Below are 72089 nucleotides of genomic sequence, written 5' to 3'. Positions count from 1 at the left end.
CTTAAAGCATTTTTATGCAATTTGAGATTTGTTCGAGTTTTATATATTCCTTGCATTACCACAACATATCAGCAGAACAACAAATTACATGTATATAATATTGACAATTGGAAACATCTTAAGGTGTTTGGAAGAGAGGTCTAAGGATATGGGTGCTGATCCAGGAAGGGGAGGGATTAGGATTGGGGTCCAAAGACTTGGCGAAACAGTTGGATTTTTATAAAAAGCAAGCAACTTGCTGTTAGAGAATATCTTTAATATCCTCAGGACTTCATGGAGCACTTTTACAAAGTCTGAACTGTTATAAATGGTGACAACCAACTTGCAGATTGCAAGATGCTATAAATGGCAATGTGATAATGACTGGATCGTCTGTTTGTTCATGATGTTGATTGAGGGATAATATTGTTCAGAACAATATTAATAAAATGAATAAATAAAGGTAATAAAGTGGGCATATAGAAAAGGGAACCAGGCACACAAGAAAGGTTTCGCATTCATAGTCTAGTGGAATGGGCAAAACTGTGGCAGACATAGCTCAATGCAAGTAAGTGCAAAGTTATCCATTTTGGACTAAAGAAAGGATAGATCAGGGTACTTTCTAAATGGTATGCAGTTAAATACAGTGAATGTCCAAAGAGACTTGGGAGTTCAGATGCACAGATCTTTAAATGCCACCAACGATGCAGAAAATAATAAGAAAATGAATGGAAGGCTGCCCTTTACGTCAAAAGGATTGGAGTATAAGGATGCAGAAGTTATGCTTCAGCTGTACAAAGCTCTGGTTAGGCCCCACACTGTGAGCATCAGACCTTAGGAAGGATATTTTGGCCAAGGAAGAAGCATTACATATGTTTACAAGGATGATACCTAGATTTCAGGGGTCAAATAATGAGGAGATATTATACAAGTGAGAAGAACGGTTTTAGAGAGCGGACACTACCCTGAAAGCCTTAACTCTTGCTTTATCCTAATAGATCTGCCAGACCTGCAAAGTTTCTCCAGCAATTTCTGCTTTTGTTTCAGATTGCCAGCATCCGCAGTTCTTTATTATACATATTAGGCCTGTTTTCTATAGAGTTTAGAAGGTTAAGGGGTGATCTTTATTTGATTAGATTAGATTGGATTCCCTACAGTGTGGAAACAGGCCCTTCGGCCCAACCTGTCCACAACGACCCTCCGAAGACGAACCCACCCAGACCCATTTCCCTCTGACTAATGCACCTAACACTATGGGCAATTTAGCATGGCCAATTCGCCTAACCTGCACATCTTTGGACTGTGGGAGGAAACCGGAGTGCCTGGAGGAAACCCACGCAGACACGGGGAGAATGTGGAAACTCCACACAGACAGTCACCCGAGGCTGGAATCAAACCTGGGACCCTGGTGCTGTGAGGCAGCAGTGCTAACCACTGAGCCACCATAAAAGTCCTCGCAATATTATTAGGAAATGACAGGGTAGAGAAAGATATCCTATTTGCACTGGTTGGGAATTCTAGAAGTAGGGCACATAATCTGTGAATTAGGACCAGACCATGCAGAAGAGATGCTAGGAAGCACTTCGACATACAAAGATTGGTAGAGGTTTGGAACTCTCTTTCACAAATGGCAGTGGTTGCTGGATCAGATGTGAATTTTATATTTGGAATAGATAAACTTTTATGAAGCAAAGATGTCAAGGGATATGGGCCAAAGACATGTATATGAAATTAGGCCTCCGATGTCTTGTTAAATGGGGGAGCAGGCTCAAGAGGCTGAGTGGCCTCCTCCTGTTCCTATATATTCCATAGGAATGGGATTGAAGAGGATTGTAAATTAAACCCAAGGGGTGAGAAGGGCACGTGTATGGGCCAGAGATTGGCTAAGCTATTGATGGAAGCAAGTAGTCTTCGTATTGGGGAGAACAATGGGGTTGAATTTCACAGGATTCTTACTAATCACAACATAATTTTGTCAGAAATTTTGGAGCTGCAGCATGTATAATGGTTTGTCTAATTTCCCCAGAGTTTCCGCTCCTCTTTTGCCAGTTACACTGGTAAACTGGCAGAGTTCCCCTAGGCCATTCCTCCTGATGTCCTAAGGAGGTGGCTTCTTGTGAAAAGAAGAAACCTAGGAAAATGAGGAAAGGCATTGAAGCGATTTGCATACAGCATGAGAGCTTTAGCTCCAGGTGTGGGTCTCAACTTCACTGTTACATTCTCAATTAATCTGGCACGTTAATCTTTGTTGAAACCGCTGGTAGTAAAGCCCATGACTCTACCATGATATTAAAATAGTTTACTAAAGGCAAGATTGTGCGATCATACAAGTGACAATGCAAAACAATACTAAAATGCAAAATTAATAGGTATGTGCTTTCACATTCTTCCTAACAGCACAATAAAGGGTGAGAGGGGGAGTCCTTCCTGCACCTGTTAGGCTTTTCTACAGAGGGGATCAATACAAAGTCAAACACTTGCAAATGGAGAAGCATCGTGTTTTATTCATATTCTTTCCAACAGGCTGAATTGAAAGAGGGTCATCCTTTTGTTTTGGAGCCAGCTTACCCATCTACAGACAGACAATTACTATTGACATGGCGTCCTCCTCGACTGTTTGCTTATGGAAAAGAGTTGGGGGGGGGGTGAGTTTACTCCATACAAAGAGAGAGGCCCTGACCACAGCTAATAACCAATAACCTTGCCTGATGTGATCATTAACCCTGTTAGAAATGCGGCAGCTCTGTTCAGCTAGGGGCTTGCCACTAGAACGTGATTTGTGCCAGACACAGTTGGCAAACTTAAGTCTTTTATTTTAACCAGTGCTGGGGAAATCTAGTATTCTGTCTGCTCCAGTTCAATCGCCACGGAAGGAAAAATCAAAATGAGATTTCAGCACCTCTTCCACATCATTTTCGTTATATGTGCAAGTCTTCTGCTGATCAGTGGACAGAAAGCAGGTGAGTGACTGATTCCTATACTTTTATTAGCTGAGTTTTCAATCTGGGATTTATGTGATACTAAGATAGTTTAAAACCATTGTATAATAGTTCCTAAAGGTTTTGCAAAATATGTAGCATTTGGCACAGGTAAAATTATTAGAGCAGTACAGATTTATTTGAGGAAGGAGCGCTGAACAAAATGGATTTTATAACAAGGCACAGAGAAAGATGTTACTTTTCACAAACCAAGACTTACTAGAAAATAAACCTCAATTAAGCTTCACATGTACTGTGTTGTCCAGTTATGCTTTAAGGGTAAAATTACATGGTGCTTTCAAGGGGTTCATTACAATTTTATGCAAGTCCAGAGTGCTCAACAGCAACAAACACCCCTTTCACAAAAACATAGTCTGTGGCAAGTAATAAGAGAGGTTAATTGGCTGAACAGCACAAGTCAAGCCTTCAAACTCGCACAAAAAGCACTTCGAAAATTCAAGAGTGCTAGTTTAACAATGCCCTGTACTGGCTGCATTCCTGAGTCTCTGCTTTGGAACATGTCACATTCAATTTAATATGTTAGGTGACAAACTACCAATTTACTCTAATTCTTACTTTCAGGTAAAAGATGGAGGAGGAAAATGCAAAGGCACAAGTGTTTGCAAAGAAGATGCATGCCTCTGCACTCAAGAGTTCCCTTCCCTTAAGGTTTGTTAAAATTAGGGTCTGCTCAATTGATTGCAACAAATTTTACAATCTAACTGGAAACATGGTGATGTTGAAAGAACAAATGCCACACTCTCAGGAAGCCGATTGCAATGTCACTATGGTTTTACTTGTCTTGTGCACGTAGCAAGTTTCTTATCTTCAAACACTGCCGTTTTGAATCTTCAATAATTTCCCCTACTCCCCAAAGGTGTTAGTGGGGCATGGGAGGGACTGATGTCTAAAGTAAACATAAAAATGCATTTATTCGGTAGTTAGAGCATCTTTAGGATAATTTAATGCTGCCTGGAGTTTAGTGGGTTGTTGGAGATGTTGACTCTTGGTGCGCAGAGCCACGGTAAATTTGTCAGCTTCATGACTGGAAGGCTGATTTTCCAGTATGAGTTTCTTCCTCAATGTTGTGAATTGGACATCAGTATATAACACAGGATTCCACAGTGCCTCAGATGCAGATCTTGGCAGGCACATTCCTAGTGGATGAAAGTCCTGATGAAGGGCTTTTGCCCGATACATAGATTTTCCTGCTCCTCGGATGCTGCCTGACCTGTTGTGCTTTTCCAGCACCACACTAATCGTGACTTTCCTAGTGGACCAACTTCTTAAGGTTACTTCTAAGAACCGGTAGCTCAAACCTAAAGGCAGATCTTATACATCAGATTCTTGACGCAGTTTCCTGCTCTTTGTGCTATTTCAAAGGAATGAAACTGGTCCAACTGAAATACCAACAGATGACATACTCAAGTGGAAGATAACATGAATATTAAGCAGAGTATCCAGACGTTAACCTTGTGAGTTATATGGAAACTTGCCCTTCATATGTCCGAGGCAAATAATATCCCACAATAGAGATGGAAATTTATTGCAGATACTGGAAATTTGCAAGAACAACAAAACATGTTGGAAAATCTCAGAAGGTCATCCAGTGGCAGCAGTTAATGTTTTAGGTTATTAACACTGTTTCTCTCTGGATGTTGATTTTTTTCCCCTGGTATTTCTGTTTATATTTAATATGCCACAGGGCCTACTGGTGTCTGAAATCATCAAATGTACAGGTGGGCAGAGTATGATTGCTTTCCAGGCACAGAAGGGAATGATAGCAAGGTGATTCCTCGTGGATTTAACCATTTATATTTAAAGCGCAGCAAATAGATGGACAAAGGGGGTGAGGGGGCTGGGGGTGGGGAAGTGGGTGTGGGGTTGCACTCTTTCAAAGTAGAAGTGCCTTCATTTCACTACTAGTGAAACAAGTCCAGTGGTCACTCACTAGGCAATTTAAAGCATTACACCAAATCGACCAGTCTCACTAAAAAATATGATCACAGCTAGTTAATTACATCACATTTAAATAACCAATCCTGTTTTCCCGTTCAAACACACAAAGCAAACAAAATGTTGTTTGAGCTCAATAAAGATATCTTCAGTTTGAACCGTCAAATGGGTTGAAATTTGAGTTGACACTTCATGCAGTCACTCAAAGTGACCATGATACCCTGACTAGTTTGTTCAATTTATCAAACTGCAGAGCCCAAGTTAATGAACAAACAGGGTTTAAGTGGCAATATGTGGAATGTGGCAGGAGGAGGGAATTCAAATAATTTCAGATATGCAGTAAACACGGAGTATTTTAAGTGCCCTTGGTAGAACTTAAAAAGGCAGTTGCAGTTTGACTCAGTGCTAGCACTCAGCTCTGAGTCAGAAGGTCGTGGGTTTAATTTTAGTCAAGAGATTAGAGTTCCTCATGTGGATTTCAGCATTCAACACGAAGGCAGTGCTGCATTATAGGAGGTGCCGTCTTTTGGATGAGATGTTAAACCTGTTAATGTCTGTTAATGTTAATGTCTGTCATCTCAGGTGAATATAGAAGACCCTTTGGCAGTATTTCAAAAGAAAAGCAAGAGATTTCCCAAGTGCCCTGATTTAAAATATTTATCCCTCAATCAACATTACTAAGACACAACTTATCTGGTAATTTATCTCTTTGTTATTTGTAGGAGTTCACTGTGTACAACGTTTCATAGATTACAATCAAAAATACTTCATTGCAGCTATAAATGCAGTGATTTCCTAAAATCATGAAAGGCACTATTTAAAGTAAGATTTAAAAAAATATAAGCTAATTACCTGTAAAATGGGAAAATAGCTCTGGGGAATACTTTCTTACTGAAATACTATTCTAATGACCCTTTATAGAGAATTTCTATCAATCCAGGACTTGTAAATTCATCCTGAATGCCATTGCCACCCACTCCACTTCCTTCTCCCCAAGGGTTTAACAGGTTTAACAAGTATCAAAGACAATATAAAGGGATACAGAAATTGTCAGGACTGAAAGAGACCAGTGTTCCAATGAGATGCTCTCACAGTTTGCAAACTGTATCAAAGATTTGTCTATTCTCCTAACCCTTGCCTTTTCTCATCAAATATCAATCTGCTTGTTCTTGAATTTGCTGACACTACCTACCTTCCCAGATACAAAATCTTTCATATTTGTATCCACTCTGCATGTGAAGTAAAACTAAAATATCTGTCCACCCTCCTTAGAGCTTGTGCCCCTTTAATGTAAATTAAAACCAAATGGTTCTGAGGAAGGGTCACTGGATCCAAAACATTAACTTAGATTTCTCTTCACAGATGCTGCTAGGCCTGCTGAGCTTTTCCAGCAACTTCAGTTCTGTTTGCTTTAATATAAAGTGTGTGACTACATTGGAAGTGTTGAGTTTGATTTATTTTTATCCGATAGAATCTTGAACCGCGTAAAAGATCTTCCCCCAAATTGCCTCGTATCCAGTGTAACACATCCAGCTTCTGCAAACACTTCTTGTAGCTCAGTTATTTCTATTGTACTCTTTTCAAATGTCAGGATGTTGGCTATATTTAAATTGATTTGGAGATGCCAGTATTGGACTGGGGTGTACAAAGTTAAAAATCACAACACCAGGTTATAGTCCAACAGGATTAATTGGAAGCACTAGCTTTCGGAGTGCTCCTCCTTCATCAGGTACAACCAGCTGATGAAGGAGCAGCACTCCGAAAACGAGTGCTTCCAATTCAACCTATTGGACTATAACCTGGTGTTGTGTGATTTTTAACTGGGTATATTTAAAAACTGTGATCGATTTTTTTTAGAAAGATAAAAGGTAAGAAGCCATGTGACTTAAATGGATTTGAGTTACAGATCACTCATAATACAACTGAATGGGGGAAAAGGCTGAAGTATCAACTTAATTCCTAACAGCTGTGTGAAGTTTGGTTTATCAGGCTGGTTCTATGCTCCTGTGACACTTACGCTATAGTCACCCTAAGACTTTGCTTGCAACTTCAGAGAAATTATTGCCACATTTGGATTCAACGAGCTATGTCCCTCTACCACAGGATCTCCTTCCAGTGTTGGATGCTACGTAGCCCAGAAAGGTCCACAGATTAAGCCTGTACTAAGGTCACAGAAATAAGACAATACAAGCAAAACAAGCAGCTTCAAATCACAGCAAATTCTCTGTGAAGAAGAGGGGAGAAAATTGGCATTGGTTACAGAGGGGGGGAAAAAGATAATCTAAGGTCTATTTCAGTGTTAACAACATTGAGACTTGGTATGAACACATTGCAACAGAAGACATATTGTGTAGTTTAGTACCAAAATGCTTTAACATTTATTGGTAGCTAACAATGGCAGTGAATCAAAGCTGAGGTATGTACAAATTTACAGAATCAGTTATTATACAATATATAATTTTGTTTTCATCCTAAAGATCTAGCTCATGTGAAACACAAAACAAGTGGCTGAAGGAACTAGATGTCTGCAATGGCAACATTTTGTCAACTTTGTGGTGGGAAAAAAAGAGCTAAGAACTGTTATTTCAATGGAATCAGATCGGAAAGATCCTGTGTGCCTAACTGGTGAGCATGTGATCACTGGAGACTTGGACAAATTCACCGTTTCCATATTCCAAGTGGAAACACAGAAACTACAGAAGGCAACGTTAAGAGGTCTTTGGCAAGAACTGTAAAGAGAATACCTTCCAGATAAACCGTCCTATTGTTTAGGGCAAAAGAGCAACCAACATGGCTACAGTTCACCTGTTACTATAATTTAATCAGTCAAGTGCATAATTCAGTATTTTATCCCCAAAGGAACATGGTGCAGTAATCTGCATTTCATGTAAAAGGAAACTTCATCACTGTATTTTAAAATAAAACTTATTTTGTCAACTGTATTTCATTAGTGTTGTAAGTACCTGTATGTTTTAAGACAACATGACGGGACAAGGGTGAGTGATTAAGACTAATAGGTACAGATTAAATGTTTGATCCTTTAAAAAAATAACAATGAGCCCATTGCCTCTGAAAATCATGAAGATTTGCTTTTGAGAAGGAAAGAACCGTATCCAGATACCCAGTATCCTGCCACAGAGCATTGGGTACATATAGTAATTAGAAAGGATTTGCATTTTTATAACTCCCTTCAACAATGCCTTCAGTTTTAAATACTTTGGGCATCCCAAGGTCGTGAAAGGCAATAAGATAGTAAATCAATGCAAGACTGTCTTTCCGAAGGTCAGAATTCTATTAAAAAACAATGCGTGGGAGTATGCCAATGGAATAAAGAAATTTTAAGAGTTTTTAAAAGACAATGTCTATGGCTACAATGAAGATTATAAATGTTAAGTTGGAGTAGGCTGTACTAATATAGGATATGTTTACTATAACTTGACATCTAATTCCTTTTCTCATCTACAAAAGAGGTTGAAAATTTTGATAACACTTACTCAATTTTGCCTCCATCGAATTCCCCTTCATCGCCCATTATCTAGGTGTCCCATTCCACAGCCAACAATTCAACTCCACACTAATTGGCATTTTGTTTTAGATCACACTCCCTCTGTCCTCAAAAGGTCCATTTCCCAAGCTGTTAAAAGATTGAACTGCGTGGGATGATGTGCAACTCTACAAGTCTTTGAAATGGAAATGAAAAATCTTGTTTCTTTCCTTGCTCTAACGTTTCCTTTTGTTGAAGTGTATTTTACAACCAGCGCATTTCCCATACAAATACTGAATGCATATCTTAACCAGTCATTAATCTATTGAAAATGGGGCAAATACCATTCATGAAAAGGGGATACAGTAGAAGAACTACTTTAAATAGCATTCCTTACTGCTTTTGTCTTCCCCTCTTCCTTATATAGTCTTCAGACATTTGCTTGTCTACTCAGTTCAATCTCCATTACATCACACATCTGGGCTTTAGCTACTTTTCCTCTTTAGTTTAAGAAGACAGTCACCTTCCTTGAGAATATCTTTTATGAAAATGAGAAATTGCTAACGCTGAAAATTTATTTGATTTACTACTTTTGGTTGTTTTAATTAATGTATGACTTGCACAATATTATTGCTAAGATAATCTCTAGAGATGGACAATGAAATTTCAAGATCCATAGTAAATTTTGATTGCTTACAAGGCTGTCTTAATTTCTATAAAGAGACACTATCAGTACTTTATACACCATAAAGTATGGGAAATCCTTTAACTAGGTGGGAAATTTCCTTTGGTCATGACATATAGTCAAATCTGGAACACTATATTTAGCAATACAGCATCGAGCTTAATTGTACATCAGTTGCATATAGAATAAAATGCTTTTAAAATACTCTACTTCTTTTCAATTAATTCAGTGGAAGCACCAAAAAGATAAGGTTTTAACTATAGCTAGGTGAAAGTGAGGACTGCAGATGCTGGCGATCAGAGTCTAGATTAGAGTGGTGCTGGAAAAGCACAGCAGGTCAGGCAGCATCCGAGGGGGAGAAAAAATCGACGTTTCAAGCAAAAGGGCTTTTACCCAAAACGTCGATTTTCCTGCTCCTCTGATGCAGCCTGACCTGCTGTGCTTTTCCAGCACCACTCTAATTTAGACTTTTAACTACAACTGGTAACCAGTCTTTGAATGGCAATTGAAATAAATTCAATAAGCAAATGCACTACATAATGGGACACACAATAGTGGAGAAGAGGATAAGCCTTTAGTTTCTCCTCTGAACATGCCAATTCTAGATTTTGTGGATGCCAGTTTTCTCCTGTTCCCTTACTGGATTAAATCGATTTTTTGGCACAAGAATCATTTTGCAAACATATCAGAGGCTGGCCTGTACTCACTGATGATCACACAAATTTCAGAGATTAAATGGGAAAGGACATTGGCTGATGTGGCCTTCTTTTCAACTTTGTAATCTCCCAGCGCAGAAAGGTTGAGATATGGAGAATCACTGAAAACAACCCATCATTTTCAATGGTCCTAATTTAGGTAAGCAATACAGAGGAGGCAAAAATAATAATAATAATAGGATTGGAAATTCAGCTCAAGTAGGGAAACTATTTTTAAAAACAGAAGTATTCGGGAAAAACCACTAGCAGCTCACTGCTAAATAGTTTGAACCAAAAGCAAACTCAGTATAATGCACATTGTCTAACAGTGGCAGCTCGCTGGCAGGTGGAGATGAAATTCAGGCAGTCAAAAGCTGCCAGCTGGCAAAGAGGAGAAGGCTCACAAATATGCAAGTCAGTCATGGGAAGGTAAAGGACGTCCTTCAGGACAAGCCAGCCAAATCATGATTCTCAACTCCCATTAAGTGGAAAGTTTGCAGAAGAGAATCCCCACAGCTTCCCCACTCAGACCCCCTGTGCATTTTAAGTGGAGTTCCTTCTCCTAAAGTATGCTCACCATTTGCTTTAAACAGGAGCATTATCCATCTGCAGAGTTTCCCAATTTTGTCAATACTGAGAAGAAAATAGATATGAACAATGGCAGATATTTGAGCCAATAGCTTATGCTCTCAATAAAGATATATTCCAGTGAGGAATAAGAATTCTACAAAGGGGTAAACCAACCATGGTTAACTGGGGAAGTTAAGTAAGACATACATACATACTTACATACATACAATGTGGCAAAGGTTAATTGTAAGATTGGGCAAAACTTTAAAAACAAATAAAAAGGTATCCAAAAAAGGGGTGAAATAAAATCAGAGACTTTAAGTATATATTAAATAAAAAGGGCAAAGTGAACATGGACTCCTTAGAGAAGAGGCTGGGGAAACAAGAAAAGAAAAAATAAAATGACAGGAGCTGAACAAATATTTTGCATCAATATACATTCCAAATAACATTCCAAAAATACAAGGAAGCATTTTCAGGATGGTGGTCTGTAACCAGTGTAGTGCCACATGGACCAGTGCTGGGGCGACAATTATTTACAATATATTAGCGATCTGGATAAAGGAAAGGAGTGCCAAATTTGCAAATGACACAAATAGGTGAATAGTCAGTGGTATAGGTGACACGAGTCTGCAGAGGAATATGAACAGGTTACGTGAATGTGCAAAACTTTGGCAGACTGAATACAATATGGGAAAATGTGAGATCATGCACTCTATCATAAAGAGTAGAGGCACTGAATATTATTTAAATTGTGAAAGCTGCAGCAGACGCAATTGGGATTCCTCAGATCATAAAAAGCTAACATCCAAGTTGAGCAGGTAATAAAAGGTTGGCAGTTAGCCTTCATTTTTATAAGGAATGGAGCATAAAAAAAAGGAAAGTCTTGCTAAAGCTGTTCAACAATATACCAGAGCTGGCTTGGACTGTGAACAGCTCTGGTCTGCTTATCTAGGGGAAGGGATACTGGCATTGGAGGCAGACAAGGTCGATTCCAGGTATGAAGTAATTTTCATTTTAAAAATAAGAGTTTGGGGGGGATCTAAGATGGTGGCGATCTGAGAAGATCACACTGCAGAGCTTCGCATCGCAGCAGGAGCAGGACGGTTCTTTAACTCACCCAACCCAGGTCATCAGGATTTCTTGGGGCATTGGAAAAATTGTGGAGCCCCAAGAAACGTTTAAAAATTGACTTACCTGTATTTTCAGCTGTCCAGTGATGCCTAAAAAGGGAGGAGGAGCATCTGAGGCTGGGCCTGCAGCTCAGCCTGCAGCAGCCTCAGAGCCGATTACTCTCCAGGACCTGGTGAATCAGCTCTCGAAACCTTGTGAGATGTTGGGAAACAGATTGAAGAGAAGCTGGCTCCAGTCTCTCTCATGCTGCAGAAGCACGAGCAGCAGCTGGGAGACCTGGAGAAGAGGACGGATGAGGTGGAGCACAGGGTCACAGTGGTGGAAGCTGATGCCAGTTCATTCAAGGAAGAGATCCAAGCCCTGAAGACGCAAGTTCATAATTTGCGTGACCAAGTGGATGATCTTAAAAACAGGGGCAGGAGAAAAAACATTCGGATCATCGGTCTGCCTGAGGGTAAGGAAGGTGAGCGGCCTGTGGAATTTGTTGAAAATTGGCTTCTGAAATTCCTTGACTTGGAGACTGGCATGAGAGGATTGAAGATAGAGAGGGCTCACCGGGTCGCAGCACGGAGGTCGGGTCTGGGTCAACGCCCTCGTCCTTTCCTGGTGCAGTTCCATCATTACAGGGATAAGGAGAGAGTCATGGAAATAGGGGGAGATTTTAACTGCCTCATGGACCCCACAGTAGACAGGTTGCCTAAAGGTCCCTTGATATCCTCTGCACAAACTAAACAGTTATTGGGTTTGTGTGGGGAATTAGGGTTGGTGGACGTCTGGAGGTGTCTCCACCCTACAGGTAGGGATTTCACGTTCTTCTCCAATCTGCATAGATGTCACACGAGGATTGATTTTTTTCTGACCCCTGCGGTAACCCTGGATCTGGTGGCATCCTGTACGATTGGTAATATTGCCATGTCTGATCATGCTCCAGTGTACCTCATGGTTAAAATTAAGGATGTTACAGTGGATTCAAGGTATTTGTGAATGGACCCCTTTATTCTCATGGACAGCAGGTTTGTGCAGTATTTCTCTAGGGAATTTTGGGCATTCCTAGACATCAACATAGGTTGATAGCTCATCTGTTCTCTGGGAAACTGCCAAAGCTTATGTCAGAGGGTTAGTTATGTCATATTCCACAAGTAGGAAGCGGCAGAAGGGTGAGCAGCAATGTCTCCTTGAAGCATGGTTGAAGGCAGCCGAGAAGGCCTATTATGACAGACCCTCATTGGTCAAACTACAGAGGATTACGGCACTGCGGTCTACACTAAATTCCGTGCTCACGCAGACGGCAAAGAAGGAGCTGGCTTTTGCAAAGCAAAGGTTATATGAGCATGGTGACAAGCTAGGCAAATACTTAGCATACTTTGCCAGAAAGAGGAGTGCCCCACTCCAGGGGAAGGATCCAATGGCCCTAATTTACGAGGGCTCTAAGATCATGATTTTTTCAGGACTATTCAGCGGCGGTGATCCAGAAACGAAAATCATCTGACGGTATCAAGAGAAGATTGAAGGAGCTTGAGATTCAGTACTCCCTGAGATATCCTGCAGTGTTTTGGATCACCATAGATGGATCCATGCATCTCTTTGACACATCAGAGAAGGCAAGAGACTTTGTGGACAAACTAACCTAATTTAAACAATTGTAGTGTGTATAAATATTGTTGCTTGGGTATGCCTTTATCATTCTGTAAAAGAAATGTAGGAAATCCGGTTGGAGCTTTGTTTTTCCCCTTTTTTTTCCCCTCTGTTGATAATAATTTGGTTCAAACTATGTCTGGCGGTGGTTAAGATGTACATTTTACATTTCTAAGTTAGGACATACCAAAGGATGGGTGGGTATTTATTCTCCTTGTTTTTATAAAAGAATGTATTTTTATTCATATTGATATTCTGTGGGGTGTTTATTCTTTTTAGCTTGTGCTTGCGATGCGGCTCTAGCTGTGAGAAGTGAAGGTGGTTGAGATGGTTAGATGCCTATTTATGGGCAGTTCGGGACGGGTAGTTGTCCCCTCTGGGCAGGAGGTGAGTTCTCCTACTCAGCGCTATTGGCACTTTATATGTTGATTTGTTTTCTGCTTTTTGTTGTTTTTTATTTTTAATAATTTTGTATGTTTGTTAAGTGTAGTGGTTTTAGTTTATGTAGTTTTTATATTTGGTGGATCATGCGACACTAAGGCTCAGCAATTTGTGGTTTGGGTTCCTCCTCTCTGGAATTTACATGTAATTGCAGAAGATTATGGCTAATGATCTGATTAAATGGTGTACCTGGAATATCAAGGGAAGTCACTCACCAATTAAGAGGAAGAAGGTACTCTTGAGTCTTAGAAAGGAGAGGGTGGATATTGCTTTGTTACAGGAGAAACATTTGGATGACAAGGAACATCTGAAATTACAGCAGAATGGCTTTGACAGAGTTTATTTTTCATCATTTACTATCAGAAGTAGGGGAGTGGCTATATTGGTAAGGAAAAGTCTCTCATTTAAATTGCTGGAATGTGTTAAAGACACATACGGGAGGTTTGTAATTCTTAAAGCCTTGATAAATGGGGAAGAATATGGCATTTTAAATGTTTATTGTCTGGGAACCTAACATGTGATTCTAAAAACATTAACGTGGCGTTCAAGGGATTCTACTCTAAGTTATACCAGTATGAGAATTATGAGGAGGGCAGGCCAAAATGGAATCCTTTTTTAGAGATCTGAAGCTTTTGGGTGTGACTCCCGAACAACACTCATTTCTCAATGCCCCATTATCAGAGCAAGAAGTGCAGGAAGCTGTGAGGCAGCTTCAGAGTGGAAAGGCGCCCGGTCCTGATGGACTTCCCAGTGAATTCTATAAGGAATTTATAAGTATACTGTCAGGCCCGATGCTGAATATGTTTAATGATTCATACAGTCATATTTGTCTCCCACCAACTCTGAGAGAGGTCAATATTTCACATCCTTAAAAAAGGGAAGGATCTGGAAGACTGTGCTTCATAGAGGCCCAACTCACTCTTAAATGTGGACTTTAAGATCCTCTCTAAGGCTCTTGCATTAAGGCTGTAAGCTGTGTTACCCTCTATTATTAAAGAAGATCAGACGGGCTTCATAAAGGGTCGCAGATCCTCCAATAACGTTAGGAGGCTGCTTAACGTAATTCAAGTATGCCAACAGCAGTCAATAGAGGGATTGGTGATTTCTTTAGATGCAGAGAAGGCATTTGACAGAGTTGAGTAGCCGTACCTTTTCTATACTCTGGGTGAAGTTTTCATAAGATGGATAAAGGTTCTCTACAGTGTACCTCTCACAGCGGTCATTACAATGGGGTACGATCAAGCAATTTTAATATTTCTAGGGGCAGCCGGCAGGGCTGTCCCCTTTCACCATTACTTTTTACGTTGGTGATTGAACCGTTGGCAGAGGCCATTCGTGGGGATCTCAATATATCAGCTCCAGAAGTGGGGTCAAAATTACATAAGATCTCGCTGTATGCAGATGTTTTAATTTTCTTGACAAATCCAGCAGTCTCAGTGCCTTGCCTGATACAAAGCATTCACATGTTTGGTGCTTTTTCAGGCTAAGATTAATTTTGCTAAATCAGAGGCTATGCCTATGGGTGGTCTTATGAAAGAGTTGGTTCTTGATAGTGACTATAGATTCCCATTTAAGTGGTCACAAGGGGGGGGGGGGGGGGTTGTGTATTTTGGCATATTCATTACTCCAGTTTTGGATCGTCTTTGGTCTTGTGACAGGCTTCAAACATATTGGAACGCTGTGGTGGGTGCAATGGAGAGGATTTTAGGTGTAGGGATGGAGAAGGACCCTATTTCGCTCCTTTTGGGCCTACCCATTGTATTTCCTGCAGACTCACATAAGGAAAAACTTTTCAATATTCTTACATTCTGTGAAAGGAAGAATATCTTGCTAGGTTGGATATCAGGAAACCCCCCAGGCCTGTCAGGTTTGTGGAAGATTGTTATGGGGCATGTGCCCCTGGATTTTCTCACAAAGATGGTACACCACAAAACTGAGAATTTTTACAAGACAGGGCAACCCTTTTTGAAATACCTGGACGCAGATTTATCTGCCACACTAACAAGGGCTTTTATATAGCCGTAGTGATTGTGTTTCAGGAGTCCAATATGCAGGGAGGAGGAACTGTGTTTTGTTTGGCTGGGCTGAGTTATTACTATTTATTTGTTTGTTGTTAGGTATTTATTTAGTTAGTTAAATAGCTAGTTTAGTTTTTTTAAAATTTTTATACTTCTCCATTATATGTTCATACATTTGTATAGGAGGGTGGGTTGGGGAATTTTTATTATTTGGGTTTAGTTTTGTACTACTTTTGTACTGTTTTGAATTGCATTGTTTTGTATTAGTTGTAATATTTAAAAATCTATTTTTTCTTTATAAAAATATATTATATAAACAAAGATAAGAGTTTGAGTGGGTTGGACCTGTACATCATTGGAGGTCATCTCTCATGCTGCTAAAGATTCTTAGGGAGCTTGACAGGCGAGGTGTCGAGAGGCAGTTTCCTCTTGAAGGAATGCATAGGACCACAGGACATCAATGGGCAACCCTTTTGCTAATATTAAGATAGAAATCAGGAGCAATGTTTTCTTTTAGAGGGCTTTTTATTATAGTAGATTGAAAGAATTTTAAAAAAAATCAATTCAGTGGGCTCTAGTGGTTCAATGATAGTGTCCCTGCCTTTGAGCCAGAGACCTGGGTTCAATTAAATATCTTGGGTGAAGATGACATTTCTACTTTTTCCTCTTCTCAAATTGCAATTGGCTTGTACGTCCATCACCAATTCAGACAACTCCTGAAACATTTCTGTACAGCTCTTGTATCCAAATGTCTGCTATAGATGACTATGCAGGACAATGACATGAGCAGGAAGCTGAGCTTTTCCTCATTCAGTTCGCCAGGAGATTTACAAGCACAAAAATTGTGTCAGTTGTACTATATATAGAGACAGAATCAACAAGAGGATTTTTAAAAAATAAAATGGCAAGGTGTTAGCAAGTGGTAATTGAATTGAAAACAAAATTGGTGGATTGTGAAAAAATTTATTATTAATTTACATTTGCAATACATCTTCTACAAGTCACAAAATTCCAAAATATAGGATAGCAATGTCTTGAACATTCCTAATTGCATTTCTGCAACAGTGACCAGTATGCAGGTTTAAACTAAACCCAGGATAGTTAGCAAAGTACTCAAAAACAACTTTAAAAAGTACATTTTATACACATATTCTATCTTAAACAAGATTTTATTTTTAAAAAAAAGTCATTCAGAATATTCACATCATCAATAACAAACTGAATGCCAAGATTACAAAGGCAAGAACAACCTCTTTGCTTGCACAGCAGACACAATTGTCTGTGATCACAATTCACAACTGAAGTCTTTTGGCACAAGTCAAAAGATAATCCTGCTACATGATTGATTTGAAGAACATTGGTGGCAAAATGGAAAAAACAAATTACTCATGTTTGTAGCAAATGTTCTCTCCTAATGTAATCGCAGTAATACAAAAGTAAATTCTGAAGATAACTGTACCCATTTATTAAATTACATTTCATATTCACACTGCTTTCAAATGGTTATGCCCATTTTGACGTCTTCAGCACAAGCTGTGCCTTTCTTTATTCTTTGGTTTATCACAAATGTTTAGTGTCTCTTTCAAAGCCTCAGTCTCGGACTTGCTGGGAAGTTAAAGTCAGCAGCCTTTTACTTAATTCGACATTGTGCATTTTTAAGTAGTCAATGAGGTCCGCTTGTTTTTCTACAAGGTTTTCTAAATTTGATCCATCCCTTGATGAAAAAGACAGCTTTACAATGTTGTTGTGTGATGTGAACTTATTTGCATCAAATTAAAAAGAAATTACACTTACATGGTACATTTTTTAGCATAACATTTCAATGCACTTTATGACCAAAGTATATTGGAAGTGTAGCCACTATAGGAGTGTGGGAAACCAGTCAACTTATACTCAAGGTCTGACAAACAACAATGAGATAAACTACCAACAACACTGTTTACTGTTTTGGTTGAGGAATAAAATATTGACCAGGGCACCAACAGAACACATGGAAAATACCCTGAAATCAAAGGTTCTGAACAGTTACTATGGTTTCAAAAAGGCCCAAAACTACAAACTGCTCAATTTTTCTGCTTCAAGTTTATTTAATGATGGTAGGGTAATAGTTACTCAGGAAGTCAATGTTGCTATGGCAACACCTAGACAGATTTGTAGTCTGGCACTAAGGATAGTGATGCTAGAAGCTCCATATTCTTTCCATCTCACAGCTGACCAAGAATCTCTCCCGCTCTAATCACTTGCCTGGAGCTTCCAACATATGCCAATCTGTTTGGTTACTATATGGATGCACCCTACATAGGATAGGATAGGATAGGATACCCTGGGATAGGATTCAACCACAAAGCTTCTGCCTCAGAGGCCAGGGCAATACCCAAGGAACAAAACCTCCTTATCTAATGGTAGCTGAGTTAAGACTAGTATGAAGATGCCCAATTCAATTTTCTTTTTGTGAGCAGATCATGAACAATTATGATGTGCTAAAACTGATCTCACCTCTTCCAAGAGGATAGTTGAATAAGACACTAAACTCTTTTTTTCAGTGTATTATTGCTACTACACTGAATGCACAATCTGACAGCTCCTCAATACTTTGAAGCTTCAAATTGAATGAGATAATTGTTGTACTGGAAGGCAAGCTATGCCCATACAATTATATTCCAGTCAAATAAAAGAACTTGCCAAAAAGAGAAGTATCACTGCGGAGTTAGCACAAGTCATCTTATAAACAGAATCCATTGGAATTATTTGATAAAGCATATCCACTTTATAAACAGAGGTGTAGATCCTTTAAATATCCCATGATACCATACACAGAAACCGGAGTCAGAAGGGCAATATAGCAACAATCGACGTGGAAAATCTACACATTGTAACAAATGTGTTTCTGCTTCCCAATTGCCATGAACAAATTTTCTTTAATAAAAAGATTGAAATTACAATTAAAAATCCTGATTCACAAGAAAAGTTCCATACTGGGGAGCCTGTTTGCTAGGCCTAAGGAATTTGGCAGGTTGCCTACTTCTTTCGTGGCAAAAGTTTAGGCTGAGTTCAACTGAGCACCTTCAACAGATGGAAGGTGAGCTGGTGCAACAACTATTTACTCAAAATAGTAACTGGTCAGTTAAGAGAAGAAAATACAGTGCTACCTTTAATCAGGGATAACAAACAGAATGGAAGTCCCAAAAAGGAAATTTTTAAAAATAAAACTGCCATTTCATGTTAAACGTTTCACTCACCTGAATCCAGTTTCAGAGAGAACATTAGTGAGATTAGGACATCGATGCCTTCGCTCTTCCTCTTGGATGTCAGGACATGGTTTCAACTGATTGAACTTTATAATCTTTACTGTGATACAAAAAGAGGCAAGTTAGGGCAGAAAAAAAAATATGCAACAACATTGAAATCAAAAGACCTCTTAAAAATTAAGGGAATCCAGATGGCACATGACAATGGAAATACCATTCTTCCCCAGAATTCTTGATTTTGTAACCTTTGTGGCAAACATGTAATGCCACACTGATTTTTGCCATCTCAAAGATGTTTACCAAACATGGCTAGCTTTCTCCTTTGCCTCCTCCTTACTTCATTGACTTCTTGAAACTAATCCTGAAAATGTAGTCTACTCCACTTTCATCTCCAGTGTTCATGGGTTGGAGCAACTTTACTTTTGCAGGGGTGGGCAGCAATGTCCCAAAGTATGAGCAACAATGACTATCTATTAATATCCTAACCCTTTTATTGTTCCAGCAGCTCCCACACACAGCAACAAGATGGGTGTGAATTCACCAACTGAAATTCATCATTTCAAGATATTTAATATCCTATTTCTTTCTTTGGAAAAGAAAATGGGAGATAAGCCACAAATGAAACCAAACGAATAACAAATTGCCGCAGAGGCAAGCAATCACGGTATGGTGGGAAATAAAAAGTATTTTGACCTAAAAGGTAACACCAAAAAAAAACTAAATGCAAAGAATAACACAGCTTTCACTGATATAAACAAAATGCTGGAGAAACTCAGCAGGTGTGGACAGAGAAAGAAAGTTAATGATTCAAGTTTGATAGGACACCACTTCTTCAAAAAGAATCAAATATTGGTCTCAAATGTTAATTTGATTTCACTCACCAGCATCCATAATACTTTGGTTGTATATAAAGTTTCACTGTTTAGTTGAGCTTTGCTGGTATTTTGGGCACATAGAATTAAACATTAATGCCTGCTCCTGTCTTTTCTTTTAAAAAAAATGGTCTCCTAACTTTAGATATCAAGCTGTGCTAGGTATAGTTAAATCGGTTGGAAAAAACCTCTTGCACCTCACTCCTGTACCCTTTCATCCACCACTGCAACACACCATGTTCCCACGCTGACATTTCTACCTCAGGCTTCAGTGCTCCAGCGAGCCACAGCTTGAAGAGAAACATCTCATTTCTTAAAATGGGAACCCTGCAGCCTTTAAGACTCAATGTTGAGTTCAATGACTTAGAGCCTAATCATTTCCTTCCATGTTTATTTTACCCACCACCCCCCCAAATCCTGGTCCTGCCACGACATGGGTTGCTTCCAGCACACTCAACCCATTCTCACCCACTCTTCAGCTACTTATCACACGACATGGGTTGCTTTCAGCTTGTCCTACCCATCTTCTCCTATTCTTAGGCCTGTTATCAAGTTTTCAACTTCTCTTCTGGCCTAGTTAACTATCAATAAATTCCTTATTTGCCTACTTACTTCATAACCCTCTCACTGAGCTGTCTCCATCTAGCCGTTCACTGACTACGAGCTCCTTCTATCTTGGGCATGGGATTGTGTGCAGCAAGATTTGCTGATATCACCATTGATGTTTCTTCCCTTTTTCTCTAAATATGTAGAAAATTATGATTTGTTTCATTAAATAAAGATTCATTAAAAAAAGGATGCATCAGATGCAAACACCCCCCCCCCTCCCCCGCAAGAGAAATTACTGGAGAAACTCAGCTGAAATGAATTCTGCAGAAGGGTCACTAGACCCAATTGTTAACTCTGCTTTCTCTTTATAGATGCTGCCCAACCTGTTGGGTATCTCCGACAATTTCTGTTTTGTTTCAGATTTCCAGCATCTGCAGATTTTTTTTTAAATAAACCTAAAATGTTTATGTTCATTCTGAAGGAGCTGATTTAAGCCCATTTATCATTGGATACCTTTTTCTTTCATCTGTTTAAGCACTTGTCACGTGGTTCAGATGTCTAACCTAAACCAACCCAGTTGGTGCTAATAGTTTCCACTTCAACCAAATCTTAGTAGTTATTTCTCAACTCTCCCAAATACTTTGGGGAAATAAAAAGAAAAATCTCTTAATTTCTTCCTTTTATTCTTTTTGCCTATATTTCTCTGTTCAAGAACTTGAACTTCCATGTGTTCAGTTTTCAGCTCCTAAGTCAAACCATGCCTTCACATCCTCCAATTCAACAAAAACAGCCTCAAGTTCCAAAAGTGAATTTCACTTATATTTCCTCATATTTGATACCTGGTGAGTCCGCACCTTAATTCCTTTTTATTTCCCAAATATCATTCCAAAATCAGAGCTCTCAAGACTGCATTTAAAAGTAGCAGAGCACAAGGTCTATTGGCACGGTACCTAACTATAGCACTTTTGCTATCACTGTTAAATATACATTAAGAATCTCAGACCGCAAAATACGAAATTGTAAAAATTACTTTAACCGAACAAAACAATTACAAGGTTAAGTTTTCTTTTGAATGATCTCCTTTCATCTTGACATCATTAAACTAAATATGTTTGGAGTGACCGAGTGTCATAAACATATATGTCTCTACTTAAACTACTGTAATTTTAGTTTACATTGCAGGAAGATGCTTTCTAAAAAGGACTAGTTAAATGTACTGCCAGAATGTTGCCCTTCCTAGTGTCTTAACCATGTTCTTTAAGAAGCAGTACTGTGAGCAATGTAAATGAGACACACCACTAGCTTCAAAGAACAATTGTACGGTCAATAAATAGAACAGCATTTTCAAGTGATGCTTACAATAAACTACAAGCTTCAAAATTAGCGCAAAATTGTAAAGTAATTGAGACGACTACGGTTACTCCTTGGTGGTCTGCTGCAGCCAAAATCCAAACATCAAACACCAAACTACCACTTAGTTATGATCATACACTAAGTATAAAAGCTGGTGTTAAAATTAATGCACAGATTAAATTGAATTATAGTTGGTTCTTGCTGGCATGGCAAGCTAAGCAAGCAGGTTTTCCTTTATTGGTTTTAAAAACTAGAATTTTGTACAAATGCTGAACTTAATACAAGAGCCACTACCTTTAACTTGGGGCCAGTATTATATGATGCAGATTATAAACATTACCCAACCTGCCCTTTAACAGAAAATAAATTGAAATAAGGGACATATTTTACTTTGGAAGAATTGTCTTGAGCTACAAAAAGAGAAAAAAAAATCACAACTTTGTAAGAACACTACCCCATCAGCATTAAATTCATGGTCATTGTTCAGGCTTCAGCTTCACAAGCAGCATAACTGGGATTTGGTGGAAAGAATTTGACTATTTACTGCTCCATCCTAAAGTCTTGGATGCTACTTTGCATTCTTCAGAAATGAGATAACTCTTTCAGTACTGCAACCCAATAGGACTATAACTGGATTAAAATACACTTTACTTTTGTTCTTGAAATAATATGAAAGTGAAGGGAAATTTATCTAAAATTAGCAAGAAATTTCTAACAGATTTTAATGTTTGGGGTTGGTGTCTAGATGGGTTTAATAACTTGCAGAAAGTTATTTTAAACTCAGAGCAAGTACTTTGTTTTATAGATTCTTTTTAGTTTTAAAAAGTGTGAAATCCCAAAACTCTAAACACGAATAAACAAACTGATAAACAGTTTACTGAATGTTATTTAAAGCAGCATTTATATAAAACTTTTGGACAATTTGCAAATTTCTAAGGATGAAAATGAGGCCATGACAAATAAAAATGACTCAGGGAAAATAAAATCAGTTATTATTGGGCATGGAAGGCGACCAATCAACAAGGTACTTTATAGGAGTGTTATAAAGTAGAAGTTTGAAGCCAAACTACATACAGGGATATTAGGGCAAATGGCCAAATCTGTGATCAAAAAGGTAGATTCAAAAGGAATATCTTAAAATGGATTAGAGATTCAGGGAGGGAATTCAAGAGCATGGGGCTTAGGTAACAGCTGCCAAAAACATAAGTGAAATGCTCAGCAGGTCAGAATTATAGGACACCACTAAAAAGCGTCAAGTCCAGGAGGTAACAAAGTAGTGAATGAAGGTTTTAACAGCAGATATAAAAATGTGCAGATACAAGAAAGTCAATATACAGAGGTAGAAAGAGACAGTCTTCATGAAGGTATGGATAGATGATTAGATTCTAACTGAAATTAAGTAGGACACTAAGTTTACTAATTGCTCAAGGTTAACATGGCTGTTGCCAGAGTTTCAGGCTGGATTAGTAGCTAGGGAACAAGAACTAAAACAATGACTTTAGTCTTCCCAATATTTAATTGGGTGGGGGCAGGGGTAAATTTCAGCCAATTTGAAGTAGCAATCTGATGAAGTATAGGAGTCACAGGTGATGCTGAGACAGAGGTGGGTGTCTGCAGTATACAGTGGGAAATTTGTTTTATTTTTTGATGATGCTGTCCACTAGTGTGCACATCCACCCACTCCTTCCAAGAGGTTATAAGAGAAAGCAGGACAAAATGTGTGTGGGGATTCCAGGCTAGGGCAAGGGTAAAACTGGAGGGAAGGCCATCTGGACCTATTACAGTATTACAATAACAAAATCCCCATAACTTGGATAAAAATATTGACTGAAACATACAAGCAAACATGTCACTTAAATCCCTACATAAACATAGTAGAAATTATGCTTCAAATCTAATGTCACTTAAAAATATAAAGTTCTTAATCCTGAAGATTTCTCCGATTAGACAGTTGCTGGTATTTACACCGTCAACTCAGCCCTCTGCAGCACACCTGTGCAGAGTTGGAGATAATGCTTAGTTGATACTCAGGACATTTGGTCAGGTCAATTAGGTGGGGTTATAAATTCACGTGACAGTAACCAAGGTGTACAGCTCTATGGCCAATTGATAATTTTCTGAATATTCATTGCTTCCAGTCATCTTAGAATTCTTTCTTTCATGAAGCAACAACTGTCAGGTGTAACCTCAAATTTAAAACCCTTGGTTTGGGAAGATGATGACATTTCTGTGCAACACATGCATCAAAATAAAATCACTACATCAAACTTGATTGCTTACATCATCTTGTTAAATGTTTAGCTCTGAAAAGCAAAACCTTCTCCTTCACTTGCTTTTTTTTTAAAAACCCATAAAATAGGAGCCTAGAATGGTGGGAACTGTTCATGTGTAAATACAGATGTGTGAAATCTATTATTATACCAATTGTATTGCATTGCTTCTAATGAATACACAGCAGGAATGCTGGTTTCTTTGTTTTCCCCCCTCACCTGTGTAAATGATTAGGCATACTGAAGAAAAGAAAAGCTCCATTGTCAGGACTCCAAGAATGAAGTAGATCACCAGAGTTTCCAGTTTAAGCTGCATCAGTACAAAAAATATTAAGAGTACTGCATTTCCTTAAAGAAAAACAAGAATAAGAACATTAAATTGATGAATTTTTCTGAAGGAACTTAAAATACTTTTTTTTTCAAACACATACCTTTTAAGAAACAGAAGAAAAATTACATGAATTTCAAAGCTGTACTGCATGAGGATATTAAATAAAATCTGAATAAATTACCCACGCTAGTTTAAAAACATCTCCATCTCAGAAGGATAGTGGGCATGGGTAAAATTAAAAGAAGTTTGTATTCCTTTACTACTTCCCTTTTAACCCCACTTGGGGGGGGGGGGGCGGGCACAAACTCATTCCAGGAAAAGATACAATTTAGAACCATTTAACAACGACCATACTTCAACTATCAGTCCAGGCAGCAAATATTACTGAACAATATAGGAGCAATTTACAGCAGAGCGCAATTGTAAGTAAAGGCAACTGACACATTGCCAGCTGAAGTTACTGGACAGCCTGCTCCCATAAGCAATCCCAATTTCTCCCATCTCCCTTAAACAGGATACAAGTAATTTAGGGTCCTCATTATGCAGAAAAATCTGTCTTTGCAGACGAGAGGATTAATTTACAAAATTAAGGCTCTGAACAAAAACAAAACACAAAAACACATTTGTCAACTAGCATTTGAACTGAAGTACAGATTATTAGGTTATCTTTTAAACTGTGAATGTCTCTTAGAATTTGCGATTTGTAGATGCCGGTGTTGGACTGGGTGTACAAAGTTAAAAATCACAACGCCAGGTTATTTTAAGACACAGAATTTACAGCTAAAATAACAAAAGCTAGTGCTTCCAAATAAACCTGTTGGTCTATAACCTGGTGGTGTGTGATTTTTAACTTTTCAGAATTTGCACACTTGCTCATGGCCAAAAATTACTTTTCTTTTTATGTTAATGCAATTGCTCAAAATTGAAGATCTGAAATATGAACAAGTATTTAAATAGATTAAAATGACAAAATATATCTTAGCACTAATGCAGTTTATCTGAAAAAAAAAAGGCCCAAATCAGTCTTTCTACATAAGATCCCTAGGACAAAGGGTTTACAAGTTGAGTGAACCAACTTGGAACTGCTTATAACGTAATTATCACTTCTTAAATAAAAGAACAAAATTATATACTGTACTCCAGATGTGGTCTCCCAATACTCTGTCCAGTTGCAGTCAAACTTCCCCACACTTTTATCAATAAACTATCTACATTCCATTCGCCTTGCTCATCATTTACTGGACTCGCAAAGTCATTTTCATGATTCACATCCTCATCCAGATTCCTCTGCAGTTTCGAAATTCTGCAATCTTTCTCCATTTAAATAGTTTATTGCTTTGCTACTCTTCCTGCCAAAGTGGACAAGTTCACAATTTCCCACATTTTACTCCATTGCCATTACTTTGCTCCCTCACCTAGCCTATCTATAGCCCTTTGTAGATTCTGTACCTCCTGAGAAATTGCTGTCTTATCCGTTATTACATTACAGTGTGGAAACAGGCCCTTCGGCCCAACAAGTCCACAACGCCCCGCCGAAGCGTAACCCACCCATACCCCTACATTTACCCTTTACCTAACACTACGGATAAATTTAGCATGGCCAATTCACCTTACCTGCACATCTTTGGACTGTGGGAGGAAACCAGAGCACCCGGAGGAAACCCACGCAGACACGGGGAGAAAGTGCAAACTCCACACAGTCAGTCGCCTGAGGCGGGAATTGAACCCGGGTCTCTGGCACTGAGGCAGCAGTGCTAACCACTGCGCCATCGTGCCGCCCGTTATGGTATAATGGTCAAATTTGCTACCATCCATTCTGTCCCCACATTCAAACCATTATACAGATTGTAAATAGTTGAGGCTGCAGCAACTATTGCTGTGGCACTCCAGTACAGTTTGTAACTCAAAATGACCATAAGATGTAAGAGCAACAGCAGGCCTTTTAGCTCATTGAGTCTGCTCCTCCATTCAATTACATAATGGCTGATCTGATAATCCTCAACTCCATATACCTGCCTTTTTTCTCATAAAAACAATTCCCCGAATTTAAAAAAAAGTGTTTCTCTCAACTTTGAATATACTTAACACAGCCTGTACAGCCCTGTGGGAAAGAATGCTACAGATTCACTACCATCTGAGAAGAAGTTCCTCCTCAACTCTGTGACCTCTTACTCAGATTATACTCTCTGGTCAAAGACTCTTCCACAAGGCGAAAACGACCTCTTCCAATATCTATCCTGTCAAATTCCCAAAGAATCCTCTGATGAAGGTCTGGCAAAAATTTTGAAATAGGGACACTGGAAGCGAAATGTTAATTGTATTTTCTCTCCACAAATGCTGCCAGATCTGCTGAACTTTCCCAGCAGTTTGCTTTTATTTGTTTCAGATCTCCAGCACCGGCATTTCTTTGGTTTATTCCCAAGAATCTTGTATGCTTCAAAAAGGTTGCCTCATTCTTTGACACACCAATGGATTAGAGGCCCAATGTACACAAACTCTCTTCATAACATAGTGCACAAGTGTGGAAGGACTTTCTCTAGACTGCCACTAATGCCAGTCTATCTTTCCTCAGATAAGGGGACCAAAATTATTCACAGTATTTCAGCTATGGTTTGACTTGAGCCTTGTCTAGGTTAACAAGGCTTATTGTTTTCTAGAGGCTGCTTTATCATAAGGCTATCAATTAATCCTATCCACTGCACATTAAGAGGTTTAGAATAGACAAGATCCTGGATGGTTCTATAATCAACTGCTAAGAAACTGTCCAACATACATGAGTCAGCTAACTTTCCAGGTTAGATTTGCTAATCTGATTCCCCAATCTGTACAGATTAAAGTCACATGATTATTCATTTTTGAAAGCTCGATTTATTTCTTCCAATACATGTTCTGAAGGAACATTTTGTATCTCCACCCAAACTGATTCTACACCTTGTACTTTTCAGTCAAGGTTCTCTCTCTCACGAAATGTATTACCAACATCCTTAATTAACAGATAAAACTAGGAAATTGTGGCAAAGATGTGTCTTTTTAAACTGTCAAATACACTTCTAATATTCTGGTCCTAGTTATGGCCACCTTGCAAACATGTCCCAGAAACAAAAATGTATGATAGTCATTACATCTGTACTAATAATTCATTCATTTGGTTATGAATGGTGTGCATTCTTCAATCTAGTTATGGACCATACCACCCCAATATTTTAAGGTAGCGTAGACACTAACATTTCCTTATTTTAAAAGATAGATGAGAAGTGAGCGTTCCGGATGCAATATGACTGGTTAAACTACCCTGTTAAGCAAAACAATAATTCAAATACAAACAAAAGTAAGTAAGAGGAACTTAGAATAACTTAACTATTGTAAAATTTAATTGAGTAATAAGTAATTACTCGTTAACTGTTCCAATATGGTAACATCTCATAAACACACCTTAACAAAAGGGAAAATTCAGATTCTCACATGCAGTGCTCCAATCCAGGAGAAATAAACATCTAGAAAAAGATTCAGTGTCGCAGGTAGGAGACACTCACTGTAGTTTCCAATTCTTTGGAGACCTTAATGGCTTCAGTTTAAAACTAAACCTGAAAAACTAAATAAAACTAGAAAGCCTGGTCTGAGAGAGCTGGTCCCACTCAGGCTGCTTCCATTGTTCCAACTTCCTTACAAGTTGTTTACTTTCTTAGAGACAGCTTTTCACTTCTACCTTACAACCTTTCCTCAAAAACAAACTAGGACAAAATAACCACTAATCTTGAACTAGTTTTATTTTACAATCCCTGGTTTTATCTGTTGGTGCATTTTTAAAAGTCTGTCTGTTCTTTCTGCTCCGGGCAGGACGGTGACTCAGTGGTTTGCACTGCTGCCTCACAGCACCAGTGTCCCAGGCTCAATTCCAGCCTTGGGCAACCATCTGTGTGGAGTTTGCACATTCTCCCAGTGTCTGCGTGGGTTTCCTCTGGGTGCGGGGTCTGGGTGGGTTACTCTTCGGAGGGTCAGTGTGGACTGGTTGGGCCAAAGGGCCTGTTTCCACACTGTAGGGAATCTAATCTAGTCTGTGTGGGTCTTCTCCGGGTGCTCCGGTTTCCTCCCACAATCCAAAGATGTGCAGGTTAGGTGAATTGGCCTTGCTAAATTGCCCATAGTATTCAGGTATGTATAGGTTAGGTGCATTAGTCAGGGTAAATACAAGATAATAGGGAAGGAGAATGTGTCTGGGTGGGTTACTCTTCAGAGGGTCAGTGTGGACTTGTTGGGCCAAAACAGCCTGTTTCCACACCGTAGGGATTCTATGATTTCTACTCTCCGGTTATCAATATGCTGCTCGATTATTTTGTTGTTTTTGATTTACCAAATCTCCTCAAAACAACTCCCTTCCTTCCAACTATTTAGTTTAAAGGCCGCTCTCCCACCTTAGTTATGTGATTTGTAAGAACATTGGTCCCAACACAGCTCAGGTGAAGACCCTGTCAACAGTCCAATGACTCTCCGCTTTCAACCTCTGTAGCCTCCACTAGATTCACACTGTTCCAGTGTTCTAGGAGAAAGGGAGGACTGAAGATGCTGGAGATCAGAGCTGAAAAAGTGTTGCGGGAAAAGCGCAGGAGGTCAGGCAGCATCCAAGGAGCAGGAGAATCGACGTTTCGGGCATGAGCCCTTCCTGAAGAAGGGCTCATGCCCGAAATGTCGATTCTCCTGCTCCTTCGATGCTGCCGGACCTGCTGCGCTTTTCCCGCAACACTTTTTCAGCTCTGTTCCAGTGTTGTCCCAGGTATTGATGCCCGAAATTGAAAGAGCATGCTTCATGGTTTTAATCTATTACAAACTAATAATGACAAGAAAAGAAGGTACCAACATAGATACGATATGGAGGTGCCGGTGTTGGACTAGGGTTTACAAAGTTGTGGAGTACAAGATCACAAGACAGAATTTATAGCAAAAGTTTAGTGTGTTCATGTGAGTATATGAGAGAGAGCTTGTGAGTGAGAGAGGATCTGCAGCTGCGAGAGAGGTGCAGCGGCATCACCTATTATGTGACATGAACCCAAGGTCCTGGTCGAGGCCATCCCCATGGGTACTGAACTTGGCTATCAGCCTCTGCTCGACCACTCTGTTGTTACTTGTCCCAAAGTCCACCTTGGAGGATGGTCACCCAAAAAAGGTCCGAGGTCAAATGTCCCACACCGCTGAAGTGTTTTCCCCGAGTAGTAAGGAACACTCCTGTCTATTGATTGTTGTGTGGTGTCTATTCATCCATTGCCATAGCCTCTGCTCGGTCTTGCCAATGTACATGATGCTACACTTCTCCAGCTTCCACCCGAAACATTAAAACAGCCATCCCTTATGGGCAGGCCCTCCACATACACTGGATCTGTTCAGATGAGGTGGAATATAATGAGCATTTGGATGTACTCAAGGATGCCCTCATAAGAGGGTATGATGCTCAACTAATCAACCGCCAGTTTTGACGTGCCACAGCTAGAAACCGTAAGTGACCTCCTCAGGAGACAGACACGTGCTGCAACTGACAGGGTACCTTTAGTTGTTCAGTACTTCCCAGGAGCCTAAAAATGACGTCACATTCTTCACAGCCTGCAACACATTATCGAAGGGGATGAGCACCTCGACAAGATCATCCCCACACCTCCACTTCTCACCTATAAAACAACCACCAAACCTCAAACAGATAGTTGTTCGCAGCAAACTGCCTGGCTTTCAGGACAGCACCATACAACCATCATGGCAGATGCTGCAAGACGTGTCAGAGTTTCGACACTGATATCACCATTACACGTGGGGACACCTCCCACCATATACGTGGCTCCCACCATCACTCATGTGATTCAGCCAACGTTGCCTATCTCATACGCTGCAGGCGAGGATGCCCTGAACATGGTACATTGACGAGACCAAGCAGAGGCTCCAGGAACAGAAGAATGGACAGTGCACAACAAACAGACAGGAGTGTTTCCTCCCAGTCGAAGAACACTTCAGCAGGCTGGGACATTTGGCCTCAAACCTTTGGGTGACCATCTTCAAAGGCAGACTTTGGGACAAGCAACGATGCAAAGTGACCGAATAGAGACTGACAGCCAAGTTCTGTACCTATGGGGACAGCCTCATCCAAGACTTTGGGGTCATGTCACACTACAGGTGACTCACTGCAACACACACACACACACACACACACACACACACAAACTCACAAACTGCACACCCCCCCCCCCCCACCAAACACCCATACACAAAAGGTTTGTGGGATAAATTTGTACTTGCACAATTATATCTTGTTTTGTTCAAAAACTGCATGAATGTATATAAAAGATTCTGTAAATCCCTTTAGAAACAGAACCAGTCTGAACATTGGGGCACAGACAGTCTCACACAGGGCACCTCTCACCTTCAATGCATTATCTGGGCCGACATAGCACCTATTGTTAAAGTTCACTTGAGAATGTAACTTTTTTTATATTAAAAATGTCTGGGATTTATATATGAAAGAACTGAAACCAACATGGACATTCTAAAACATAGAACATAGAACATAGAAGAATACAGCGCAGTACAGGCCCTTCAGCCCTCGATGTTGCGCCGATCAAAGCCCACCTAACCTACACTAACCCACTATCCTCCATATACCTATCCAATGCCCGCTTAAATACCCATAAAGAGGGAGAGTCCACTACTGCTACTGGCAGGGCATTCCATGAACTTACGACTCGCTGAGTGAAGAACCTACCCCTAACATCAGTCCTATATCTACCCCCCCTTAATTTAAAGCTATGCCCCCTTGTAATAGCTGACTCCATACGTGGAAAAAGGTTCTCACTGTCAACCCTATCTAACCCCCTAATCATCTTGTACACCTCTATCAAATCACCCCTAAACCTTCTTTTCTCCAATGAAAACAACCCCAAGTGCCTCAGCCTTTCCTCATAGGATTTTCCTACCATACCAGGCAACATCCTGGTAAACTTCCTCTGCACCCGTTCCAGTGCCTCCACATCCTTCCTATAGTATGGCGACCAAAACTGCACACAATATTCCAGATGCGGCCGCACCAGAGTCTTATACAACTGCAGCATGACCTCAGGACTCCGGAACTCAATTCCTCTACCAATAAAAGCCAGTATGCCATATGCCTTCTTCACTGCACTATTTACCTGGGTGGCAACTTTCAGAGATCTGAGAGGTAGTTCTCAAATTACAATTTCAGTTGCATCACACTGTAAACATTTGTTGTAAATTCTGTGTCTTATGATCTTGTACTCCATAACCACCTGATGTAGGAGGAGGAGCACTCCGAAAGCTAGTGCTTTCGAATAAACCGGTTGGGACTATAACCTGATGTTGTGTGATTTTTAAACTTTCAAGAACCAGCACAGATCTTTCAAAAAGAATGCAAGGAGCAAACAAAAGATTAAATTTTTAAGCAAAATTTTCTCTTTTTCCATCACATGCAATAGAATCAAAAGTGATTTAAATTTTATACAAGACATTAATTAGGTCACAGTTGGAAATGCTGCATGGCCATTCCAGTAATGCACTTCCTGGAATTGCCAGAGACACACAAAAGTAAACCCAAAATGGAAGTTAAAAGTTAAGAAGTGAAAGAAAATTTTAACCTATATGGGAAAGAAAAGAAAGTTAGAAGTTTTATTATGCCATTAGGATAGGGGTGGGGGTGGAAAATAATTTTTCAACTGAGAGTTGAGAAAATAAGCTATAATCCACTATTAAAATAGATAAAAAGAAAAAGAAATCTAGCCTCTCCATTTATGACATTTATTATTAACAAAATGAAATAAGGGAAAATACCAGACAACGTTAGTTTTTAAAACAAAAATAATAGTACTAGCACATTTAAATACAGAACTAAACGTACCTCCTTGGCTTCAAAATCATCCTGACAACCCAGCTTTACTCTGAACCCACTAGGTGGAGACAAATTTATACTAATGACTGAATAGATATCAGGTACACCATTACCTGAACATAGCAGTTTTCTACCATTTGTCTGTTTTCAAAGTCTAACTAAACATCTGACAGATCACAGAATTGTTACAATGCTGGAGGCAATCATTCAGCCCATTGTGTTTGCAGCAGCTCTCCGAGCAAGCATCTCACTTATAGCCATCGACGTAGAGTAAGGAAACAGACCCTTTGGTCCAATTCATCCATACCAACCACATATCCTAATCCAATCTAGTCCTACCTGCCAGCACCCACCCCACATCCCTGCAAACCCTTCCTATTCATACACCCAACCAAATGCCTTTTAAATGTTGCAATTGTACCAGCTACTTCCTCTGGCAGCTCATTGCATACACGTACCACCCTCTGCGCAAAAAAGTTGCCCCTTAGGTCTCTTTTATATCTTTCCCCTCTCACCCTAAACCTATGCCATACAGTTCTGGACTCCCCCATCACAGGGAAAGAGCTAGTCTATTTACCCTATCCATGCCCCTCATGATTTTGCAAACCTCTATAAAAGGTCATCCCTCAGCCTCCGACGCTCCAGGAAAAACAGCTCCAGTCTATTCAGTCTCTCCCCAAAGCTCAAATCCTCCAACCCTGGCAATAGCTCTGTAAATCTTTTCTGAACCCTTTCAAGTTTCACAACATTCTGGAAGGAGACCAGAACTGCACACAATATTCCAACAGTGGCCTAGCCAATTCCTGTACAGCCGCAACATGACCTCCCAACTCCTGTACTCAATACTCTGACCAATAAATGAAAGCATACCAAATGCCTTCTTCACTATCCTATCTACTTGCGACTCCACTTTCAAGGAGCTATGAACCTGCACTCCAACGTCTCTTTATTCTGCAACACTCCCCAGGACCTTATCATTAAGGTGTACAAGTCCTGCTAAGATTTGCTTTCCCAAAATGCAGAACCTCACATTTATCTGAATTAAACTCCAGCTGCCAACTTCTCAGCCCATTGGCCCATCTGATCAAGATCTTGCTGGATTCGGAGGTAAACCTCTTCTCTGTCCACTACACCTCCAATTTTGGTGTCATCTGCAAACTTACTAACTACACCTCTTATGCTCACATCCAAGCCATTTAAATAAATGGATAAAAATAGCAGACGCAGCACTGATTCTTGTGGCACTCTACTGGTCACAGGCCTCCAATCTGAAAAACAAGCCTCCTCCACCACAACCCTCTATTTTCTACTTTTGAGCCAGTTCTGTATCCAAATGGCTAGTTCTCCCTGTATTCCATGAGATCTAACCTTGCTAATCAGTCTCCCATGGAGAACCCTGTTGAACATCCTAGTGAAAGTCCACATCGATCACATCTGCTGCTCTGCCCTCACCAATCCTCTTTGTTACTTCCTCAAAAACTCATACAAGTTTTCCTGCCTTCTTTCAGTAATCTTGCACGATATTCAAAAAGGAACAGCAATCTAACATCCTTTTGAGTGACTTCACTGAACCAGCTTTTGCCACCTCATCAGGCAATGCCTTCCAGACCCTACCCATACATTGGGTGAAAAGGCTTTTCCTCATGTGCTTTTGCTCCTAATTACTTCACAAATCTATACCCTCGTTACCAATTCTTTTGAGTCAGAACATTTTCTCTGCTCAGAACTCATGATTTCCTATCAGATCTCTCAGCTTTCCGGTCTCCAAGAGAAACCATCCCAACTTTTCCCAATCTATCTGCATAACTGAAATACCATCCCTGGAACCATACTCTTTTACACTCTCTCTAGTGCCTCAACATCCTTCCTAAAAAGGGTGGTACCCAGAATTGGATGCAATACTGTCGTCTCGAACAAGTTGTATAACCTCCCTGTTCATATATTCTATGCCCCAACTGATAACCTAAATTCTATTATACACATTATTAACTGGTCCTGTGATCTTTAATGTTTTATCTACATAGGCACCAGATTCCCCTGTTCAGACAGTGTTGTACCCTTCATCTTATCTTGTCTCTCCATGTATTTCTTATTAAAAATGTCACCTTGCACTTCACTGCACTGAGCCCTGTAGAACGTCAAAAGAATCTATACACTATTCCCTTCACAATTTATAAAGTTTCTAAATTTTGTATCACCATAAATTTTGTAATTGTGTCCTGTACATCAAGGTCTAGGTCATTAACTATCCAGAAAGGCACTGTGAGGCACAGTGGTTAGCACAGTTGCCTCACAGCATCAGGGACATGGGTTCAATTCTAGCCTTGGGGAACTGTCTGTATGGGTTTCCTCCAGTTGCTCCGTTTCTCAGTTTCCTTCCACAGTCCAGTGAAGTGCAGGTTAGGTGGATTGGCCATGCTAAAATTGTCCTGTAATGTCTAGCAATGTGCATGCTGGGTGGGTTAGCCATGGGAAGTGTATGGTTGCTGGGATAGGGTGGGACACTGTTCAGAAGGTAGGTGCAAAGCTGATGGACCGAATGGCCTTTTCCACACTGTGGGAGGCAATTCCAGACTTCTAAAGCTTGACCCAGGTGCACGACTGGGCTTGATTTATAGCATTGGGGATTCAGTCTGTGGCAAGTGGGAAAATAGAGTGTTTGGGACAATATCATGGGGAAACTTAAAAAACCCTCCATTGAACTTGCCAAAATGACATGTGGCTGATTTCTGAAAGACTCAGCCTATTAACTGTTTCGCTTTACAGAGACGCTGAAAAACCTGAGTTCATCCAGTACTGCGATTTGGGGAGAAAATAAAATGAAGCAACATCGGAGGATCCAGGCTGCAAGAATAACTTCAAAAATTGTGAATCATGCCGCCACTCTAAGGTAGCAGTGGACACACAAGAAGCTAATATCTTGCATAAAAGTTACGTTATTTGGCTCTTAAATATCTTGTTTATGTTAGAGAATTGCACAAAAAGCCGATTCAGAACACATGGTGACTTTTTGCATTTATCTAGCAGGTTATGAACAAAGCACAAGTAGGAGGACCAAATAAGGCTGGTAGCAAGGAGGTGGATATTGTTTAATATTATTTTTACATTACCTTAGACCACTGCCACATATGAAATTAATATTGGTATTAGTCCTTTAGAAATTAATGCAATTTGATTTGGAAAATTAAAACAGCATTATATACAGGTACAAAATGGAAATGGCTTTTTTGAACAGTGCAAAGTTTATAGAAGACAATATGTACTTCTTGACTGGCTTTGGCTTTGGCTTTATATGCACCACCTTGTTCTCAGCAATGTATGATTTTGACAAAAAAAAGCAAAGATTCAGTTCCACAAGGGCGAGGGCGAAAAACTGCAATAAGTATATCAAACTGTTCAGTAATGTCAGAAGACGTTTTTAAAGAGTTGAAGTAACTGTGCCGTTTATGCCAAAGGAGTAGTGTGCAAAGTTTTGCACCATATCCTGAAAGTACATTTATGTATGCATTTGGCTTGATGTGGAGATTCATGATATTTTGTTGAAGGCCAGTGCCTCAAAACTGCTGAAAATAGGTGCAAGATTACTGGTAGCAAATCTCTTTCCTGCTCAACATATTAGCAACATTCTTTTTGTTGCATCTCCTCCAGAAACAAGTTAGTTTACAGTCAGAGGTGCATTACTAGTTACAGAGGAAACTCGATTATCGCATATCAATTATCCGAAAGTCGGATTATCCGAAGGAGATCGAGGTCCCAATAGAAACATTACATCAAAGGAGTGTTTCCAGCAGTGATCGTGTCTTTTGTTTAGTGATTAAACAGTCTCTCTCTCTCTCTCTCTCTCTGTCTGTCTCTTTCCCCCCCCCCCTCCTACCCCCCCACCCCCCCCCATGGCCTCGCATGCTTTGTGCTGGGGAGGCAGGTTTGGAGAAACGAGAGAGGGGCGGTGTCCCATGTGTTGTGTTGCTGCAGTCTCCTGAATGGGGAGCAGACTTTAAAACTCCAAGCCCCATTTAAATTGATTTTCCGAATAATCGATTATCTGAATGAAATAGTGCCCATCCATCTCATTCGGATAAATCAAGTTTCCACTGTATTATCTTTCAAAGCATTGCCAGCATTCTCATCCAAGACAAACTTTGATTTTCAGATCTACATAACTTTATCCTCTGAAAAACTTCAGACATTCTACAAGTACCCAATTACCCTTATCCTTGCAATTATTTCCTCACCTGCAGAATGAATGAGTAACGGTAGACGCTTCAGATGCCTAATGGAGCGGTACAATTCCAGATAGCCTCTTGCCCTGAACTTGGAATGCTGTACATGCAAGTAATATTCAAAGACAGCATAGATAACCGAAAGGATAACTTTTGTAACTGTTATAATTGCCACAGCATTGAAGGACCCAAGGACACTTCTGCAAAGGTCAGCTGGTGTTTCACACAGGAAGACTAAAAGGAATGCCAGAACTACAAAAGTAACCTAGAACAAAGACAGATAGTCCATTAATAAAAAAGGTCAAAGAACTTGATAGCAAAGCAAATTTATTTTGTTAAAACCAAATGAATCCACATGATGCTTTAGTTTTGCATATATGGTTTAATTGCACAAGTTCATTATCATAGAAATATCACAGAAATAGATCGGAGGTGTTTCTTATCTAAACTCCTGTGGTCTTGTATTCATTTATAGGGAGAGTTTATGACTCAAGAGCATAAGCTGAAAATGTGTTGCTGGAAAAGTTTCGGGCATGAGCCCTTCTTCAGGAATGCCCATGTGGGTTTCATTCCAAAATGAAAGTGAATGCCTTCATCCATGACTGTATTTAATAATACCTGGAACACATTGTGCATGTCAAAGGCAAAATTGGCTTCAAGGGTTACAAGTTGGGAAATGCAAGATTTATAGGGACAGTGGAGGGGAGGGTCACTATGGGCTCAATGGACTCAATGGACTGAATGGCCTGCCTCTACACTGTCTTGATTGATTCTATTAAATTGCAGATTCATGTTTCTGATAATGGCTTTCTGGTTTTTTTGATGACGACAATGGATATTTAGGTCACATAAAAATGGTTTACAAAATCATTTTTCAACAACCTCAGGTTTATTATTTCATACGCAAGTCAACCTTAATTCAGGACATTAATCAAATCTAATGATGGAGGTGCTGGTGTTGGACTGCGGTGGACAAAAAGTTAAAACAAAAATCACATCAGGTTATAGTCCAACTGGTTTATTTGAAAGTACAAGCTTTCAGAGTGCTGCTCCTTCATTAGGTAGCTGTTAGACTATAAGCTGGCATTGTGTAATCAAATCGAAAATCAGAATCCCTACAGTGTGGAAACAGGCCATTTAGCCCAACTGGTCCACATCAAACAGCATGCCACCCAGACATATCCCGCTACTCTATACATCTGTTGGCTAACTACAGAAAATTTAGCACGACCAATCTGTCTAACTTGCACATCCTTGGAGTGTGGGAGGATATTGCAGCACTGGTGGAAACCCATGCAGGCACCAGGAGAACGTGCAAACTCCACATTGACAGTTGCCAGAGGGTAGAATCAAACCCAGCTCCCTCACACTGTGCGGCAGCAATGTTAACCACTAAGCTATTGTGCCACTCAAAATGAAGGTGCGCAGCATGGACCTCGAACCCACGGCCCTGAGCGTAAGGTAGATTAGATTCTATTCCCTACACAGTGTGAAAATAGGCCTTTCAGCCCAACAAGACCCTTCAAAGAGTAACCCACCCAGACCCATTTCCTTCTGACTAATGTACCAAATACCATGGGCGATTTAGCACAGCTAATTCATTGGACCTGCACATCTTTGGAGTGTGGGAGGAAACCAGAGCACCCAGAGGAAACCCAGCAGACAGGGAGAATGTGCAAACAACAGACAGGCAGTCACCCAAGCCTGGAATTGAACCTGGGACCCTGGTGCTGTGAGGCAGTAGTGCTAACCATTGAGCCACCACAAAGCCTATTGCACCTGGTATTCCCAGGCGGTCTCCCATCCAAGTACTAACCAGGCCTGATTCTGCCTAGCTTCCGAGATCAGACAAGATTGGGCATTTTCAGACTAGTATGGCTGTAGGCTGAGCTAGGTCATGGTCAAAAGATTTCAGGAAATTACAGAATTAAGATTTGAGTTTATGGGGTGAAAGTTTTTAAAACAGTACCATAAATTTTTAAACATATATACCTTTAAAATCCAGAAACAGAAAAGGCTTTTATTAAACTTTCAATTGAAGAAATTTTGCCGTACATATTATGTTGAAGATCATATAGCTGATAGAGGAATTATTCTGAGCTGAAAATGTGTTGCTGGAAGAGCGCAGCAGGTCAGGCAGCATCGATGTTTCGGGGATAAGCCCTTCTTCAGGAATGCCCGAAATGTCGATTCTCCTGTTCCTTGGATTCTGCCTGACCTGCTGCGCTTTTCCAGCAACACATTTTCAGCTCTGATCTCCAGCATCTGCAGTCCTCACTTTCTCTTAGAGGAATTATTCTGTCAATAACATGTCCATTTTAGAATCATTCATTATAGAAGAGCACTTCAAACCATTGGGTCTGTACCACCAAACATATACTATGTACACTGACAATTCTGCTTTTTTATTAAAAAAAAGATTAAAAGTTGGGTAGTTTCGTTTATTCACCCTATAAAATACAAAACAACTACAGTGCTAAAAGAAAATTCACTTTAAATGAACTGAATGTAAACTGTCATTTACTACATAAAATAAATTTTAATATATTTTCAAAAGATAGCATGTTGTCAGAATATCCTAGTAAAAGTAGCAAATATGAAAAATTACTACTTTGTGGAGTTTTCAATATAGCATTACACACTAAGAAAACCAATAATGTACTATAATACAAGTCAAATAATCTCTATTCAGAGAGGTTCCTGTGTAGGAAATCTAACACTCACATGCAGAAATGCTAGCAGAATTCCCCAACAGACTGTTGGCACACCTTTGAAATGAGCTCGCATTTCACCAACTAGAGCATCGCCATAAAGGAGGGAATGGTCTATTAGTGGATCCTCTTCCACACTTTGGGTTGCATCAGTGAAGAAGTTCTGGAAAAAAAAACAAATGACGCATGAGAAAAAAGTACTGGAGACACCTGACTACATCCTTTGTCCAACAGCATCGGCAGGATGTTTGCTGACACAAGTTAGAGTAATCATGTTCGGCATTGATTGTCTGTAATAAACACACCTTCAACTTTTTGACTTAACTGCACAAAAGGAGACATTTAACGGTAAAACCTTCATATCCTGTTTTCCCACATCATTCCTCACACACAGCACAAACACTTCCCTGATGAAAGGAATCCAGGTGGATAGTAAATGCATTATACACCGGGCCCAGCTCATTAGGGTACAAATTCCTTTCTTTTGCAGTGTGAAGAAACAGGCACAAGTAGCTTGTCAACAGATTAACAGTACAATGATAGATCCTTCGATACAAACTTGGCTTGCATTTAAACATCTCAGAAGACAAAAGGACTTCGATTTTTACATTTAAACCATTCTGAAGGGAACAGATCAGCTGCTCAGAATTTCAAATTGAATAATTCTAGCATATAGGCTGCTGAGGGAGGACAAAAACGTTCACATGATCTTCAAATTCAAGGCACAACGGACACTCAGAATTCAGGTAAAACCATAAAATCAATGATGGAAGCTCTGTGGTAAGTATATTAGTTTTCTAGCTTGTTAAAATATTTAGATGGACACGCTGATACAATAAAAATTCGGCCAAATACACATTTCAGATTCTGCAGTTGAGAAAATAATTTCTTAAGTTTTTTTTAAAAACAAGAATTTTAAAACAACAAGCTACTTAACTCTGATCTGCCTGTATTGCTCGCAAGGTAAAGCTTTTCACTGTGCCTTGGTACACATGACAATAAATTCAATTCAATTCATTATTCTCTGTTTCAATTGTCTAGCTTGTAAAAATTAGATAGTTATCTAATGAAATTGTCAACCACTCTGGGTAAACAAGAAGTACAAACTACAAAGTAAGTAAAGTCAGACTTTGAATCGCGTTATTGCATCCTCTGAAATCATTGGCACTTAGGGAATTGCAACTATAGTAACAGCTCCTTCCATTGACAGAAATAATACAGACAAAAAGCAAAGTCAAAATTCTGCCTTTGTGGTGGTGGGGAAAACGGAAGAGAGAGAGAAATAAAAGAGGAAAAACGTAAATCAAATAAGTATTCACAAACAAGTAGGTGCAATTGTTTATAAAAATAAAAACCCCTAATCTTGAAATTGTGCATTTTTAAAATGGCAAATGGTTAGCATACAATATCATTACCTCTTTCAATTGGACTGCAGGATTTGGATCAAGAACAGATCAAAAGATAAAATCATGAAGTTGCTCATTTGTCACCCAATTCCTTTCCATTTCCCATATCATACTAGAAAAGCCCAAAAAAAAGGTTGAGAGGAGGTGTAATGGATCATTGAAAGTCAGTGATTGGAGTAATGCATTGTTGAACTAAACTGTCCTTTTTAAAAAGAAAGGTTTTAATTAATTACTAGGTTTATTGGCAAAAAAAAAGGTTGATCCACAATAATTCATCACCTTCGTGGCATTGCAGCTTCTATTAGTTGTATAAAATTAAGACTGGTACATTCTAAACACTTTCAAAAATTTCACTTTTTATTTCCTGGTTTGCTCTCTGAAAATTAAATAAGCGATTAGCTCCTTAGGGCAGATGAACAACATCACTGCAGCCCGACATGGAAAATTCCCATTAAGTTACTCCGAAATGCAACTTGCTGTAAAGTTCTCGAAGAGATCTCAAGCACTCAAGGCTAGCTATGAATCTCAGGCTATATTTTTGATCAAGGCAGGCATATTTGTTGGAAAATTATAGATTGGTTTAGTTTATTTCCTATTAAGTTTTCAAACTAAATGACGGAGTTGAAAATCTATTACAGTCTTTCTGATTTGTACCAGAAAAGAAAACAAAAAGGTGAAGGGAGTGTATGGCAGAAGTACAATTATGATACAGTTTTACTGAAAGACCAAGCAGGTGTTGCAGGTCTGCAACACATTATTACACAGTTTATAGAGGCAATAAACTCTACTACTACTTAAAAATCACAAGGATTTTTAAAACAAATATTTTATGGACTAATTTCTAAAATAGTTAGCAATGTGCGGAGATTTGTGGTTTCAACATTTTTTGAGGCAGACCCTGACTAAAACAGTAAATTAAAAAAGAGAGAAAAAATGTAGTATAGAAACAAAATTGAAAAAAAAACTCATACTCAGTTTCTCAAGGAGCCAAAACAAACAGAAGTTTGAAAACCAAAAAAAAACTTAAGAAAATTACGTGTTTAAAAAGATATTAAATGGACATTTCCCTTTAGTACTATAAGCAAGCTAAAGCAGCAGTCCCGATTCAGGAGCTAAAAACATTACTGAGCTGCTTAGTGGACTTATAGCACTAAGACAAGTAGATGCAACAGTTGTGAGTCACTGTGATGAAGACTGTGCTGGTGGAATTGACATTGGTTATATGCTGCTGTCAACCAGGAATCAAATTAAGATTAGATTAGATTAGATTACTTACAGTGTGGAAACAGGCCCTTCGGCCCAACAAGTCCACACCGCCATGCCGAAGCGCAACCCACCCATACCCCTACATTTACCCCTTACCTAACACTATGGGCAATTTAGCATGGCCAATTCACTTGACCTGCACATCTTTGTGACTGTGGGAGGAAACCGGAACACCCGGAGGAAACCCACGCAGACACTGGGAGAATGTGCAAACTCCACACAGTCAGTCGCCTGAGGCAGGAATTGAACCCGGGTCTCTGACTCCAAGAAGGCGGCACCCCCGCCCCCCCATTCACTTCTCTTCTATCCCCCCCCCCCCAAACCGTGGGCAGCACTGTTGGGGTTCAATTCCCACCTCAGACGACTGACTGTGTGGAGTTTGCATATTATCCCCGTGTCTGCATGGGCTTCCTCTGGATGCTCCGGTTTCCATCCACAATCCAAAAAATGCGCAGGTTAGGTGAATTGGCCATGCTAAATTGCCCATACTGTTAGGTGAAGGGGTAAATGTAGGGGAGTGGGTCATGCTTTGGCGGGTTGGTGTGGACTTGTTGGGCCAAAGGGCCTGTTTCCACACTAAGTAATCTAATCTAAGTTCCTCCTGAGGAAGACCAGGTTTAAAAAGGACTTTGTGACCAAGTGAAATTGCCAAAATCTCATGGATCCCTGAGCCAAATTTGTAAGATCTGCCTTAGTTTTATTTAAACTTATATTTCAACTACAAATTGCCTATTCATTCACGTTTAGCTCGTGTTGCTTCTGCATCTGAAGGAGTATAGAATGTGGCCAGATAGGCCGCTCAAAGTGATGGATTTATGAAAACTGGACAATAAATGAGGCATGCAGAGAATTTGAGACAAGCCTTGACCAAATTGACTGTGCTCAAAGACTCTGGAATAAACATGCTGCAGAATCCAGACAGGCTGCAGCTGCAGACAGACAGTATACAACTGACCTAACAGCTACAGTCCATACAATGCACTTACATTTGAATGCAACGGAATTGACTTGATTGTTATACGCAAGACAATCAGAAACAGTTGCTCATCAGACACAGGAGTGCCTCACACTATTATTTGGAAAGGACTTCAGGCCAGCGGTCCACTTCGGAGCAGTGAGAGGTGGGAGCCGGGAGGAGGTGACACTGGAGAGAGGGGATTGTCAGGAAGGCCAGTAAGTATATTTAAACTTCTTACCTTCAGGCCAATGAGGGAGGACCGAGCAAAGGACTCCTGGGAAGGGCAAGTAGAACAGTTTATATTTGCGTGGTTGCGTTACCCGAGACACTACTCTGGTAATGTCTGCCACCCATCCTCCTCCTCTAACCTAAAAAAAAAGTTGTGGGAGCCAGATTGACAAGGTAAGGTAACTAGTTTATTTCCTAATCCTTTTCTTTTTAGTAGTCACTTCGGGAGTTAGAATAGTGGGAATGGAGTGTAGGGCAGTGGAATGTTCCTCCTGCTAAATGTGGGAAGTAACGGTCACCGCTGGTGTCCCTGCTGACTACATCTGTGGGAAGTGCACCCAACACCAGCTCCTCGAAAACTGTGTTAGGGAACTGGAGCTGGAGTTGGATGAACTTTGCCTCATTTGGGAGGCAGAGGGGATTATTGACAGGACTTAGAGAGGTAGTCACTCCCCAGATAAAAGAAAAAGACAGATGGGTGACAGTTAGGGGACAGAAAGGGAACCGGCAGGCAGTGCAGGGATCCCCTGCGGCCATTCCCATCAACAATAAGTATATCATTTTGGATATTGTTTGGGGGGGCGGGGGGGAAATGACTTACCAGGGGAAAGCAGTGGGGTACATGCCGCTCAGAAGGGAAGGGGGAAGAGATGCCGAGCAGTAGTCATTGGGGTCTCGATAGTTAGGGGGACAGATAGGAAGTTCTGTGGGGACGAGAGAGACTCACGGTTGGTGTGTTGCCTCCCGGGTGCCAGAGTCTGTGATGTCTGATTGTGTTTTTGGGATCCTTATGGGGGGGGGGGGGACAAGCCCACACTGGCACCAACGACATAGGTCGGAAGAGAGATGGGGACTGGAGGCAGAAATTCAGGGAGCTAGGACAAACAGTTGTTTTCTCTGGTTTGCTGCCCGTGCCACGTACTAGTGCGGTGAGAAATAAGGAGAGAAAGGAGTTGAACACGTGGCTACAGGGATGGTGCAGGAGGGAGGATTTTGAGTTTTTGGATAATTGGAGCTCTTTCTGGGGTAGGTGGGACCTCTACAAGCAGGATGGTCTTCATCTTAGCCAGAGGGGTAACAATATCCTGGGTGGGAAATCCGCTAAAGCTATTAAGGTGGATTTAAACTAATACAGCAGGGGGGTGGGAACCAAAATTGTAGGACAGGTACAGAAGAGGATGAGAGTAGGGAGTTTCAAAATCAAGTATCTGACACTGGCAAGCGAGAACCTGGTTTGAAGTGTGTGTACTTCAACGCGAGGAGCATCCAAAATAAAGTGGGTGACCTGGCAGCGTGGGTTGGTACCTGGGACTTCGATGTTGTAGCCATTACGGAGACAGATTGAGCTGGGACAGGAATGGCTGTTGCAGGTTCTAGGATTCAGATGTTTCAGTAAGAACAGAGAAGACGGTAAGGGGGGGGGGGGGTGGCATTGTTGATCAGGGACAATACTACAGTTGTAGAAAGGATGTTAACTGAGTTAGAATGGGCTGAGGTTAGAAACAGGAAAGAAGACGGCACCATGCTGAGAGTTTTCTATAGGCCCCTGAATAGTCCCAGAGATGTAGAGGAAAGGAGAGCAAAGATGATTCTTGACAGGAGAGAGAGAGAGAGACAGGGTAGTTGTCATGGGGGACTTCAACTATTCAAATATTGACTGGGATCACCACAGTACGAGTACTACAGATGGGTCAGTTTTTGTCCAGTGTGCGCAGGAGGGCTTCCTGACAGTATGTAGACAGGCCTGAGGGGCGAAGCCACTTTAGATTTAGTACTGGGTAACGAGCCTGGCCAGGTGTTAGATTTGGAAGTAGGTGAGCACTTTGGAGACAGCAATCACAATTCTGTCAGGTTTACTTTAGGTGATGGAAAAGGGATAGGTGTACTCCACCGTGCAAGAGTTACAGCTGGGGAGAGGGAAATTACGATGCAATTAGGAAAGATTTAGGAAGCGTAGAATGGGGAAGGAAACTGCAGGGGATGAGCACATTAAAAATGTGGAGCTTATTCAAGGAAAAGCTCCTGTGTGTCATAGATAAGTATGTACCTGTCAGGCAGGGAGGAAGATATAGAACGCGTGAGCCGTGGTTTACTAAGGAAGTGGAATTCCTGGTCAAGAAGAAGGCGGCAGCTTATGTTAGGACAAAATGTGAAAACTCAGTTAGGGCGCTTGAGGGTTACAAGGAAGTCAGGAAAGACCTAAAAACAGAGCTCAGAAGAGCCGGGAGGAGACATGAGAAGCTGTTGGCAGATAGGATCAGGGTTAACCCTAAGGCTTTCCATAGGTATGTCAGGAATAAAAAGAATGATGAGAGTTAAATTAGGACCAATCAAGGATAATAGTGGGAAGTTGTGTGTGGAGTCAGAGGACATTGGGGAAGCACTAAATAAATATTTTTCGAGTGTTCACTATAGAAAATGAAAAATGTTGGCGAGGAAGATACAGAGATACTAGACTAGAAGAGATTGAGGTTCATAAGGAAGAGGTATTAGAAATACTGCAGAGTGTGAAAATAGACAAGTCCCCTGGGCCGGATGGGATCTATCCTAGGATCCTCTGGGAAGCAAGGGAAGAGATTGCCGAGCCTTTGGCATTGATCTTCAAATCATAATTGTCTACAGGAATAGTGCCTGAGGACTGGAGGATAGCAAATGTGGTTCCCTTGTTCAAAAAGAGTAGTAGAGACATCCTGGTAATTACAGACCAGTGAGTCTCACTTCAGTTGTTGGCAAAGTGTTGGAAAAGGTTATAAAAGATAGGATTTATAACCATCTAGAAAAAGAATAATCTGATCAGGGACAGTCAGCACGGTTTTGTGAAGGGTAGGTCATGCCTAACAAATCTTATTGAGTTTTTTGACAAAGTGATCAAACAGGTAGATGAGAGTAAACCAGTGGATGTGGTGTATATAGATTTCAGCAAGGCGTTCGATAAGGTTCCCCACAGTAGGCTATTATACAAAATGCGGGGGAATGGGATTGTGGGAGACACAGCAGTTTGGATCAGTAATTGGCTTGCTGAAAGAAAACAGAAGGTTGTAGTTGATGGAACATGCTCATCTTGGTGTCCAGTTAGTAGCAGCATACCCCAAGGGTCGTGTTGGGTCCACTGCTGTTCGTCATTTTTATAAGTGACCTGGATGAGGGCTTAGAAGGGTGGGTTAGTAAATTTGCAGACGACACTAGGGTTGGTGGAGTTATGGATAGTGATGAAGGATGTAGTAGGTTGCAGAGACGTAGATAGGATGCAGAGCTAGGCTGAGAGGTGGCAAATGGAGTTTAATGTGGACAAGTGTGAGGTGATCACTTTGGACAGAGTAATCGGAATACAAAGTACTGGGCTAACGGCAAGACTCTTGGGAGTACAGGTGAGCACAGAGATCTGTGTCCATGTACACAGATCCCTGAAAGTTGCCACCCAGACTGACAGGGTTGTTAAGAAGGTACACAGTGTTTTGGCCTTTATTAATAGAGGGATTGAGTTCTGAAACCAGGAGGTTATGCTGCAGCTGTACAAAACTCTGGTACGGCCATTCTTGGAGTATTGTGTACAGTTCTGGTCACCACATTATAAGAAGGATGTGGAAGCTTTGGAAAGGGTGCAGAGGAGATTTACTAGGATGTTGCCTGGTATGGAAGGAATGTCTTATGAGGAAAGGCTGAGGGCCTTGAGGCTGTTCTCATTAGAGAGAAGAAGGTTGAGAGGTGACGTAATAGAGACATACAAGATAATCAGAGGGTTCGATAGGGTGGACAGGGCCTTTTTCCAAGTATGGGGATGGCAAACACGAGGGAACACAACTTTAAAGTGAGGGGAGATAGGTATAAGACAGATGTCAGAGGTAGTTTCTTTACTCAGTAGTAAGGATATGGAATGCTTTGCCTGCAACGGTAGTAGATTCGCCAAGTTTAAGTGCATTTAAGTTGTCATTGGACAGGCATATGGACATACATGGAATAGTGTAGGTGGGATGGGTTTCAGATTAGTATGACAGGGCGGTGCAACATTGAGGGCCGAAGGGCCTGTACTGCACTGTAATGTTCTATGATTACCTGACCTGCATGTGCCCAACACCTCCACAAATGGATGCTCAAGGACCACCCTGCCGTTGACATGTCAAGGTCTGGTTGGATCAGATCAATCAGGGTGATTGAGCCCCGATTGATCTATTAGAGGATGCTTAAGATCCTCCAAAAAAGAGAAAGGAGACTTCTAAAGTATAGAATCACTACAACACCACCCTGAGGAGCTGTAATTTGAGATCAACCATGAAGAAAAGACAATCCCAAGAGAAGACCAGATAATCATTGCCACATGTATCAAGGCCAAGATCTAGTGTGGTGGTTCCTGATCATCTAGAGTTAAGTTAAAGCACATAGTTGACGAGATTTATACTGTAAATTGTTAGTTTATAGTGTATTTTGTCAAATATTATAGGTTATTACTATTAAAGGTTAACGCCGTTTCTTTGCTACATATATAAAAAACAGTGTTAAAACACACTGCAGCAGACGCAAAGCTAAATTAGTGTTTGCTTTATTGATACATGTACAATTAAAAAAATCTTGCTTCAAACTGTGGAAATTCATCGCTTTTCTTTTATTAAATAACCATCTTTCATTTAAAAAGCTGATCTAAGATATAAACAGCATGTAGATCAGAGATAAATAGCTCAACTTTTAAAAATCAAGTTAGAGGTGGTTAGTTACATCAAATTTGGGAATAATTTGCTGTGGATTGGTGAACACTTTTCAGCACTGGAGATCAAACCAAGGTTCAGCAGCAAATACTAACATTTTCTAATTAAGCATTACAAAATGTGAAGGTGTACAGAAAACCAAAGTGAAAGATACTGCTGGCATAAAACAGGAGTGATGAACGAATACCAGAATGGTGCCTTGCCTGCTGGTATTTACAGCAGTTTCGAGCATCTGCAGTATTTCGTTTTTGTAATGATTTATTCACTGTCACCAAGGAGTTCTGCTCTTCTTCCTGACACCATTTTAACTTGTCTCTGCTTTATTCATTTTCATTGCATTCCATTTCCCCTCCAGCCCATCGGTCTCAATTTCCAATCAATACAACTACAGTTACATCTATTTTATTACCTACAGCAGCTGCCAGTATTATACAGAAACATAGAATATAGGAGGAAACCATTCGATCCTTCAAGTGTGCTCCACATTCATTCTGATCATCCAACTCAATCTGTTCCTTCTTTGCCCCCTTCCCCATGTCCTTTGATCCCTTCAGCCTCAAATACGATGATCAAATTCTTCTTGGAAATCATGAAATGTTTTGGTCTTGACTGCTTTCTATGGTTGTGATTTCATAGGCTGGCCACTCTCTGGGTGAAGAAATTTCTCATCTCAGTCCCTATGTATCCTCAGACAGTGACACCCAATTCAGAATTCCCCACTATTGGTAACATCTTTCTTGCATCTACTCTGTTTGATCCTTTCGAAACTTTATAGGTTTCTATGAATGTCCAGCAAATATAATCCTAACCACTTCAGCCACAGAGCTGCCATTCCACGAATCAGTCTGGTAAACCTTTGCTGCACTCAGTGTATAGCAACGACCTCCTTCCTCAGTTAAGATCAGAACTGCACACAATATTTGAGGCGTGGTCTCACAAAAAAAAAGGTCCTGTACAATTGCAGCAAGTCATCCTCGTTCCTATACTCAAAACCTTCTGTTATGAAGGGCAACATACCATTTGTTGTCTTTACTGCCTGCTACACATGCATGCTTACTTTCAGCCATTGGTATAGGAGGACACCCAGGTCTTATTGCACATTCCCTTCTTACACTTTATAGACATCTAGATAATAATCCACCTTCTTGTTTTTGCTACTGAAGTGGGTAACCTCATATTCTTCCACGTTATATGCATCTGCCATGCATTTGCCCACTCACTGAGCTTTAAATAATCACACTGAAGTATATCTGCATCCTCCTCACAGTTCACCCTCCCACCCAGTTTTGTATCATCTGCAAATCTGGAATATATTTAGTTTCTTCATGTAAATTATTAATATGCATTGCGACTAGCTAGAGGTTCAAACACTGATCCTTATTATACCCCACTAGTCACTGCCTGTCATTTGAATACTTGCTATTGTCTTTCCACCATCATCCTTCTAAGTAAAATCTCCCACTCCATCATAGCCAACTTGTATCTCATACTATTGTAGTTTCCTCTATTTAGATTTAGGATCATAGTCTCAGAATCAACTGCATTACTCTCCAGCTTGATGAAGAATTCTATCATATTATCCCAAGGGGTGTCACAACTAGATTGCCAAATATTACTATACCCTGGCTATAGTTGGTGTCACAACATATTGGTTGAGAAAACCATCTTGAATACACTCCAGGAATTCCTTCTCTACAGTACAGTTTCTGATTTGATTTGTCCAATCTATATGCATATTAAAGTTACCCATAGTTTCAGATATTCCACTGTTGCATGTATCTCCAACTTCCTGTTTAATGCCAATCTCAAAAATCACTCCTACATTTGGGGGTCTATCTACAACAACCAATATATTTTGCCTCTTGGTATTTCTCAGCTCTTCAGATTCCACATGGTCAAAGATAAAACTCTTCCTCACTATTGCATTAAAAATCTTCCTTTAGCCAGGTGGTGTACAACTCCACCATCTTTTCATTTTAGTTTGTCCTTCCTAAATACACAATCTTGTAGATGTTCAGTTCCCATCTCTAGTCACCCTCCTGTTCAGTTTCCGTAATCCTGATTATATCATACCTGCTTTCACTTATTTACACAATTAATTCATCCACTTTATTGCCAATGCTTGGCACATTAATGCACAATGCTTGTGGCCTTGTCTTTTTATTGTTAGTTGCCCTATTTCTACTATTTTCACTGTGGCCTTGTTTGATCCTGGCCTTGGATTTCTCTAACCATCACTCTGCTTATTCCCCAGTCTTTGGTTCTTTTCCTCAATTTCCCTTTCTCAGACTCCTTGCATATGTTCCCATTGCCCCATCATTTTGGTTTAAAGCCTCCAAAACCACTCTGGAACATAGAACATGCGATGTTGCACCGAACTGTGGAACCAATCTGAAGCCTATCTATCCTACACTATTCCATTTTCATCCATATGCCTATCCAATGACCATTTAAATGCTCTTAAAAGTTGGCAAGTCTACTATTGTTGCAGACAGTGTTCCACGCCCCTACTACTGAGTGAAGAAACTACCTCCAAAATCTGTCCTATACCTATCACCGCTCAAATGTAAAGCTACGTCCCCTCATGCTAGCCATCACCATCTGAGTAAAAAGGCTCTCACTTTCCATCATATCTAACCTTCTGATTAAATTATACGTCTCAATTAAGTCACCTGTCAACCTTCTTCTCGAACGAAAACAGTTTCAAGTCCCTCAGCCTTTCCTCATAAGACCTTCCCTCCATACCAGGTAAGATCCTAGTAAATATCCTTTAGCAAATACTCCCTCAGGGCATCAGTCCCCATCCTGCCCAGGTGTAACTCACTCAATTTGTGCTGGTCCCACCTTCTCCGGAATCAGTCGCAGTGCCCCATGCACCCGCAACCCAACTCTCCTTCTTGCACCATCTTTCAGCCACATATTCATTTGTTAATTCCTGCTATTTCTACATATGGCACTGATAGCAATCCTGAGATTACCACCTTGCTTTTCTTCCACAATCAAGGAAGCTCAAAAGTGCCTAATCTTTTTGATTAGGCACTTAAAGTTTTCCAGATTCAACAGGAGATGAACAATTTTGTACACCTCGGCTCCCAATGGTTTCTATATTGTTTGGAAGTTTTACCCTGTTGGCAGCTGTACTGTCATTCACACCTTAAGGCACATCATTAACTTCTTATTCCAGTCTCTTTACCTTGCACCACCAACCCTTTTGTTATTTAATCTCTCCAGTCTTTTACCCTCGGTTTGTTCTTTTCTATCTCCAAGCTCCCTACCAATCTTTCAACTACTTAAACCTGTAACATTTCTAACTTTTTCCAGTCAAGATAGAAAGTCAACAAGCTTACAGTAGATGCTAACACTATCTCTCTCTGCAGAAGTTGCCTGACTAGTATTTCCAACATCTTAAACTTTTAATTTAAACTCAAGATTGTGGACCGTCTGTTGCAAAACAATGCTACTGTTTTGTCCTACTCAGACACAGGATTTGTTCAATATGTCACCTTGCACAGTTTACAGTTCAGAATTGGGAGGAGGGGAAAAACTGTCCACTGGTTGGAGCCAAACTTGGCTGTGGTGATTCAAGGTTACTCATCTCAGCTCAGGACATCTTAGCACGAGCCCTTCAGGGTAGTGAACTAGGTCAAACCATCTTCAGCTCCTTCAAAAGACTTTCCCTCCATAAGATCTGAACTGGGGACAGTCACCAATGATGGTGCAAGCTTCAGCACCATTCATGACTCCTCAGATACTGAAGCAGTCCACATTCACATGCAACAAGATTCAACAATATCCAGGCTTGGACTGACGAATGACAACGAACAACATTTATGCTAACACAAGCCAGGCAATGACCATCTCCAATATAAGTCATTCTAACCACTATCCTTTGACATTTAATAGTGTTACTGTTAAGAAATCCCCACTGTCAACATCCTGGGGTTATAAATTTGACAAGAACTCAATTGACTTGCCATATAAATATAGTGGTTACAAGTGCAGTTCAGACACGAGAAATACCGTGGTGAGTAACTCACCTCCTGAGTCCCAACGCCTGCCCATCAACTACAAAGCACAAAGCACAAATGTGTTGGAATACTTCCCACTTGTCTGGGTGAATGGCAGCTCCAACAGGACAAGAATCTTGACACCATTCAGGACAAAGCAGCCCACTGACTGGCACCACATTCATAAGCATCCACTCCCCCACCATTTATGCAACAGTGTGTACTGTCTACAAGATGCACTGTAGAAGTTAACCAAAATTCCTGAGACAGCATCATTCAAAACCCCAACCACTTCTTTCTAGAAGGACAAGGGCAGCAGATACATGAGAATAGCACCACCTGCAAATTCCCCTCCAATCTCTCACCATTCTGACTTGGAAATATCACTGTTCTTTCACCATCGCTGGGTCAGAATCACAGAATTCCCTCCCTAGCGGGTCAACCTACAGCAGGTCAAGGTGGCTGTACACCACCACCTCAAGTGCAATTACAGATGCATAATAAATGCTGGCCAACAAGTAAGAAAGCGGATTGATGAGGGCAGACCTGTAGATGTGATCTATATGGACTTCAGTAAGGCATTCGACAAGGTTCCCCATGGGAGACTGGTGAGCATGGTGAGATTTCAAGGAAAAAGTGAGGACTGCAGATGCTGGAGATCAGAGCTAAAAATGTGTTGCTGGAAAAGCGCAGGTCAGGCAGCATCCAAGGAACAGGTGAATCGATGTTTCGGGCATAAGCCCTTCTTCAGGAAGAAGGGCTCATGCCCGAAACATCGATTCTCCTGCTCCTTGGATGCTACCTGACCTGGTAGACCTCAAGGAAGACAGGGAGAGCTAGCCATTTGGATACAGAACTGGCTCAAAAGTAGAAGACAGAGGGTGGTGGTGGAGGGTTATTTTCCAGACTGGAAACCTGTGACCAGTGGAGTGCCACAAGGATTGGTGCTGGGTCCTCTACTTTTCATCATTTACATAAATGATTTGGATGTGAGCATAAAAGGAGGTACAGTTAGTAAGTTTGCAGATGACACCAAAATTGGAGGTGTAGTGGACAGCAAAGAAGGTTACCTCAGATTACAACAGGATCTGGATCAGATGGGCCACTGGGCTGAGAAGTGGCAGATGGAGTTTAATTTAGATAAATGTGAGGTGCTGCATTTTGGAAAAGCAAATCTTTGCAAGACTTATACACATAATGGTGAGGTCCTAGGGAGTGTTGCGAACAAAGAGACCTTGGAGTGCAGGTGCAGATAGATAGGATAGTGAAGGCGGCATTTGGTATGCTTTCCTTTATTGGTCAGAGTATTGAGTACATGAGTTGAGAGATCATGTTACGGCTATACAGGACATTGGTTCGGCCACTGTTGGAATATTGCATGCAATTCTGGTCTCCTTCCTATCGGAAAGATGTTGTGAAACTTCAAAGGGTTCAGAAAAGACTTACAAAGACTTACAGGGAGAGGTTGAATAGGCTAGGGCTGTTTTCTCTGGAGCGTCAGAGACTGAGGGGTGACTTTATAGAGGTTTATAAAATAATGAGGAGCATGGATAGGATAATAGACAAAGTATTTTCCCTGAGGTGAGGGAGTCCAGAACTAGAGGGCATAGGTTTAGAATGAGAGGAGAAAGATATAAAAGAGACCCAAGGGGCATCTTTTTCACACAGAGGGTGGTACGGGTATGGAATAAGCTGCCAGAGGAAGTGGTGGAGGCTGGTACAATTGCAATATTTAAAAGACATCTGTTGGTTATATGATTAGGAAGGGTTTGGAGGGATATGGGCCAGGTGCTGGCAGGTGGGACTAGATTGGGTTGGGATATCTGGTCGGCATGGACGGGTTGGACCGAAGGGTCTGTTTCCATGCTGTACATCTCTATGACTCTAAGGGAATAAAAAAAATCTTGCCATCACATTAACTATTCCACCATCTTTTGATATCACTACTTTAGCAATATTGTGTTCCTCTCCCATTTAATATTTCATGTCTTACCATGTTTTGTGTTTTCCATTTTCCTATGTACAACAAAAACTTCTATGCAAATGTTAACATTTCTGGTCACTCAACCATTGCAGAGATACTTGTTGAACATTTCAACCGTTTTCTGTTAATCATAAGCTGTGTAAGGTGCACCTTTTAAATAATGTCCTAGAAATTGAGCATTAACCAAGGGGGTGAGCACCTCGTTATATTGGTGTAAGACTTTACTTTTCCTGAACTCTACAATATCAATAATAATGAGAAAAATCATTTGGAAGCCACTCAAAATAAAGTCAGTATTTCAAGAGATAGTTGGGATAAATAAAAAAAAAGCTTTTTTAAAGCTCCAAAAAGCAAAATTCATGCAAAACTGATTTGTTGTGCATCAGTTTAGTGAATCACTGGCTCAAACTACTTGTGTTCTCTCAGTTGTTCCTTCATTTTCAATGGAATGCAAGTCTTACATCCTAAACAGATATACACTATTACTTTTCTAAGAGTGTTATCCTCCAGGTTAATTGTAAATGGGCACACAATAATGGGACTACCTAACCTCTTTCATTTCAAATTACAAGAGAATGGAGAGTAGGTGAGAAACTGCCAGCAATAAAGCAAGGCCTCACTTCAACCTCCTCTTCTCGCTGATAATAGACTCAGTGGCCATCGTTCTTTTTCTTTGAAAAACGATTTCCCAAGGATTAACAGCAGCCTAAAAAACAGTCTGCTTTTTAGCACATGGTTGGGAATTCAGATCCAGGAATCAAAGGAAATAACAACAATTAGTTAACAACATATTTTGGACATGTTAAACAGCTGCTGCCAGATGTAAATTTTTTTATTTAATAGATCAGGTTGTAAGTTTGCTCGTTGAGCCGGTAGATTTGTTGTCAGATATTTTAACACCATGCAAGGTAACATCACCAGTGAGCCTCCAATGAAGCGCTGGTGTTCTGTCCCGCTTCCTATTTATCTGTCTTGGTCTACTGTGGTGGGTGATGTCACTTCTGGTTCTTTTTCTGAGAGGGTGGTAAATGGGGGCCAAATCGTTATGTTTGTTAGTGGAGTTCTGGTTAATACAGCTAGTGGCAGGACCCTGAACAACATTGATGTACAGAGAGATCTTGGGATTCAAGTCTACAGCCCCCTGTAAGTGGCCATAAGTAGAGAGAGTGATGAAGACAGTCTATGGCATGGTTGCCTTTACTGATCAGGGCACTGAGTACAAGTCAGGATGCCATGTTGTGGTTTTTAAGACGTTGGTTAGACCACATTTAGAGCATGGTGTTCAATTCTGGTCACCACATTACAGGAAGGACGTGGAGGCTTTGGAGGGCGCAGAAGAGGTTTACTAGGATGTTGCCTGAATTAGATGGTATGAGCTATAAGAAGAGGCTAGAAATACTCAGCTTGTTTTCTCTGAAGCAAAGGCAGAGGGGAAATTTGATAGAAGTCTATCAAATTATGAGATGCATAGATAGGGTTGACAGTCAGATTTGTTTTCCCCAGAATGGAGGGATATGGACCAAAAGCTGGCAGAAGGATTAGTTTAATATGGAATCATGTTCAGCACAACAATGAGCACTAAAGGGTACTGTATTGTTCTGTGTTTTAATTCCACATTTCATACCCTCCAAATTAGGTTTTTATCCAGCTGCAATATTGAAACAACCCCAGTCACAAATCACATCTCAAAAGGTAACTAGAGGTGGACAATAAATATTGGCCAACCAGCAACAACCAAATTCCCCAAATGAATAAGGGCTAATTCAACCATATTACCTACAAAATCATTTACTTCTTATCTCCACTGCCATTATCTAATTCACAGCAAGATCTGCTTGCCTACTACTTCTACTAAAATTTACAATTGTAACAAAGTACAAATTCCACCAGTAATCTCAGTCGCTGCTTCTTAAATTCAAGCTACTGTTCATTCTCAATTTTGATTTATTCGTTTTTGTAGCCATGTGACAAGCTGCTTAGTTCTGAAATTTATTTCAGAGACTGCTCTCTCTTCTCAGTGTATATATTTGACACTGTTGCTTAAATATATCAAACTTTGCTCAAGCTCCTGCCACACAGAGGGATAATAAAAAAGGAGACAATCCATAAACTTCTAGCAGAGAACTGACCAACTGGATTAGCCGAATTTGGGCTATCCCCATAGTTGGGGAATGTTGGATGCAGTCATACTTTCAGCTTCATAATGGAGCGGGTTCAGCTGCACACGAAAACAAACGATAAATCATGTTTAAAACCTGAGGAACATGATGTTATTTGAAAAAAAAAATCAGCTCGAAACACCAGACAGAACACTCCCTGAAGTTGCTAAACAGGGTGATGTAATAAAACAAAGAACTGCGGATGCGGGAAATTTGAAACAAAAACAGAAAAAGCTGGAAAAACTCAGCAGGTCTGGCATCACTTGTGGACAAAGTTAAAAATCGCACAACAACAGGTTGTGTGACTTTTAAACTTTGCCCACCCCAGTCCAACAGCGGCTTCTCCTCACCATCACCTGTGGAGAGGAAGGAGAGTTAAAGCTTTCGGGTCCAGTGACCCTTCTTCAGATACCAGCTCTGCTGAGCTTCTCCAGCAAATTCTCTTTCGATACCAAAAAGGATGCATGAGATATGGTCCTTAAGATACATTCGTATGGCTTTATATTAGGTAAAAGAAAAGCTTTGCATATTTCCTTTCACGTGTATTGAAAAACGGGGAGGGGGGGGGGGGGGGACCCCAAAGCATGAGCAATGACTTGGGTAAACCCCGCTGCCCACTAGACCATGTCCACCACCGGGGAGGGAGAGGGGGCGGGGCTCGTGGGCAGTGATTGACAGCCGCCCCGCTCTGACACCCTCCGGAGCGGATGCAGCGAAGCCGTGAGTTAAAACGGAATTTTAGCCGCTGCTGACTCACCTCCTGCCGCTGCCTCGGCTCCGAGTTCATCCTGAGCGGTAGGCGCGAGAAAAATACAGAAACACCAAAGAACGAGGTGGAGTTAACTGAGCCCGGCGTCACAGGCTCCACACTGACGCCTACCCCCCTCCCCCGGTGTCTTCTCGCCCCGGTCCGTCACACAATCCCGTCCCGACCTCTCAGGGGCTGCGGCTCGAGGTTCCGCACTTAAATTCTACCCCAGTCTCGAGCTGCGAACCACCTGCACATGGAGGAGGAGGAGGAGGGGAGAGGAGAGACCACCTGACAGACACAGACACAGACAGAGTGTGTCCTGGAGAAACTGAGCAGTATATTAGAGAGAAAATACAGACAGACAGACAGAGTGAGTGAGTGAGTGTCCTGGAGAAATTGAGCAGTGTTTTAGAGAGAACTTATAAATCACACAACACCAGGTTATAGTCCAACAAGTTTAATTGGAAGCACACTAGCTTTCGGAGCACAAATCCTTCATCAGGTAGTTGTGGAGGACACAATTGTCAGACAGAATGGATAGCAAAAGGTTACAGTGTGATGCAACTGAAATTATACATGGAAAAATACCTTGATTGTTTGTGGAGTCTTTCATCTGTTCGAATACCATGATAGTTTTACTTCTTTCACATGTAAATCACAAAACCTTTTTTCTAAAAAGTTGCATTCTCAGGTTAACTGTAACAACTGGTGTTAGCTAGACAATATGTTGAAGGTAAAAACAATGACTGCAGATGGTGGAAACCAGATTTTGGATTAGTGGTGCTGGAAGCGCACAGCAGTTCAGGCAGCATCCAAGGAGCAGCAAAATTGACGTTTCGGGCAAAAGCCCTTCATCAGGAATACAGGCAGAGAGCCTGAAGCATGGAGAGATAAGCTCGAGGAGGGTGGGGGTAGCATAGAGTACAATAGGTGAGTGGGGAAGGGGGATGAAGGTGATAGGTCAGGGTGGAGTGGATAGGTGGAAAAGAAGCTAGGCAGGTAGAACAAGTCATGGGGACAGTGCTGAGCTGGAAGTTTGGAACTAGGGTGAGGTGGGGGAAGGGGAAATGAGGAAACTGTTGAAGTCCACATTGATGCCAGTCTCCCCAATGTAGAGGACCCCTACAACCCACACTCCCATCCAGGCATCTTCCCCTGCCACCGCAGGAACTGCAAAACCTGCATCCACACCTCCTCCCTCACCTCCATCCAAGGCCCTAAAGGAGCCTTCCACATCCATCAAAGTTTTACCTGCACATCCACTAATATCATTTATTGTATCCGTTGCTGCCGATGCGGTCTCCTCTACATTGGGGAGACTGGACGCCTCCTAGCAGAGCGCTTTAGGGAACATCTCCGGGACACCCGTGCCAATCAACCACAACGCCCTCTGGTCCAACATTTCAACTCCCCTTCCCACTCTGCCGAGGACATGGAGGTCCTGGGCCTCCTTCACCGCCACTCCCTCACCACCAGGCGCCTGGAGGAAGAACGTCTCATCTTCCACCTCAGAACACTTCAACCCCAGGGCATCAATGTGGACTTCAACAGTTTCCTCATTTCCCCTTCCCCCCCCCCTCACCCTAGTTCCAAACTTCCAGCTCAGCACTGTCCCCATGACTTGTCCTACCTGCCTATCTTCTTTTCCACCTATCCACTCCATCCTCCTCCCTGACCTATCACCTTCATCGCCCCTCTCCCCAACTCACCTATTGTACTCTATGCTACTTTCTCCCCACCCCCACCCTCCTCTAGCTTATCTCTCCACACTTCAGGCTCTCTGCCTTTATTCCTGATGAAGGGCTTTTGCCTGAAACGTCGATTTTGCTGCTCCTCTGATGCTGCCTGAACTGCTGTGCTCTTCCAGCACCACTAACCCAAAATATGTTGAAGGTGTTAGTCTCCTGTGTTCTCTGACAGTGCCATAATGTTTAGACTGATTCTAATCTTAAAAGGTGAGATAACAGAGTCTTACATAAATTCATGCAGTTTTTGAGCAAAGTACAATGTAACTCTGCAAGTACAAATTCACCTCACAAATGTATATATGTGCATGTGGGTCTTTGTGTGTGTGTGTGTGTGTGTGTGTGTGTCTGGGTTGGGGGGATTGTGAGTGTGAGAGAGAGTCTATGTGAGTGTAGAGTATCTTAAATCTGTGAGGGGGTGCATGTGGGAGTGTTTGTGTATCTGGGTGGGGGGTTGTGAGTGTCTGTGAGAAAGAGTGTATATGTGAGTGTAGAGTGGTCTAAGTTTCTGAGAAGATGCATGTGAGTGTGTGGGAGTGTGTGTGTCTGTAAGGCTGTGTGTCTGTGTGTGTATATAGTGTAATGGTGATCACCTGTAATGTGGCATGAACCCAAGGTCCCGGTTGAGGCCCTCCCTATGGGTACCGAACTTAGCTATCAGCCTCTGCTCGGCCACTTTTCGCTGCTGCCTGTCCCGAAGTCCACCTTGGAGGATGGTCACCCCAAGGTCCGAGGCTGAATGTCCTGGACCGCTGAAGTGTTCTCAACTGGGAGGGAACCCTCCTGTCTGTTTGTTGTGCGGTGCCCATTCATCCTTTGCCGTAGCCTTTGCTCGGTTTCCCCAATGTACCATGCCTCTGGGCATCCTTGCCTGCAACATATAAGATAGACAACATTGGATGAGTCTCATGAGTACCTGCCACGTACATGGTGGGAGTGTCCCCATGTGTAACGGTGATATCCATGTCCACACTCTACATGTTTTGCAACGCCTACCGTGACAGGCTTGTGTGGAGTTGTCCTGCAAGCTGCGCAGTTTGCTATGAACAATGATCTGTTTGAGGTTTGGCAGTTGTTTAAAGGCAAGCAGTGAAGGTGTGGGCAAGGTGCTCATCCTCATTGATAATGTGTTGCAGGTTACGAAGAACATGGCATAGTTTTTCAGCTTCTGGGAAGTACTGAACAACGAAGGGTACCCTGTAGGTTGCAGCATGTGTCTGTCTCCAGAGGAGGTCATTACGGTTCCTTGCTGTGGCACGTCAGAACTGATGGTCGATAGAGTTGAGCATTGGACCCCGTCCTTATGAGGGCATCGATGAGTACTTCCAGGTGTCCATCACGTTTCTCCTCATCTGAACAGATCCGGTGTACGCGTAGGGCTTGTCCATAAGGGATGGCTGTTTTAATATGTTTTGGGTGGAAATTGGAGGAGTGTAGCATTGTGAGGTTGTCTGTGGGTTTGTGGTAGAGTGTGGTGCTGAGGTGTCCATCCTGAGCAGCGTATTAGAGAGAAAATATAGACAGACAGGGAGAGTGTGTCCTGGAGAAAATTGAGCAACGTATTAGACAATACAGAGTCAGAGAGTGTCCTGCAGAAACATGAGCAGTGTATTAGAGAACAGTTAAAAATCGCACAACACCAGGTTATAGTCCAACAAGTTTAATTGGAAGCACTAGCTTTCAGAGTGCTGCTCCTTCATCAGGTGATTGTGGAGTACACAATTGTAAGACTCAGAATTTATAGCAAAAATTTACAGTGTGATGTAACTGAAATTATACATTGAAAAATTATACATTGATTGTTTGTTAAGTCTATCAGCTGTTAGAATGACCATGATAGTTTCACTTCTTCTGTATGTAAATCACAAAACTTTTTTTAAAAGTTACATTCTCAGGTTAACTCTAACAATTGGTGTCAGCCCAGATAAGATGTTGAAGGTGTTAGCCCCCTGTGTTCTGTTGTCTGTGTCATAATGTTTAGACTGATTCTAATCTAAAAAGTGAGTTAACAATCTTACATTGATTCATGCAGTTTTTGAGCAAAGTACAATGTAACTCTGCAAGTACAAATTCACCCCACAAACGTGTGTGTGTGTGTCTGGGGTGGGGGGTTGTGAGTGTCTGTGAGAGAGAGTGTATATGTGTGTGTGAGTGTAAAGTGTCTATGTCTGTGAGAGGATGCATGTGAGAGTGTGGGAGTATGTGTGTGTGTGTCTGGGGTGGGAGGTTGAGTGTGTGTGTGTGTGTGTGTGTAAGTGTGTAAAGTGGTCTAAGTCTGAGAGGATGCACGTGTGGATGGAAGTGTCTGTAGGAGCATGTGCGCGTGTCTGTGTATGCGTGTGTATTGGAGTGCCTGTGTGTGGTGTAATGGTGGTCACCTGTAATGTGACATGAACCCAAGGTCCCGGTTGAGGCCCTCCCTATGGGTACCGAACTTAGCTATCAGCCTCTGCTCGACCACTTTTTGCTGCTGCCTGGCCCGAAGTCCACCTTGGAGGATGGTCAACTGAAGGTCCGAGGTCGAATGTCCTGGACCACTGAAGTGTTCCCCAACTGGGAGAGAACCCTCCTGTCTGTTGATTGTTGTGCAGTGCCCATTCATCTGTTGTCGTAGCCTTTGCTCGGTTTCCCAAATGCCCCATGCCTCAGGGCATCCTTGCCTGCAACGTATAAGATAGACAATGTTGGCTGAGTCACATGAGTCCCTGCCATGTACATGGTGGGAGGTGTCCCCATGTGTAATGATGGTATCCATGTCCACACTCTGACACGTCTTGCAATGCCTACCGTGACAGGGTTGTGTGGAAATGTCCTGCAATCTGGACAGTTTGCTACGAACAATGATCTGTTTGAGGTTTGGCGGTTGTTTAAAGGTGAGCAGTGGAGGTGTGGGAAGGTCTTGGCGAGGTGCTCATCCTCACTGGTAATATGTTGCAGGTCGCAAAGAACATGGTGTAGCTTTTCAGCTCCTGGGAAGTACTGGACGACGAAGGGTACCCTGTCGGTTGCAGCATGTGTCTGTCTCATGAGCGGGTCATTACGGTTCCTTGCTGTGGCACGTCAAAACTGGTGGTCATTGAGTTGAGCATTGTACCCTGTTCTTATGAGGGCTTCGCTGAGTACTTCCAGGTGCCCGTCACATTCCTCCTCATCTGAACAGATCCGGTGTACGTGTAGGGCTTGTTCATAGGGGCTGGCTGTTTTAACATGTTTTGGGTGAAAGCTGGAGAAGTGTAGCATTGTGAGTTTGTCTGTGGGTTTGTGGTAGAGTGTGGTCCATCCAAAATTACAAAAAATTTTTTTAAAAAGTAACGTTCTCAGGTTAACTGTAACAATTGATGTCAGCCCAGAAAAGGTGTTAAGATGTTGAAGGTGTTAGCCCCCTGTGTTCCCTGTCTGTGCCATAATGTTTTCTATGCCAATATGCCAGCAGCATATTGGAGAAAAGACAGAGTTTGTCCTGGAGAAACAGCAGTATATTAGAGAGAAAATACAGAGAGTGTGCAATGGAGAAACAGAGCAAGTTATTAGAGAGGAAAGGCAGACAGACAGATGGACTAAGTGTGTCCTGGAGAAACTGAGCAACGTATTAGAGAGAAAATACAAACAGAGAATGCCCTGGAGGAGCTGACCATTGTATTAGAGAGAGACTGTGTGTGTCCTGGAGAAACTGAGCAGTGTATTAGTGTGAAAATACAGACAGACAGGCAGAGAGAGCCCTGGAGAAACTGAGTGGTGTATTTGAGAGAAAAAACTGAGAGAGAATGCTGTTTCTCTAGGATACATATTCTCTCTTTCTCTCTCTTTCTCTCTTTCTCTCTCTTTCTCTCTCTCTCCTCACTTTCTGCAGGACACTCTGTCTGTATTTTCTCTCTAATACAGTACTCAGTTTCTCCAGGACACACACACTCACTCTATGATATACTGCACAGTTTCTCCAGGACACTCACTCTCTCCCTTTCTTCCTCTCTAATATACTGCTGTTTCTCCAGGACAAACTCTGTCTTTTCTCTCCAATATGCTGCTCAGTTTCTCCAGATTTGGAGATGCCGGTGTTGGACTGGGGTGTACAAAGTTAAAAATCACACGACACCAGGTTAAAGTCCACCAGGTTTCATTGGAAGCACACTAGCTTTCGGAGCATCGCTCCATCAGGTGATTGTGGAGGGCTTTATAGCAGAACTTATAGCAAAAATTTGCAGTGTGATGTAACTGAAATTATACATTGAAAAATTGATTGTCTGTTAAGCCTTTCATCTGTTAGAATACAGTGATAGTTTCACTTCTTTCATGTGTAAATCACAAAACCCTTTTTTTTAAAATTTCATTCTCAGGTTAGCTGTTAACAGTGGTGATAGCTAGACAATATGTTGAAGGTTCTGGATTAGAGGTGCTGGAAGAGCACAGCAGTTCAGGCAGCATCCAAGGAGCTTCGAAGGGCTTTTGCCCGAAATATCGATTTCGAAGCTCCGTGGATGCTGCCTGAACTGCTGTGCTCTTCCAGCACCACTAATCCACAATCTGGTTTCCAGCATCTGCAGTCATTGCCTCAACCGGGACCTTGGGTTCATGTTGAAGGTGTTAGCCCTCTGTGTTCTCTGTCTATGACCTGATGTTTAGATTGATTCTAATCTAAAAAGTGAGATAACAGAGTTTTACATAAATTCATGCAGTTTTTGAGCTCAGAGTTCGACATGAATGTATGCAGTTTTTGAGCAAAGTGCAATGTAACTCTGCAAGTACAAATTCACCCCACAAAATATGTGTGCATGTGGGTCTTTGTCTGTACAAATTCATCACACACATCATCTATTGCATCCGCTGCACCCGATGTGGCCTCCTCTGCATTGGGGAGACAGGCCGCCTACTTGCGGAACGTTTCAGAGAACACCTCTGGGACACCCGGACCAACCAACCCAACCACCCCGTAGCTCAACACTTCAACTCCCCCTCCCACTCCACCAAGGATATGCAGGTCCTTGGACTCCTCCATCGCCAGACCATAGCAACACGACGGTTGGAGGAAGAGCGCCTCATCTTCCGCCTAGGAACCCTCCAACCACAAGGGATGAACTCAGATTTCTCCAGTTTCCTCATTTCCCCTCCCCCCACCTTGTCTCAGTCAAATCCCTCGAACTCAGCACCACCTTCCTAACCTGCAATCTTCTTCCTGACCTCTCCGCCTCCACCCCACTCCGCCTATCACCCTCACCTTGACCTCCTTCCACCTATTGCATTTCCAATGCCCCTCCCCCAAGTCCCTCCTCCCTACCTTTTATCTTAGCCTGCTGGACACACTTTCCTCATTCCTGAAGAAGGGCTTATGCCCGAAACGTCGATTCTCCTGTTCCTTGGATGCTGCCTGACCTGCTGCGCTTTTCCAGCAACACATTTTCAGCTGCTTCAAATTAAACCTGTTGGACAATAACCTGGTGTTGTGTGATTTTTTAACTCAGTTTCTCCAGGGTACACTCTCTCTGTATTTTCTGTCTAACATACTGTTCAGTTTCTCCAGGGCACTCTCTGTCTGTCTGTTTTTTCTCTCTAATATACTGTTCAGTTTCTCCAGGAAACGCACTCTCTCTCCCCGATTTTTTTCTCTCTCTAATGTACTGCTGTTTATCCAGGACACAGTATATTAGACAGAAACACAGAGAGAGTGCCCTGGAGAAACTGAGCAGTATATCAGAGAGAGAGTGTGTCCTGAGAAACTGAGTGGCACATTAAAGTGAAAAAGAGTGTGTGTCCTGGAGAAACTGAGCAGTGTATTACAGATAAAGCACAGAGAGAGGGGTAGGGAGAGAGTGTCCCAGAGAAACTGAGCAGTATATTAAAGTGAAAGGAAAACAAGAGAGTCTTAGACTTAATGGCCTTTAGTCCCATTAATTTCCTGAATACTTTTTCTCTAGCGATAGCTCTGTAATTATTTAGTAATTTTTAGAATGCTATTTGTGCCCTTTACATGAGGACTGATAAAATACACTTAACAGCCATTTCTCTTTGCCTGCTGGGGATATTTGTAGAATCTTGTTGGTGGTCCACAAATGCATGTCTGTTTCTCCTGAATCACCAATTACATCAATTTTGCCTGTGATGATGCCAGTTAGAATGAGTGGACACTTGTATTTGCAGCTCTGGCTAAATTCCCACAGATGCAGGGGCGTCATCAACATATGCACAAGGAGTTAGGATGCATAGGGATCACCCAGGAATATTTGAAAAATCCAATAGTGTGCAGCTGGTATGTAAGTGCAAAAAGATCATTATACAGGTGTATGCAAAAGTTTTGGCCAGTTACCACTTAGCTTTTGTTCCATGGCAGACCAACCTTCCTGATAGCTTTGATGTTGGAAGCAGAATTACTGGGTGGTTGCTAGGAAACATGCAGCTATGAGGAGAGTGGGTGTGGGAAGTAATATGCTGCAGCCTCTTAGAAAGGTATAATGTGGAGGTAGGCTGATATGTATAGCAGGGCATAGGTATATAGAGTCATAGTCATAGAGTCTTGACTTTCCTCATGATTAGGTGAAAGTGATGACCGTAGATGCTGGAGATCAGAGTAGAGAGTGTGGTGCTGGAAAAGCACAGCAAGTCAAGCAGCATCTGAGGAGCAGGAGAATTGATGCTTTGGGCATAAACCCTTCATCAGCAATAAGGGGTAGAGATTGAAGACCCTTCCTGGAATGCATCTAGGATCATGCCACTCCATTACTACTGCCTATATCCTGGGCAACCTCCTAAACCTCTTGATCTTTCCTTCATGCTTGCTTCTATCACTCACAGCTCTATACAGCACATTTAGTGAGCCACCGATAAAATGGGATGTAGCCATTCAACATCTCCCTTTTTGTCTTTCACCTTCTTCACTTTTTCCCAGCTGTAATAACTTCAATTGGCATCTTGTGCTTTTACATACTTGAGGTTAGAACATGTTGGGGGCTTTCAGAGACTGGTTGGCTCCATAAGTGATTTGGGTGCATCATCATTCCTGGAACTGCCATTTCAATGTATTTTAGATTACATTACTTTTTTTTATTTTAGATTAGATTACTTACAGTATGGAAACAGGCCCTTCGGCCCAACAAGTGTACACCGACCCTCCGAAGAGTAGCCCACCCAGACCCACTCCCCTACATTTACCCCTTCACCTAACACTATGGACAATTTAGCATGGCCAATCCACCTGACCTGCACATTTTTGGACTGTGGGTGGAAACTGGAGCACCCGGAGGAAACCCACGCAGACACTGGGAGAACGTGCAAACTCCACACAGACAGTTGCCTGAGGCGGGAATTGGGCTCTGGCGCTGTGAGGCAGTGGTGCTAACCACTGTGTCACCCTGCTGCCCCTAGTTCAATAGATTTCAGTTGCAGATCTGTAAGTTTCCTTTAACTGTTTAGTTTCATTTTAGATTAATTTAGATTTTAGTTTTGTTACAGCACCCCACCTGGGACTGATTAATTTGTTTAATGTTTATCAGAAGAGTCAGTCATCTTGTTGGGCAATATTGCGCCCCCTGCTGTTAATTGAATGGAAACATGGAAGTAAAATAGTGATCTTGGTCTGACTTTTCCTAATGTAAAGAGTTGTTGCAAAAGATGTTAAACATTCAACATTTCCAAGTGCACTATTTATTATTTACCATTGTACAGAGCCTTACATAGAAAGTACAGGTATAGATAACAATGATGCAATTTAGGTCACACAATCTCCCCTTTTGAAATCCCTTATTTCAACTCTAAAACTATTAAGACATACTAATCCAATCATTAGCTAACATCCAAAACCATTGCACAATTACAGAGATGTCAACTAAGGTTATAATCTTCTGATTTCAAACATCATTTATTTTGACCTTCGAGGTAGTTGTCAGATGCAGTTGTGGCAAAATAAAGGGGCACAATTTGTACTGGATGTATATGGCAATCTCATTAATGGCTCCTGTGAGGCATCCATTATTGTAGCCTTTATAAGAGATAGTGCCCTCCTCTTGTTCATAGGGTTCCAACCAAGTCATGGCTGAACCTTGATTGACATAAACAGCTCACAGCCATGTTCTTACCTGTGGCAATCAGGAGAAGAAAGTGAGGACTGCAGATACTGGAGACCAGAGTCAAGAGTGTGGTGCTGGAAAAGCAAGCATGTCAGACAGCAGGAGGAGCAGGAGAACCAATGTTTCAGGTATAAACCCTTCATCAGGAATGTTCTTGCCTGTGACAATCAGCCATCTTTTGCTAAGTGATTCTAAAAACTCTTCAGTAACCAGCTGTTTAATACGAATGGATCACCTAAAATAGCTTGGCTTGTTAACCTCACACGTTCTAACAGTGACTGCATTGAAAGTCAATGATGGTTATGCTTAACCTTTCTAGGTTTCCCACTTGATTACTGGATCCAACATTTTTGAGGTAAAGCCCTAGGGCGTGTTGCTATACAAAGAGGCCTTTGAGTGCAGATTCATAGCTCCTTGAAAGCGGAGTCACAGGTAGATGGAATAGTGAAGAAGGCGTTTGGTATGCTTTCCTTTCTTGGTCTGAGTATTGAGTACAGGAGTTGGGAGGACATGTTGCAGCTGTCCAGAACATTGGTTAGGCCACTGTTGCAATATTGCATGTAATTGTGGCCTCCTTCCTATCGGAAGGATGTTGTGAAATTTGAAAGGGTTCAGAAAAGATTTACAAGGATGTTGCCAGGGTTAGAGGATTTGTGCTATGGGGAGAGGTTGAATAGGCTAGGGCTGTTTTCCTTGGAGTGTTGGAGGCTGAGGAGTGACCTTATAGAGGTTTATAAAATCATGAGGGGCGTGGAAAGGGTAAATAGACAAAGTCTTTTCCCTGGGATGTGGGAGTCCAGAACTAGAGGGCATAGGTTTAGGGTGAGAGGGTAAAGATATAAAAGAGACCTAAGGGGAAACGTTTTCACGCAGAGGGTGTATGGAATGAGCTGCCAGAGGAAGTGGCGGAAGCTGATATAATTGCAACATTTAAAAGGCATGTGGATGGGTGTATGAATAGGAACCGTTTTGGGAGATATGGGCTGGGTGCTGGCAGATGGGACTAGATTGGGTTGAGATACCTGGTCGGCATGAGTGAATTGGACCGAAGGGTCGGTTTCTCTATGACTCTATAAGGTTGCAGCCTTAGGAACAAAAAGGTTAAAAATAGAGAGTGACAACAGCAACTCATCTTTATATAATGGATTATACATAGAAAAGCATTTCCAGATGTTACACTTGAGTGAGAATCATACAAATGCTGATACCAAGCCATTAGAAAACAGAATAGGACAGCTAACTAAAAGTTTGGTTAAAGAGATAAGTTTTAAGCAAAGTCTTCAAGAAGCATTATAGGGAGCTGGGGAGATTCAGGAAGTGAATTTCAGCGTTAAGATCCAAGACAGCTGAAGGCATTGATGCCAGTGGTGGACTGAATAAGATCAAAAATCTGCAAGACTACAGAGATCTCAGAGGCTTTGAGATTTTAGAGATAGGAAGGGCAAAACCCTGGAGAGCTTTTAAAATTGAAGCATTACTGGACCTAGAGCCATTGTAAGTCAGCAAGCAAGCATGCAGCAATTCAAAAGTTCTGTGTATGAGAATTTGGATTGGCACCTTGAAAAGTTTGGCACTTGAAAAATACAGCAGATCAGGCAGCATTCGAGGAGAATCGATGTTTCAGGCATAAGCCCTTTATCAGGAATCGATGTTGGCACATCAATGGCACATTTACTTCTGGCTCTGGGAATCACTGTCATGAATGGATCTCAGAGGCTGATGCAGCCAGCAAAAAATTTCAAGGGAATGCTGTCAGCAAACATAGGGTTGATGGGTGAACGGGGCTAAGTTTCGGTAGACCCATGTTCAGTTCCCACCTTGGGCGACTGTCTGTGTGGAGTTCGTACATTCACCTCACCCCATGTCTGCATGGGTTTCCTCCAGGTACTGCAGTTTCCTCCCACAATCCAAAGATGTGCAGGTCAGGTGAATTGGCCATGCTAAATTGCCCACAGTGTTAGTCAGGGTTTAATATTGGCTTGGGGAATGGTCTGGGCAGGTTACTCTTCACAGGGCCGGTGTGGACTTGTTGGGCCAAATGGCCTGTTTCCATTCTGTAGGGAATGTAATCTACGTGTGAGTTAGGAGATGGGTAGCTTTGGATTAAGTCAAGTTTGAGGAAGATGGGAAGCCAACCAATACAATATGAGGGTGATTAGGTGCAGGGGTAAGAAGGGCATGAATGCAGATTTCAGCAGTAGATAAGCTAAAGTAGGATGGAGAAGGGTAATGTTACAGAGATGGAAGTATGCTATGTAAATGATTGAATTGATATGTAGGTGGAAGCTCCTCTAGGGATCAAATATGACTCTAAGGTTGTAAATAATCCAGTTTAACGTTTGATAATGATAGAGGGAGCATTGGAGTCTGTGGTTAGTGAACGCAGTCTGCAAGGGGATTGAAGTTGATGACCGGTCATCCCAATACTTGGAGGAAATTTAAGCCCATCCAGAAATCTACATCAAATGAATAGTCTGATAAATCAGAGACAGTGGAAGAGTTAAGGGAGGTGATAGTGAATTAAGGTGGATATTGTCTATATATATATATAACCTAGCACTGTGTTTTCTGATGCTGCTGTCAGGGGCAAGCATGTAGATTTGAAATGGGTAGAAACCAATGCTGCATCTTGAGGAACTCCAGAAGTAATGTACTTAAGCAAGAGACAAGTCAAAGGAGGGGATTCACTGACTATGACTTGATAAATAAAGTTGAAACTAGTTGTGGGCAATTTTGTCCATCTGAAGGAAGGAAGAAAGGCATTAGAGAAAGATGGTGTCGTTATTCATGTCAAAGGCTACAGACAAAACAAAATGATAAAGTGGCATGGTTTACCATGTACACAGTGATAGGTAGTGTACTGTTAATGGGACGGCAAGGGTAGAAACCTGATGGGAAATGTTCAGTTATGAATTTCGGAAGAAAGGGAAGTTCATTAGGAGTAATAGTTCTGAGCTGCTTTCTGAGTAATGGTGGACATCAAAGATCATCTGTAAGTAAAAAGAGTATAGATTGGCACGAGTTCATTAATGGTCCATGTACAAAAGATTTATTTTCTATGAATAAAGTATATTTTTGAATAAAAATAGTTCTGAACTGCTTGTGGCTGTGGACGGGCCAAGATTGTCACACATCTCCTTCTGGAATGTGCCAATGCAAAGGAAGTCTGGAGAGAAATCAAGTGGTGTTTGTCGAGGTTTGTCCCAAGCTGCTCTGTGATGTGGGATGCCGTGCTCTACGGTCTGTTCGCCAGGACGCACACCGAGACGAACATCAACTCTGCCTGGAGGATCATCAACTCGGTAAAAGACGCTGTTTGGTCTGCCCGAAACTTGCTGGTCTTCCAGGTGAAGGAGTTAACCCCGACTGGCACATTCCAGGGTCCAGGACTGTGCTGAGGGATGCGCTGAAGCTTGGGGCAGCTGCTGCCAAGGTGTGGTGGGAAAAGACCACTGTGTAAGATCCCTCTGCCGAAGAATAAGGGGGGCCCATTCAATAATTGGACACCACTGTTCCTTCAGCTAAATGCCAAGAGGCTGTCTATAGAGTATGGTGGACATCAAAGACTTAATTTGTTGTCTGTAAGTAAAAAGCGTATAGAACAGAACGGGTTCATTAACTGTCCATGTACAAAAGATTTATTTTCTATGAATAAAATTAATTTTTGAAATAAAAAGAAGTTCTGAGCTGCTTGGCCTTTTGTCAAGATCAAGTGTCTGTTCTTATCAGAATGGGTGTCTGGTTGTGAGTCATCAGAGCTATTGGAATTATCACTGGATTGTGATTGGACATTGGAGAGTCGTTGGTTGAGCTGGCCTGCTCTTGATGGATCTTCATGCTGGCTTCGGCCTAATGCCAATTTGGGAAAAAGCCAACCTGGAACAATGGTCTCAGCAGCCACCCGTGACCCAGGCAAGGGAGTCTGGAACAGAATCAGGGTGACTGAAGAAGGTGAAAGAATGCACACTGGTCGATCGGATCTTTTTCCTAAAGAGGATCTTACTAGATTGCTGTGGGTTCCAAGCAGCAGACATCTACTGCCTGCAGGATTTCTCCTATAGGAGATGTTTTGGTGTGACTTTCAGGAACATGAAGCAATGACAGCGTCTCCTGAAGGTAAGAGCGTCTCCATCTTGTCTGTAGTGCCACTGAGGAGCCGGGGTTGTTACAATTGTGATGTACAACCCACACATCCCAGCAGCAGATGTCCTGATCTTCCTGGGATGATACAGCTTAGAAGAGACAGCATTGACGTCACAGACCCATTTAGAATCTGGACCAGTAAGAGGCAGGTTCAGGTGACTCTGAAGATGGTCACTAGTGGGAACATCCTCTGCCCACCCTCCAGCTCCAGTTGGAGGGAGTAGAAGCTACCTGCCATATACAGGGCAGCCTAGAGTGTGCCGAACCTGTGGGAGGACAGGGCACACGGTCGCAGACTGTAAAGTGATTGTCTTTAGGAACTGCAAAGAGGATGGTCATCTGACCAAAGGCTACAAGGAGTCCAGAAGCTGTAACCTGTGTGGGGAAGCAGGCCACATGTACAAGGCCTGCCCATTGTGGTGGTGTGCCACGTATGCTCAGTTGGCCGGAAGTGGCAATGTGAACCGTGGACCCCCAAAGATCAGTGAGGCACCATCATCTAGCAAGGGAACTGGGACAAGAGGCACCCAGAAAGGAGGACAGGCTGGAGTGGAACAGACTGTTACCACTTGGAGGCACAGCAACCGACCCAACCTCCAGCTGAACAGATGGAATCAATGGAAGAGGTGGAAAGCAAGGAGGTGGGGGAGTGAATAACGTTGAAATACAATAAGAAAAGGAAAACCTGCCAGACCCCACCGCCCCCCCAAACCAAAGCCTCACAGCAAAGTGGAAAGAGAAAGCTAAATGATACCAGCAGCTCCTCTGATAGCAAAGAAGGGCGGAAGGACGGCCATCATCAGAAAAAGAAGCAGAGCACCACTGGGGAAGGAGAGAGAAGTAATCCCGAACCTCTGAGGGGACTGGTAATGCTCAGCCCCTACTCAACCAGGGGGTCCCCACTAACCCACAGCTCCAGGTAACTGAGAGTTGTCATCCTCTAACAGTCCCTCTGTCAGACTCAGAACTGGACTCTGCTGACCTTGTTCTCACCCTGATGACACCAGACCGGGAAAATGGCCCCAGGGAGGAACTGGACAGCTACCTCAGCCCTAAGAGGGTCGAACAGTTCATTCACACCACGGGGATGCAGACAGTCCCCCCCAGTGACAGGACTGTTGATGAATAGACATGACTAACTTATAAACTTCAAAAGGGGTGTTAAAATTGCCTGCATTATTGTGCGTTGCATTAAATCTTCCACATGATGTGTCTCCATGTTGGCTTTCCTAAAGCTTGAGGCAGCTGCTGCCAAGGTGCAGTGGGGAAAGACCACCGTGTAAAGGCCTTCTGCCAAAGAATAATGGGAGTTCATTAAGTAACTGGGTCCTGCTGATGCCTCAGCTAAATGCCAACTGTAAGTTATAGTGTACGGTGAACATGAAAGACTTAATTTGTTCCCTATAAGTAAAGAGAATATCGATCTGAATGGCTCCATTAACTGTACGTGTACCAAAGATTTCTTTCTGCGAATAAAGTATATTTTTCTATAAAAAATGTTAATTCTGAGCTGCTCCATGATGCAGGACTCTGTGTGTTCTACTGTCTGCTTTACGAACGCACACCGAGACAAACATCATGTGCCTGTACGGCCAACAACACAGTGAAAGATGCTCTTTGGTCTGCCCTAAAACAAAAGCAAGTAGTTAACCTCGACGGAGTGTTGCAGCTTGGTCCATTCCA

At 41.6% G+C, this 72089-nt stretch overlaps 2 protein-coding genes and 1 pseudogene across 2 annotated transcripts; 1 reads left to right on the top strand and 2 right to left on the bottom strand.

The window, feature by feature from the left end:
• The first annotated feature begins 2492 nt into the window (after positions 1 to 2492).
• On the top strand, positions 2493 to 9236 carry apela (apelin receptor early endogenous ligand). The gene is made up of 3 exons (XM_072579134.1): positions 2493 to 2939; positions 3540 to 3626; positions 7391 to 9236. The coding sequence occupies exons 1-2, from the start codon at positions 2864 to 2866 to the stop codon at positions 3623 to 3625; spliced, it is 162 nt and encodes a 53-aa protein (XP_072435235.1). The 5' UTR covers positions 2493 to 2863; the 3' UTR covers position 3626; positions 7391 to 9236.
• A 7286-nt stretch (positions 9237 to 16522) lies between these two features.
• On the bottom strand, positions 16523 to 56637 carry tmem192 (transmembrane protein 192). Its single transcript, XM_072576509.1, has 6 exons — positions 56471 to 56637; positions 39019 to 39168; positions 36307 to 36559; positions 24087 to 24215; positions 18815 to 18923; positions 16523 to 17289 (listed from the first exon to the last, which is right to left on the bottom strand). Exons 1-6 carry the CDS (start codon positions 56498 to 56500, stop codon positions 17166 to 17168), a joined length of 795 nt encoding a protein of 264 aa, XP_072432610.1. The 5' UTR covers positions 56501 to 56637; the 3' UTR covers positions 16523 to 17165.
• Positions 38062 to 38180, bottom strand: LOC140482934 (5S ribosomal RNA; annotated as a pseudogene).
• Positions 56638 to 72089: the final 15452 nt, after the last annotated feature.

Source organism: Chiloscyllium punctatum, chromosome 1, assembly GCF_047496795.1.
Source record: "Chiloscyllium punctatum isolate Juve2018m chromosome 1, sChiPun1.3, whole genome shotgun sequence".
Classification (NCBI taxonomy): domain Eukaryota; kingdom Metazoa; phylum Chordata; class Chondrichthyes; order Orectolobiformes; family Hemiscylliidae; genus Chiloscyllium; species Chiloscyllium punctatum.
Note: the sequence above shows the minus strand (reverse complement) of the source record. Positions and strands in the feature narration are given on the sequence as shown.

Bases quoted from the DNA above. Each gene is read 5' to 3' on its own strand.
- apela (XM_072579134.1), top strand. From the start codon at position 2,864: ATGAGATTTCAGCACCTCTTCCACATCATTTTCGTTATATGTGCAAGT. The intron at 2,940-3,539 runs GTGAGTGACTGA...TCTTACTTTCAG, and splicing joins GATCAGTGGACAGAAAGCAG to GTAAAAGATGGAGGAGGAAA.
- tmem192 (XM_072576509.1), bottom strand. From the start codon at position 56,500: ATGAACTCGGAGCCGAGGCAGCGGCAGGAG. The intron at 24,216-36,306 runs GTGAGGAAATAA...TTTTTCTTTAAG, and splicing joins GTTACTCATTCATTCTGCAG to GAAATGCAGTACTCTTAATA. The intron at 17,290-18,814 runs GTGAGTGAAACG...TTTTTCATCAAG, and splicing joins CTCTCTGAAACTGGATTCAG to GGATGGATCAAATTTAGAAA.